We start from the raw sequence: 71,262 nt of genomic DNA on the forward strand, positions 1-71,262 counted from the left end.
TACTGTTGTCTGTATACTGACAAAATATCTGCAGTAAGTAGAGGATTAGCATATTAGTTCTGCACGTACTGATTGGCGGATGGCACTGTTGGAGTGCGTTGCTGCCATGGAGATGACCTGCAGAGACTCTGAAAGCAGACAAAGAGAACAACACCTTATTTTTTTTAGGATAGTAAAACCACAAAACCTAATCTATTATGGTTTCTGTGACAGTTCCTCAGACTTGTAGTAATTGTGATGACACTGTGTGAGTCTTCCCTAGCGATGAGGACTACCTGATCTTTGTTACAGTAAGAGAGAGGTCAGCTTTTGTGGATCTACTGTATGTTGGACTATGTCTATGCTACAGTAAGGCAGGTGCCAACTCACTCTCTGCATGACTGTGGTCTGAGTCATCATCAGGCAGTCTCTTGAGGTAGTCTCTCAGCAGCATCTCATAACGAGGTAGTCTCTGGACCGGCTCCAACATGTGGTGCTGCAGGGTCAGACTACCACACACCTCCTGACTCTGGAAGATAACTCTAAATCAACAACAGGGCAAGACAGACTCGATGTTTCCACCACTGCAAAGTCAGCAGCTATTGATTTCCATTGGGTGAATGGTGATATGAAGATTAAGAGAATGAATAAAGATATTCAGGTAAAGTGTGAACGGAGATTTACTCTGTGTCCCTGCCCGGCCACTGTACCTGTACCTGTATATCCTGTATGACGTTCCTGAATGGTGCGGACCTCTCCGTCCAGACTCTAAGCAGCTCCATGGCGTGGTTGAAGCTCATCACGTACTCAGCATACATCCTGAGGAAGGGAGCATGCTGCTGCATGACATCACCCAGACGAGGGCTCACAGACCTGTGTGGTCAAGGGTCGGAGATCGAAGGTCAAAAAATGATTATTTAATCACTGTTTAGAAATGGTGCTAGCGATTTAAAGTAGGAATGTTAAAACCACTGCAGTCTTTGTGAGGCTGGATGAATTACATAAAATATAACCGTATTTTCATTTAATAACAAGGTTCCAATCCAATCATGTCCTTCAGTTCCATTGTAAATAATTACTTCATGTACATCAATTGCAACATCATCTATTTGGGTCGTCTCACCATTGGCCCATGTGCGTCTCCAGGTCTGGCAGTAGGAACTGGCTGTGGAAGGTGTGGATGGAGGAGATGTTGGAGAAGATGGTCCTCACCACATCTACAGGGAACAAGCCTTTACCGGCCTCCTGAGTCAGCCGGGCACAGAACACCTGCACACACAGTGTTAAAACACTGCTAATTAATACATACTGATCAAGTCATGTGGTGATAACTACAGTGGATGAACAGAAACCGTGAAGTTGACAGTGACACACTGACCTGGTCTAGCAGGTGAAGGCGAGCAACATAGGCCCTCTCTGTGAGCAGAAGCTCGTTGGCAATCTTATACAGCTTCTGTTCAGTGGAGACCTGCACCATCACCTCCTCACTCCCTCCCTCCATCTTCTTCTCATCTGTAGAGCTCTCCTGAAGCATGGCCTCCTCCGTCCCAGTTCTGTGAGCGGGGGACAGGTCCACGTCGAGCCCTGTATCCACCTTCCCTCCGTCTCCTACATGGCCATCGACCAGTACAGCGTCCCTCATCAGGTCCAAACCATTCATATTTATGGGAGAGATTTCCCTCGCTCTGCCCTCCCCATGAGCCACTACTACTGCCCTGTCTGGACTGTGTCTATGAGCATCCAGTCCTGTGTGGGAGCTGTCGGTAGACCCACTGGTATGCGTTGGGCTGCTGTTAGCTGATCTGAGCACAGACTGGTTTTCCTCAAGGTGAATGAGGTCAGGCAGGCTGCAGGGTGATCCTGCCATGTGACCATGTCTCTTCATCCTGGCCCCAGGGCTTCTCAGCTGGTTCAGCCTGGATCCTGCTCCCTTCCCTGTGGACTGAGATCCTAGTTTGTAGCGCTTCCCTGGGCTGTGGACACCTAGTCCCTTTCCTGGGCTCTGGGTCCCTGGTGGTACCCCCTTCACTTGGCTGTGCCTCGGCCTGGTCCCATGACACTTTCCTGGGCTGTGGACCGTTAGCCCCCTAGCTTGGGGTCCTGATCCCGTCCCTGTGAGTAGAGCTCCTTCTGGCCCCGTGACAGGGCACTCCCCAGGGCTCTGGAGATGAGCAGGTTTAGGAGACACTGGAGATAGGGAGAGAGAAGCTGAGTAAGGGATCTATCCTAGCCTGGTTCCAGAACAAAAATATAAAACGCAACATACAAAGCATTAGTCCCATGTTTCATGAGCTGAAATAGGGAATTGATTAATTACTTTATATGAACTGTAACTCAGTAAAATCTTAGAAATTGTTGCAAGTTACGTTTATATTTTTGTTCAGTGTATTTGTGCCGTCTTGCCAACTCCTATTGGCATGACAATGTCCATAGAAGTTGGCAAAACAGCACAAACAGATTTTGGACCAGGCTACATTTAGCTTGTAGTGGAGTCTATTGGGCATTTGTAGTGGTATTTTAACACTGCATTTTAAACCAACCACACTCCCCTCAGTCCCCGTACTGTGCTTTGTAGTTTGAGTAGGGATTTCTTAGCAGGACTCTTTCCATTGACCTCCTCTCCTCAGTACTGAGGGAGAGCGAGAGCTCTAGTTAGAGTCAGAATGGACACCTGCCATAGTGACATACAGTAAGGATATGAGGAAGTTAACATACTTTGAATATTCCATCCTCTGATGGCGTACTTAGCCAATCATTGTAAATAAGAATTTGGTGTTAACTGACTTGCCTAGTTAAATAAAAGGTTCAATATAAATAAATCTGTCACCGACACCCCTGTGACTTATTGGTTGGAGGGGAAATCTGTGTTTGCTATATCCATTCTGGGGTTTTGAGATTGGTGACGTGTGCCCATCGATTATTGAATAATGTTACTTGCAGATGCCTCATGAGCTTGGTTCAACAGTCTTTCCCAGACGGAACCAAAAATGTAAGCTTAGCCCCGTTGTTTGTGAACAATGTACTTGTAAACAAACACTGTAGCCTCAAATGGTTAAAACTATATAGTTTTCGTCTCGTGGTTGGTCAGTTTTTGCATCCATAGCGCGGTCTATGAATGTGAGATTCTTCAGCTGTTTACAGGAACATTAGCACAGTGGCTACTTGTGTGTGCCCCCCCCCCCCCCCCGCCCGCTTTCTTTTCGGGATAATTATATTGTGTTGACTAATGAGTGAAATGTGTGTAAAACTGAATACACGGTGTAAAAAAAAGTGTTTGGGCAGGAGAACTGTTTTACCTTGTTACAGTATTCATAGGGTGTAGCTCACTACTAGACTGTTCTCTACTCCAAATGTGGTGTCTCAATTCCTTTGTAAACGAAGCGGCCTTTATTTATGGTAAAAGCGGACATTGTTCTTTCACTGAAGGCGTTAGCGTGCTTTTTCTAAGAGTTTCCAATGCTTTCAGGAGTTTTCCCCAATGATGTCAGGAGAAATGAAAGATTAACAACTGCATTCCCGGACAAAAACAATGCCAAGCGCACTGACATTATAACCAACGCCAGGAATCAAATTCCCCACGTGTTGCAGAGATGGTCATCCGACTGCTTTTCCTTCTCACTTCCCTCAACATGTTAAGCCTTTCTTTCTTACTTCGCTGGAGAGATAATAGGCTACATGTCTTAACCAACAGACTGCAGTCAGTGTCTATGTGTCTACTGAGGAGGAGAGGACCGCAAAAGTGACAGTTTGTTGTTTCGAAGTGGGCAAAAGTTAGCAAAACAGGTTCTGGATGTCAGGCTAACATTCCACTCCATGTACTCTGTCATGCTGATTAGCATGATAAGGGGTGTCATGATAACTCAAATAAACCGGTACCCAGGCTAGGTAAAAATTCAACGGAAAATGCCAACTGCCAACATGAGTTTAGCATAATTAACACGGACTCTGCAGTATTGGCACAGTTTGTGTTCACAGACACACTCAAACCCTGTGTGTTTGTCATACAGTGGCCAGTTAAATTGAATATTACTTCGCTTGCTTAAATGGCACTGTGAAATAGTGAACCAACTGAATGATCGGCATTTGCATGTTTCTGATCAATAAAAAGCACACAATTTAAATCCACAAGATGTGTTGTCGGTCTCTGACAAAAGTCTCCCATCTTGTCATATACACTGTTCCAGAGAGGACAGAGGAGCGCTTCGCTCACGCACCTGCTGTTCTTGAATTGAGTCCTGCGCCGGTCTCGGGTCTCAGACTCAAACACACGCAAACAGTCACTCACTGCTTATCAGTGAGTGTCCCTTTCTGACTCTGAGTGGTCACTGTGTGACTGTCTTGTCAGAGGAAGTGTAAGGGGAGGAGTTTCCTGAGTGAAATCAGGTGACAAAACAGTTCCATCAATAACTCAAGAGTATTTGGTTAGCATCTTACATTAGGTTCAATCTACAACCTTTTATTTTTTTCACCCTTCTAACCTAGGACCTACCGCCTCCAGTTTATTACTGGGGGAAATAACAAACGTGAGACGATTGTCCAGTGAGGAGACGTGGATGAGAAATAGTTATCTCCACAAACAAACTACATCCGTGTCTAAGGGACAGTAAATCACTAACATATTATGCCAGTCAGCTGTGCTCAGTCAACGCCTTGGCAGACACTACGTTATGGCTTCAGAACTACATAGACAGAGGTAATCCAGTCAGATTTGTGCAGGTGAAAGGAGATTTCAGTTTAGCTCAATTTCAGTAATCCAAAGAGCTGAGCCCAGCTGCTGACAATTTGCACACAGACACACAATACCAGGAGAACGTTGTTTACAAACAAAACCCTGTTATGTTTTCAGGGCATGCCAGTGGTAGATTAGCATAACCAGTGAAACTACTGACTCTTCTGCCTTAGACATGGCTGAGTTCACCCACTTCAATGCACTTGAGATGGTCACACTAAAAAAAAAGTGTCGGGTAATTCAACCACTAATAATACATTGCCCGAGTAGTTTACAATTAGAAAATAACAGTAGATTATTTTGTAAAGAATATGCGCTCATATCGCGTCTCCATTGTGGCCATGACTAAAAGCCCTCAGCTATAATAGGATACATTTGAAATCTGTCCAGTGTTGAATCACTCAACGTTTCCAAAAACAACTGCAGTTTGAGAAGGCTGACCTTCAGTCTCCCGCCGTATTCCCTTCGACTTTCTTCTCACCGCCGTCCGTCTAAACTCCTCCGTCTCACGATGAGTGGTCTTCACACTCTCCCTCTGTTCACCGTCAAACATGGTAATATGATTTATAATAATAACTTTTATACCACTTATTGTTCCCTTGAGCGTGAATAATGATCGGATTCGAGGCGTGTAGTCTACGAACGCCGGAGGGCTTTACGCAGGTAATTACCGAGCTGCTCCTCCAACAATAAGCGTACCAAATTCCAAAAGTCCAATACCGATTTCCACATGCCATGAATCTCCATCAGTGGAATCGAATGCCGATAGATCTTAAACAACCGCACAAAAACCGCCCCCGTTTTATAAACCCTCCGCCCCCTGAGAGCCTTCTGCAGAGGGAACTCCCAATACTGTAGGCCATTTTCCTAAAGGTGTTTATGGTAAAGTTTTACAAAAAGATACACAAATGTTTAGCAGTCCCCTATAAGATTAGGGGGAATTTATTGTATTTTGAAATGTAGGATTTACATGGTTTAATATGCAATAAAAATGATTTGAAGATACCATACATTTATATATTGCTGTCTGAATGTCTAATGTTTTTTTATTGAGTTGTCGAGTAGTGTTGATATTGTGCAAACCACGTTCAGTGCTTCATCTTTGTGCCCCGTCTACTATACACTCTCCAGGTCTAGGAAAAGTAGCTAGTAACATTCATCATTTTCTCCATAGCTTACTGTATGTCCAGTTGGCCTATGTACAACTTCAATGGTCTTTGAACCGTCTGATAAGTTGAAAGAAACTTTCATATACACGAGCAATACATATGGTGGGGGAAAATAGACAGAGCGAACCACAGTGTTACAACATACAGAATACTCCTGATATCCTCATTATTGAGGAGACATTGTGACTGCTAACTGTGCCATCCGCTAAACAGATGCGGGAGACAAATGTCGTTCGAACGCGTTCAATTGTGAAACTGACTAGATATCCCCTTTCCCGTACTCTCGCCCTTGGGCTCCAAAGCCAGTTTGCTCTCCCAAACTAATGCCTAGGGTTTTTAGCTCTGTGGGTTAATACAGTCTCTGGCTGGTTACACAAAACTCCTCCCCTCTCCTCCATCCGCTTCATATGATGTCTGAGAAGCCTAGTGCGGTCTTTGGCAGTTTGTTACATGGCTTCCAGTTGCAATAGATGTAGGGAACGGAGCAGATAGGACAGCATTCACCAGAATGACACAAAAGGATGACAAAACCCAACGTTTTTGAAACCTTACTGTAGTTAGCAACCACAGGTCTGGTCAGAGATCCTGTAGAAACAGAATGTTCAACCTAAAGCCAGGTTGAGGTGTGTGAATTCATCCCATTGCCACGCCTCTGAGCTGTGACTGGACGTGTTATATAGATGGTTAAAAGTTGCTGGGTGGTGGTTTGAGAAACGCTCCAAATTGGTATTTCTAGGTTAGCATACATAGCATCGTGGTTGAATACAGTACAGCATAAACTGCCAACTACCTCTACTATTACTAACACTACAGTGCTACTAGTACTACTATTCTATAGCGAAATCTGTCTACACGCCGATCCAGCGGGTTACTTCCATACACAGGATGTAGAAAACAAGAGGCAATCATGGATAGAGATCTACTTTCAACATCATTATTTAACCCAGTGGGGGTTAACAGTTGATCACAACTAGTATTGGAATGCATTGGTCAGTTTGTGCTTGTAAATCAGGAGGTTGATTGATTCTTTCAGAGAAACATGTTGATCTAACGTACTTTCCAAATGGCACCCTATTCCCTATGTACTATGCACTACTTTGTGGAATATGGTGTCATTTGGGGCGTAAGATGATGTTTCAACATAGATACTGTAGAACCAAGGAAGGATGATAACGGTACAAACACTGTCAGCTTTTACAATGTTTGGAAATCTCTTATCCTGTAAAACACATTCAAAGTGCAATAGAAACATGTATATATACACACCGCAGGTGTGTGTGTGTGAGCAAAGTGCATTTTAAAGAAATTCCGTAGAATATAAAAAACAACCTACGATCTTGGTGAGGGGTGGGGACAAGCAATGAATCCAATCCAAAAAGAGCAGAAAAGGACTCAAACATTCTGGGTTTGCGAAAGCTAATACCTTTTTACATGCATTTCAAATACACAGTTATGGCTTTGTCCTCTGCCCCCTTGGCGTTCACTACATACTGTATGGTACCATTAACGATTGTACAGCGAGCATATACATTCAGCAAAACCCAACAGTTGTCCACCTCTTGAACCCAACAAAATTATCATCACTGGTCGTAACATAAAAGTATGTTTCAACAACCCCCAAAACACCATAGACAAAGACATGATGAATAATGACTAATAGCTAGCGCGTTAGTAAAGATGGCTGCATGTCGCTCTTTTCTCCCACAGACCCTCAAGTCAGACAGTCTGTTATAAGTCTTTGTGAGCGTCGTCCTTCTCTTCCTTCAGTGAGAGGCACTGCTCTGGCTCTGCTCCGCAAGAGTCCTGTGATGGGGTTAGAGGTCAGGGTGTAGTAGTTCCAGGGTTATAGAGGACCTGGGGAACAAGGCGGCTGGGCGAGCCAAAGGAGAGGCACTCGTGGGGGGCTGCTGCTGTAGCTGCTCAGGGGGCAGTGAGCTCGGTACTCCCGGATAGCCGACACAATGCTACGTCTGGGAGGAGCATGACCAGAGACAACCAGAAGACAAGAGGAAGAGGAGATAACAGGAGACACACACTGTACCTGACAAAGATCTCAGACATCTACCTCAATCACTCACAGACAAAAGGACTTATCAATGAGGATTTTAAATAGACTCATTTATAGTGTTCATGGTAGGTCAAGAAAGGCATAAAAGAAACTCACACACCCAAAACACACAGGGTTGATTTTCTGATGCTGTACCTTGGCTATACTCCACAAGCAAAATGATATGGAATAATTAACATATACTGTAAACATATGCAACGTTTCAGTCCCATGTAGAGTTTTAGCCTGGTTCCAGATCTGTTAGTGCTATGGCCAACTCATTGTTTCTTTGTGGCATGACAATGAGTGAGGAGTTGGGATGATAGCACAAACAGACGGGCACTAAATTCTGGTCTAAACTGTTTACCTGCTGACTTGGGAGGCCTTCTCCCACCTTAGCTGTGAGGAGACTGGCGGCACTGTGGCAGCAGACTTCTGACGATCTATGAGAGACTGACAGATTAGATGGAGAGGTGACAGTGATGGGGAGCAGGGGACATCACAGAGGATCATATTCAAGGGAACAATACAGACTACTTACCAAGAAAATCACCCCCCATCACCCCAGCGGTTTCAAGAAGTACATATAGTGGGAAAAAAAATCTTCAATAATGTTCCTATTCTTAAATATTCCCAAATGCCTAACAACTCATGTATTTGATATATTGTACTGTTCAATGGAATGTATGCTTACAGTATGCTATGATGAACCCGTGTGCTTGTGCAATAACTGAGCAGGCTGTGTAAAGTCGGACTATGCATATCTGAGTGGAACACATGACAGCAACTTCATGAGACTGAGATTATAAGGAATTCCTCCCTAGAACACATGAGAGAGATGCTCAAGGCCACTCAAAACAGAAAAGATGACGACACACAAAATACAGGTCATTTATACATGATATTTACAGTATATACGAAGAGTATGAACATCGCACTGTACACAGCATACAGCTTTCCAATACCCTGTGTTATATACACATGCATATAAAGTGCTCAAAAGCTAACAGGCTGACAATCAGTGGTAACTATTAACAGTCTGCCTGGAAATGGATATGGCGTTAGCACAGGCAAGGATGTTAAAATTGACAATGTTCCACATTATGAAAGATGCCTGAAACAGAGAGCAGAAGAAGAAAATGGCATTCACTGTATTCACATAGAGGGGGAAATCACAGGCCAATAGATGTGGTGGGAAACGAATACATTGGAAAGGGGAAGGAGGTCAAAAACGCATTTGACAGGATTAAAATCCTCTTGCATTTACGGATGGAATTATGATGTCGCGGGACCGAAGACAGGAATGAGTTTGGTGGGTGTGTGATGTGTGTGTGTATATTGGAGAGTGCGAGTCGGGCGGAACGAGGAGGGTTTCACAGAGAGGAGGTCAACCTGGTTTCCTTTCTTGAGAAGCTAAGACGGCGACCCCTAGCATCTATTTGATATTTGACAATCCTTCACTTTTTATTCCCTTTATTGCAGAAAAGATCTATATCCAGCTCATTTACCCTACGATGGAGATGTTACATATTATAACCTACACTATACTACAACTACAAACTACTACTCAAAGTAACAGGCATACAGTGTTGTGTCAAGGCAGGTAGATGGTGCAGATGTAGAAACTGGAGTGAAGGACAGACTCATGTCAAGTAATTGCTAACGTGATGAAGGGTAATGAATGAAACAGAGTAATACTAACTCCATATATAGAAACGTGAAGGTCACTGATGTGGTTCCCACGCCAAATCTACAGTGTTCATTGTGTTTCTGTACAGTCACCATTAGATGACTATTGGAAAAAAAAAACATTCCACAAGTTCAATCAGCCCAACAATGAGTGCAAGAACAGTGAGTATTGTGTTGTGAGAAATATGTAAATGTTCACCTAACGTTGTCAACTATGTAGCTGAGAGGAGTCCTGTCAAATGCGTTTTTTTTTGTTGCTCCATGTTGCCTGTTATAACAACATGAAGATCACTTGAACCAATGGAGACTGGGATTGTTAGAGTATAGACACACAGTGTTGTTGTGGTACTCTGGGCTCCAGATTTGGGACTGGCGGGGGAGGGGGAGACCGGACTGGGTCAATACTCGAGAGGGGAGTCAAAACAGGGAGAGACTAAGGAGACTTTTCTGACCAGCATCCCATTGACAGCACAACTAGCACAAAATCTATAACTGACCCTTAACCAAACTCATAACCTTAATGTCATTTTAACCAATTCAAAAATTAAATATCGGTTTGCACGTCAGCCACGTCCCCTTAGTTCTTCCCGTCAAAACCAAACTGTCCATGGATTGGGCCAAAGTTGGCAAAAAGCTATTCACTGGCCAACACCCAGTAGCAGTGTATCCCTCATCAAGAGCACTTACGCTGATCATCTGGCAAGGCTTTGTTATTGTCCATTCTAACCTATTGGATAGGGTAAAAAATAAAATAAATACAAATATGAAAACTGTTGTTGTTGGCATGATCAGGTTGTACTGATCGGGTGCTGTAGTTGTTAAGGCACACACATACACAGGTGACACACTCACATGTGCAGAAACTGTGCAATCCCATCTATGCATCATACAGTAGCTCTACACTAACTAACCCATAGCCTAAATGTCATTCAAATGTTGGTCTATACTTCTAGATCAGCGTAAGGATAATTCTGGTTAACAATACAGCCTTGTTGAACCCCAGTTGAAAAGTGTGTGTGTGTCAGTTTCCCTGAGTTTGGTGGTAAGTGAGTTTTCTATCGATGACATTCATCCATCTATGTTGCTGTGTTCCTCTGGAGTTACCCTCCGAGGCACTAGGGGTGCTACGTAGCCACAGCTCACTGTCTGTCTCGCCTACTGATATGAAACCCAGAATCACGCATCTCGCGCTGTCTCATAACGCTAACATTAAAACCATCATGGTGTGCTGATCCCAGGTCATTTATGTTACAGGTTTAATATGATATTCAACCTCGTCTTCAGTCTAAGTTCTGAATATACAGTGACATTACAAACTGCCATTGGGTGGTGCTAGACTCCAAATATGTGCCAGGTTTACACAGCAGATGTGAGGATGACTGCAATAACATTATGAGGACAGTGTGTACAGAGCTGTGAGTAATAACTGAACAATTAAAAATAGCAAACAATCCATAATCATTGATCTGTCTTATCCAATACTTGCTTTGAATGACATTTGGTTACAGTATCTGTGATTTTCATTAAAAACAGAGAGAGCGAATAACACTGTCAAGTGGTTGATCTGTGGAGACCTCAGTCCAACATGTGAACAAATTCCTTCAAATGTCCAGTTAACCTAAACATCCTTTTCATCCGTCTTTCCAAACAGCGGTAAGGTCCTGCACACGTATTCACTTGCTTGTGTGGATGGCGACTTGATTTAAAGGGCGAGACCAAAACTACTGTGTATGTATAGTCTGTAAAGTGTCCTGTCTCTCCTGTAGCTTAGACCGATCAACAGTCTGTGAATAAGAGGAAGGCAGGGCCACTTGTGCTCCATGTTGTGTTAAATCCCTGAGCAGAGTCAGTCCGAACATTCGCGCCGATACAGAGCCACATCCACATGCTGCATCGAGGCCAGAGGCTTAGGCACAAGAAACAGGAAACCAGTCTGTCCTCCTCTCTGTGAGCCCCACCCACTCTCCCAGGGGCTGATGGGAAATGTAGTTTTGCATCATTAAAGAGGCTGATGGGATTTGTAGTAGTGTCAGTGAAGAGATTGATGGGAATTGTAGCTTAGTGTCTGCGAAGGTGCCGATGGAATCTGTAGTTCTGTTTAGAGAGGGGACTCATGGGATTTGTAGTGTAGTCAGTGAGGAGGTTAATGGGAACCGTGGTTTAGTGTCAGTGTGGGGGCCGATGGGAACCGTAGTACCTAGGGTAGAGTGGACTGTAGCTGCTGGTGAGACTATATGAAGTGTGGGGGGTGTACGACGAGGGTGGGGTATATGATGAAGGAGAGTAATGAGCAGATGAAGGGGTATAGGAACTGGAGGGGGTATAAAGGGAGGAAGGGGTGTAAGAACTAGAAGGGATATAGGAACTAGGAGGGGTGTAAGAAGAGGGGGTAAAAAGGGCTGAGGTACGCGTCAGGTTGCTAAGGGGGCGAGTTCGAGGGGAGCTCCATGTCAACCGGCGAGACCCCAGTATGGGAGAACGGTAGGGGGAGGAGGGGGCCGAGCCAGGCTGAGCACCCCTGCCAGGAGATGGCCGTGAGTCTGAGGAGTAATGCCTGGAGAGCCCAGTACTGCTACGTTCTAAACTAAAACTGTGGGAGTCGAGACTGAAACTGTGGGAGTCGACCTCTAACGTCCGGACACCCAGTGCCCACTGGGAGTGATCCAGCATGTGGGGAGTGGATGGGGGGGTCCAGGAGGAGGAGAGCGCTTCCAGGGAGGGGGGGCTGCCTGGTACTTTGGGGCCTGAGGGGGCCGTGGAGGAGGGGCTGACGGAGTGTCTATGATGTGACGTAGGGGAGCTCAGAGCTAGGGCGTCTGTAGTAGCAGGGGTCAAGTTTAAGGGGGCGCCAGCGCCGGTGGTGGGGCTGGAGGGAGGACCAGGACTTACTTTGGGGGTGCTGCTCTTCATGCGGGCCACCTTGCTGCCGCGGGTGCGGTGCGACTGCTCCTGGTCGAAGGCTAGGTCCTCCAGACGCTGGGTCAGGGCAAGTTTCTGCTGGATGGCCATCCGCAGGAGGGAGTTGAGCGTCTTCTTCTCGTCCTCCGCCGCAGCCAGCTGCCTCTGCATCTCATCCAGCTGAGTCACATACTCGTCACACCTGAGAAGTTTCAAGGAGAGGGGTTGGGTGCTTGCAAAAAACAAAAGTTTTGGTTACACAGTGTAGTAGGTGGAGATGGGTTCAGAAGAAATAACGTGATCAGAAGAAGAAGTAGAGAAGAATGGAGAGAGCCGGGGAGAAATAGGAAAGGCAGGATGTAGAACTAGTCTATCCCTTTAACAATCTATCCCTGGTCCTTGGTCTCACCCCTGGTAGTGAACAGTAAAAATTCAATAAAATAAATATAGATGAAGGGATAGAGCGAGGAGGGAAATAGTCACCTGGTAGCGAACATGGCTCTGAGCGATGAGAAAGTGGCAGCGTCCTCCTTCAGGGCCTTCAGTTCGTTCCTCAGCTTCATCATGGTGTCTGTCACCATGTGCTTCTCATTCTCATACTTACTCTTCAGGTTGGCCAGGGCATTCTCTGCAGTCTGCAAGAACAAGGGAACAGGGACATTTCTTTCACCTTTATTTAAACAGAAAGCCCCATTGAAGTCAGAATACATTTCCCCCCAAGGGAGTTAGAAGACAGTTGAAAATTCAAAGTGAGGACATTAGTGTGACTTTGACAGCATTCTCTATATACACTATATATCCTAATGGCTACCGTAGCCTGGTGAGAACCATGTACAGCTTTCGGAGATTTCTTGGGACCAGCCTCAAAGTAGATTCTAGCAAGGCCGTGTTAGACAGCGAATCCATATCTCGGATACCATATCCATGTCTGACCTGTTTGTTCGCTTTGAGCACCAGTCTGAGGGTAGCTATCTGTTCTCTCTTGGTGCTGAGCAGGGACTTGAGCTTCAGTATCTCCTCCATACAGGCCTCTTTGTCCTTGTCAAACAGTGGGGCCAGTTCCCTGGCTGCAGCCCTCTGTCTGGACAGCTGGAGTGACCGGTCCACTGCCCTCTGGAGGTGCCTCACCTGCAGCATGTTTATCAAGGGAGGTTGTTAGCGAACATTAGCTAATGTTGTCAGTCAGATACACTGGAATCTGTGTCTGTTAGCTTCATGATGACCATTTGGAAGGTTAAAGGTGACACCTGGCATACAAACTGTGATAAACTGTTTCAGGTTTGAACTGCCAATGAAATCAAAAGGTGTGATGATATATAGTGAATGTACTACGAATAGTGAAACTATATTCTGTTTGACATGTTTATTCAAATGATTCAAACGGAGTCACCTGCTCTCTGATGATGGCGTTGAGGTTATAGATGTTCATGGGTTCCTTACGCAGGTCTCCAGCGGGCTCTACCGCAGGCGACGATGATGATGATGAAGATGAGGAAGAGGCACTGATGCTGGGGGACCCCGTAGGAGGGGTGCGGGGTACAGGACTGTCTCTGTCCCTCCCCCCGTCCCGGCCTCCCTCTCCTGACAACCGCTCTTTGGATGGGGATTCCGAGGGGCTACGAGACTCCGCCGTGGACGAAGAGGTTGCAGCGGCAACGGCTGCGAGCCGCCGGGCGAGGCGGGGCGTGAGTAGAACGCGGGTGTCGTCACCCTTGAGCGAGGCACTGATACCCCTTAGTCCTCTGCCGTGTCTGTAGTAGTCCAGCATCACCCGGTTGGGCGTCTCATTGTTACAGAGGCAGACGTGGTGGTAAAGTTGAGCCAGCTCCTCGCTGAAGGTGACCAGTTCGTCCTGTGCTGCGTTGAGCGCCCCCTGGCTCTCGCTGGCCATGTTCTTGGCTGTTCTCAGCTCCGTCTCCAGGCCCCCCACCTTCTCCCTACCTTCCCGGCAGCTCCTCTCCAGCCTCCCCACCTGCTGCTCCAGAGATCTGTGCTGGGCCTCTCCGCGCGTCCTCTCCTCCACCCCGCCCTCCACACACTGGTTGTACCTCTCTCTCAGCGACTTCAGCTCAGCCTTTAGCTCAACCACCTCGGTTACAGCCACCCTGTATTTACACTGGAGGATTTCCAGACCCGGGGTCTGGTGGCAGAATGCCTGGCCCCTGCTGTGTATTAATCCCTTCTCTTTCTCCTCCTCTTCCTCTTCTCCCTGCTCCATCAGGGCCTCTCGGTTGAGGTGGGCCTCCTGGTCGTGCTGGGCCTCCTGGGCGAGATGGGCCTCCCGGTGCAGGTGCCTGAGGGCGGTGACTCTCTCGCTGAGGCGGAGGGCCCTCTCGTGCTGCTCGTGCAGGGCACCCTGTGTATGCTGCAGCTGCGTCTGACACTCTTGCAGGCTGATCAACAGCCCTGTTTTCTCCCGCTCTGCCTATGAACACACACACACAAACAGCTATTTTCAGCCTATTGTTAAACTAGTAGCTTTCTTATCATCCCCAGCCCCACAACCTTAAATAAGCTGCATCATTTCCCTGCACACTCAGCACAGTCCACCTCATCCCTTAGGCCCCCCCTGCTGAAAGAAACAGCACAGACAAGCATAGGCTGGTCCAGCATAGGTGTTGATTTTGCTGGTGACCAACCTTCACTCTGATTTCTTGGTGCCTTCGCTGTGTTTTTGCGGTGACCAGCCTTCGCTGTGTTTTTGCTGGTGACCAGCCTTCATTGTGCTTTTGTGGTGATCAGCCTTCACTGTGTTTTTGCAGGTGATCAGCCTTCACTGTGTTTTTGCTGGTGATCAGCCTTCACTGTGTTTTTTCTGGTGACCAGCCTTCGCTGTGTTTTTGCTGGTGACCAGCCTTCTTTGTGTTTTTGTGGTGACCAGCCTTCGCTGTGTTTTTGCTGGTGACCAGCCTTCGCTGTGTTTTTGCTGGTGACCAGCCTTCGCTGTGTTTTTGCTGGTGACCAGCCTTCGCTGTTTTTTTGCTGGTGACCAGCCTTCGCTGTGTTTTGGACACAGTGACCTGCAAAAGCTGGTCGCCAGCAAAACCAGTATCAAGTCATATCATGCTGGATTTAAAAGTGATGTTTAATTTCTATTGGAATCCAGCCAGTGTGGGGATATCCAATAATTGTAACTTTTCTTCACCCACGATATGCATTCAGAATGACTGCCAGGGGCAGAAAGAGGAATAAACGAGACTACCCAAATTACCTAAACTGGAGCAATAAGTCCAACAACCAGATTGTATTAGTTTAGAAAAAATGTATGTTATTTATCTTTGTGTAGCATAAGATTAATTAATCAACCAATGTACATGCAAAAACACCACAAACAAGAGAGATATTGAGACAAACAATTAAAAAAATCTACTGCAATAGAGCATGCTGGGAAATATAATAATGATGGGCATGGTCAGGGTAGCTAGACCAGCATGGACCAGCTTGGTAACCAGCATGGACCAGCATACCAACATCACCAGCATAAACTGGTATGTGTCCAAAACACAGCGAAGGCTGGTCACCAGCAAAACCAGCTAGACTATTCTAGTAAACCATCATACCCAACTAGACCATGCTGGACAGACCAGCTTGACCGGAAATAACCAGCATAGACCAGCAAATACCAGCATGGACCAGCTTGAAATGTATGCTGGTCTATGCTGTTTTATTTCAGCAGGGCCTAAACCCTGCACACTTTCAGAGGGAACAGTAAACCTTGCACACTACTGAGGGTGAATCAATAGTCTAGTGTGTCAGTGAGGATATAAATAAGCCTTTCCTCCAGTCCATCCAATCGGAGCGAGGCTGAGGGAATGTGTGGGGAGATGCAGTTTCACCTATAGGGACTGCAGTAAATGGTTGGACACACATCAACGCCACACACATCCTACTGCATCTTCATCTCACTGGCCGACTGGGGCGGCAGGATAGCCTAGTGGTTAGAGCGTTGGACTAGTAACCGAAAAGTTGCAAGTTCGAATCCCCGAGCTGACAAGGTACACATCTGTCGTTCTGCCACTGAACAGGCAGTTAACCCACTGTTCCTAGGCCGTCATTGAAAATAAGAATTTGTTCTTAACTGACTTGCCTAGTAAAATAAAGGTTAAAAAAAATAATAATAAAAAAAAAACTGGGCTGGAGGAAACTACAGAAGAGAAGACACCCACTATGAAACAAAATGGCGGCCATTTTGATTAGAGTCCACGTAACAGCCAGTGGTCCAATAACGGCTGATAGCACAGCTTCTCACTGGTGCTACAACACTTTAGCTGACTGCTGGGATAACCTTTATTATTTATCCTCTTAAGAGGTTGAAAAGGGGAGAGGCAGGCCGAGCGAGCGAGAGAGAGAGAGAGAGAGATGAGAGATGAGAGAGAGATGAGAGAGAGAGAGATGAGAGAGAGCAGGAATAGAGAGAGCGCTGTATGCAGTGAGGTTATGTCAGCAGTCTCTCACTCTGAATAATTCAACACTTATTCCTACATCTACAATATGGGGCTGCTGAGGGGATATAGACGTGTTCATTTGTATGGCATCAGTGTGTTCACTTTGTAATATTGTTTATGTTTACATTGATGAGCTAGAATGAGTATGTTTGTTTGCCACATTGTTCTGATGTCCTCCTGTATGTCATTGTTACATGCTTATAACACTGAGAAATCTGAGCACCAAACTCCAGAGGCTCCCGAAACGCCCCTCTACTCATTCAAACTGAGTGAACCGTACTTCTCCACCCACCTGTAGCAGCTGCTGCTTGAGCTTCTGTATCTCTGTTAGGTTCATCTCACTGAACAGATCCGACACCATCCCCTCTCCTTTCCTCCCCGCTCCCCGACACTCTCCATTGGCCCTGGGCAGTGACCCTGTCCCCGTCCCAGTTCCTGACCCTCCATGTAGATGCCCGTTACACCTGCCCGGCTCCTCTGAGCTGGGCGACAGGGCGGAGACAGGTGTAGCCGTGCCACTAGGTGGCGCTGAGGTGAAAGTGAGGTGGGCGCTGCCCGTGTATTGGACGTCACACAGGCTGAGGTGGTGGACCAGCTCCTTGCGGAGGTGCTTCTTCTGCTCCCGCTCGCTCTTCAGAGAGTCCAGGGCCTCCTCCAGCTGGGCCTCGGAGATGTCTTTGAGACGTAAGGCGTCTTCTAACTGACTGTTCAGCAGCTCGGTCTCCTCCTCCAGAACCTTGATCTCATGCTTTAACCCCTCGTACTCCACCTGAGGGAGGGAAGGAGGGAGGAAGGGGGAGGGTAGGAGGGAGGAAGGGGGAGGGAAGGAGGGAGGAAGGGGGAGGGTAGGAAGAGGTAAGTAGAGAGAGAGAGGCGTAATGTGGTGTTAGGGATGGGGACACATTGTGTGTGTGTGTGTGTGTGTGTGGTGTGTGTGTGTGTGTGTGTGTGTGTGTGTGTGTGTGTGTGTGTGTGTGTGTGTGTGTGTGTGTGTGTGTGTGTGTGTGTGTGTGTGTGTGTGTGTGTGTGTGTGTGTGTGCGCGTGTGTGCGCGTGCGTGCGTGTGTAACCACATGTATGTGTATAAGTGCGTCTGTGTGTGCATGCACGTGTAGGTGTGCGTTTGTGTGTGCGTGTGCAACCGCATGCGTGTGTATGTACTGTGTTCTCTCACCTGATTCTGTTTGAGAGTGGACACTAGTTTCTGCAGGGTGATGTTCTCCTCCTCCAGCTCAGTGTAGTCCTGTAGGAGTCGAGCCTCTCTGAACTTATACTCCCTGATCTCCTCTCTCATCCGGCTCCGCTGCAGCTCCAACATCTCATTACTCTACAGAAGAGACACAGACACCAGGGTTTAGTTAACACACACAACCCTGGCTACTATCAAATACACAAGACCTGTGGTTATTATCAATAACTGTGCATACATGTATATAGTAAGTAGCCACTGCTCTGAGTCTCCTCTAAACCCCACCCCCCGGCCTCTAACCCCTGGTGCCTCACCTCTCTGAGCTCCTGCAGCAGGGTACTGAGGTGTTCGTTATCGGCCTGTGTGTTGACTGTGACGGCCCGGCTCTGTTTGAGCTCTGACTGGATGACTAGCAGGCGACTCGTGTAGTACGCCTCCTTCGTGGCTGACTCCTGCAAGAGGGTCTCCTCGTTGGTCTCCCCGTCCGCAGCCACCTTGCGCTGGGTGGAGAAGGTCTGGCCAAACGCCTGGGCAGGGGCAGAGGAGGGGCGAGAGAGAAGTTATGACATTTTAGTAGCATAGCCTGTTGTTTTGTCCTGGCTATGTAAATGCTATTTTCGGACTCCTATAAAACATACATGGAAAGGTAAAGAGAAACCACAATCTGAAACTGTTCCACTGCCTAGTCTGGGCTGGTGGACACACAGTAGGGCTGCATCATAGAGGCAAAAACATAGATTTTCATTTTTTTTTTTTTGGGGGGGGGTTAATTGTGCAGCCCTAATACATACACACACACACACACACACAACACACACACACACACACACACACACACACACACACACACACACACACACACACACACACACACACACACACACACACACACACACACACACACACACACACACACACACACACACACACACACACACACACACACACACACAGCTCAGCAAGAGGCTGAGAGGAAGTACATCATAGAGTAGGAGCATCTATCTACGGTGCAGAGCGACGGTAAACTCAAGGAGGGATAAAACAAAGACTGTTGGGGGGGAAATAGAGAAACGGAGAGAGGTAGAGAATCCTGCTCTCCCCTGGGCTTCTAGCAACAGAACACAGACGTGGAAGCACTTTAAATGACGTGGCGCCGAACCTAAACGGAACCTAAATATAATGATCATGTAAATACATGGGATTAAGTGCACTTAACGTAAAGTCAGACAAGAGGGAAGGCGATCGTAATGTTCCCTACAGGGCCACTGAATAAGTACAGTCTACTGAAACAGCCATGCAGGGACTCCACAGTGGACTTCCACAGGCTGTTCATCTCTCTCCTATTAGTTCAGCTTCAGCGGTGGCATTCAGACTCACGTGTCCACACTGTAATAGAGAGAGTAATGATTTTGCACTGAGACGTATTCGTGTAAACTACCGGATTGCGCATAATTCAACACCAGAACTATTGGAGACACTGAGGAACGTTGGGATGTCGTGTAGTTTATGACCGTTATATGTTCTGCTGTTTGCAGCTGAAAAGGGACGAGACCTTTCCTCCAGCTTTTGAAGGTTTAAAGGTCATGTGTGGTTTGATGACACTGCCCTTCATCTGCCAAAAAACACACACACGCACACGCACGCACACACACAATCATTCACTCTGTCAGATGTCACTATATGCCAGCGTTTCAGGAAAGGTGTCCTTTAATAAAGAGAGCACATCAAATTTCAGCTTACAAAAAGATTTCCAAAACGCATGTACAGTACAGTACACTGTATAGTGAAAGACAGTGCCTATATTACCCATGGCAAGCAACTGGTCTACCAATCTATGGTCAAAGAGGTGGGTCATACCTATATGCACGCATGAGGAATAACTTAACACTATGACTGCATACATCAAGATAAAAGCCACATTAAATCATAGTTTCTTTTTCTACACCTCTACGGGTTGAGTAAATGTCATCCAAAAATAAACAATGTCCCCCTCCAATGTCATTACAATGGCACCAACTCTTAATGCAGCCACTCACTTTAAGTGGAGAAGAGAAGCTGAGGGAGTATCCCAAATGTCACCATATTCCCTATATAGTGCACTACTTTTTACCAGAGCCATATGGGCTACACATTTATTTTAATTTGATTTTATTTCACCTTTATTTAACCAGGTAGGCTAGTTGAGAACAAGTTCTCATTTGCAACTGCGACCTGGCCAAGATAAAGCATAACAATAAACAAGTCAATAACACAGTAGGAAAAAAAGGAGTCTATATACAGTGTGTGCAAAAGGCATGAGGAGGTAGGCAATAAATAGGCCATAGGAGCGAATAATTACAATTTGGCAGATCAACACTGGAGTGATAAATGATCAGATGATCATGTGCAGGTAGAGATACTGGTGTGCAAAAGAGTAGAAAAGTAAGTAAATAAAAACAGTATGGGGATGAGGTAGGTAAATTGGGTGGGCTATTTACAGATGGACTATGTACAGCTGCAGCGATCGGTCAGCTCCTCAGATAGCAGATGTTTAAAGTTGGTGAGGGAAATAAAAGTCTCCAACTTTAGCGATTTTTGCAATTCGTTTCAGTCACAGGCAGCAGAGAACTGGAAGGAAAGGCGGCCGAATAAAGTGTTGGCTTTGGGGATGAGATACACCTGCTGGAGCCCGTGCTACGGGTGGGTGTTGCCATCGTGACCAGTGAACTGAGATAAGGCGGAGCTTTACCTAGCATGGACTTATATATGACCTGGAGCCAGTGGGTCTGGCGACGATTATGTAGCGAGGGCCAGCCGACTAGAGCATACAGGTCGCAGTGATGGGTGGTATAAGGTGTTTTAGTAACAAAACGGATGGCACTATTATAAAATGTATCTAGTTTGCTAAGTAGAGTATTGGAAGCTATTTTGTAGATGACATCACCGAAGTCGAGGATCGGTAGGATAGTCAGTTTTACTAGGGCAAGGAAATAGGAAATAGGGTGCCATTTGGGATGCATACCCTAACGCTGGTCATCCAATTTCCTCTGACAGTAGAGTAGAACATTCTCCCCGCTTGACGAGAGACAGATGGGGCGTTAACAGAGCAGAGCAGAACAAGCCACAGTGTCACCAAGCCATTTTATTTGCTGCAAATCCCAATATGTAGCCTCGAGGCACTCTCTGCCTGGCTAGGACAGACATGATCCTAGTGTGACTGTCTCTGCCTGGCTAGGACAGACATGATCCTAGTGTGACTGTCTCTGCCTGGCTAGGACAGACATGATCCTAGTGTGACTGTCTCTGCCTGGCTAGGACAGACATGATCCTAGTGTGACTGTCATGATCTGCCTGGCTAGGACAGACATGATCCTAGTGTGACTGTCTCTGCCTGGCTAGGACAGACATGATCCTAGTGTGACTGTCTCTGCCTGGCTAGGACAGACATGATCCTAGTGTGACTGTCTCTGCCTGGCTAGGACAGACATGATCCTAGTGTGACTGTCTCTGCCTGGCTAGGACAGACATGATCCTAGTGTGACTGTCTCTGCCTGGCTAGGGCAGACATGATCCTAGTGTGACTGTCTCTGCCTGGCTAGGACAGACATGATCCTAGTGTGACTGTCTCTGCCTGGCTAGGACAGACATGATCCTAGTGTGACTGTCTCTGCCTGGCTAAGACAGACATGATCCTAGTGTGACTGTCTCTGCCTGGCTAGGACAGACATGATCCTAGTGTGACTGTCTCTGCCTGGCTAGGACAGACATTATCCTAGTGTGACTGTCGCTGACTGGCTAGGACAGACATGATCCTAGTGTGACTGTCTCTGCCTGGCTAAGACAGACATGATCCTAGTGTGACTGTCTCTGCCTGGCTAGGACAGACATGATCCTAGTGTGACTGTCTCTGCCTGGCTAGGACAGACATTATCCTTGTGTGACTGTCTCTGCCTGGCTAGGACAGACATGATCCTAGTGTGACTGTCTCTGCCTGGCTAGGACAGACATTATCCTAGTGTGACTGTCGCTGACTGGCTAGGACAGACATGATCCTAGTATGACTGTCTCTGCCTGGCTAAGACAGACATGATCCTAGTGTGACTGTCTCTGCCTGGCTAGGACAGACATGATCCTAGTGTGACTGTCTCTGCCTGGCTAGGACAGACATTATCCTTGTGTGACTGTCTCTGTCTGGCTAGGACAGACATTATCCTAGTGTGGTTATGTCTTAAATGAGACCCTATTTATTCCCTGTGTAGTGCACTTCTAACCAACATGAAACATTGGCTCAATTGTGTGGTAGCCAATACGAGCAGTGTTTCAAACAGACATTCCATGGGATAGAGATCATGTTGAACTGCATCCGTGGGCTAACGCTTCAGCATGACTGTTAGTATTTCAGCACCAAGGACAGAGACAGCAGTGGTACAAATGCTTACAAACTGGTCACCTGGTTTGCACGTTTAAGTTTGTTATAGCCATTGACAGGAATTCCTGCTTTTTGATGTCAGGAAGTGGTGAGAGGAGATGTCTCAGTATATTATTCCTCAGAGGAGAGGAGGTGTCTCAGTATATTATTCCTCAGAGGAGAGGAGGTGTCTCAGTATATTATTTCTCAGAGGAGAGGAGAGGAGGTGTCTCAGTATATTATTCCTCAGAGGAGAGGAGGTGTCTCAGTATATTATTCCTCAGAGGAGAGGAGAGGAGGTGTCTCAGTATATTATTTCTCAGAGGAGAGGAGAGGAGGTGTCTCAGTATATTATTCCTCAGAGGAGAGGAGAGAAGTTGTCTCAGTATATTATTCCTCAGAGGAGAGGAGAGGAGAGGAGATGTCTCAGTATATTATTCCTCAGAGGAGAGGAGAGGAGGTGTCTCAGTATATTATTTCTCAGAGGAGAGGAGAGGAGGTGTCTCAGTATATTATTTCTCAGAGGAGAGGAGAGGAGGTGTCTCAGTATATTATTCCTCAGAGGAGAGGAGAGGAGGTGTCTCAGTATATTATTCCTCAGAGGAGAGGAGAGGAGATGTCTCAGTATATTATTCCTCAGAGGAGAGGAGAGGAGGTGTCTCAGTATATTATTTCTCAGAGGAGAGGAGAGGAGGTGTCTCAGTATATTATTTCTCAGAGGAGAGGAGAGGAGGTGTCTCAGTATATTATTCCTCAGAGGAGAGGAGAGAAGAGGAGATGTCTCAGTATATTATTCCTCAGAGGAGAGGAGAGGAGATGTCTCAGTATATTATTCCTCAGAGGAGAGGAGAGGAGAGGAGAGGAGATGTCTCAGTATATTATTCCTCAGAGGAGAGGAGAGGAGAGGAGATGTCTCAGTATATTATTCCTCAGAGGAGAGGAGAGGAGAGGAGAGGAGGTGTCTCAGTATATTATTCCTCAGAGGAGAGGAGAGGAGAGGAGATGTCTCAGTATATTATTCCTCAGAGGAGAGGAGAGGGAGAGGAGATGTCTCAGTATATTATTCCTCAGAGGAGAGGAGAGGAGAGGAGATGTCTCAGTATATTATTCCTCAGAGGAGAGGAGATGTCTCAGTATATTATTCCTCAGAGGAGAGGAGAGGAGATGTCTCAGTATATTATTCCTCAGAGGAGAGGAGAGGAGGTGTCTCAGTATATTATTCCTCAGAGGAGAGGAGAGGAGGTGTCTCAGTATATTATTCCTCAGAGGAGAGGAGGTGTCTCAGTATATTATTCCTCAGAGGAGAGGAGTGTCTCAGTATATTATTCCTCAGAGGAGAGGAGATGTCTCAGTATATTATTCCTCAGAGGAGAGGAGAGAGGAGATGTCTCAGTATATTATTCCTCAGAGTGAGAGGAGAGGAGATGTCTCAGTATATTATTCCTCAGAGGTGTCTCAGGAGAGGAGAGGAGTTGTCTCAGTATATTATTCCTCAGAGGAGAGGAGAGGAGATGTCTCAGTATATTATTCCTCTGAGGAGAGGAGATGGGAGGAGATGTCTCAGTATATTATTCCTCAGAGGAGAGGAGAGGAGATGTCTCAGTATATTATTCCTCAGAGGAGAGGAGAGGAGAGGAGGTGTCTCAGTATATTATTCCTCAGAGGAGAGGAGAGGAGGTGTCTCAGTATATTATTCCTCAGAGGAGAGGAGAGCAGATGTCTCAGTATATTATTCCTCAGAGGAGAGGAGGTGTCTCAGTATATTATTCCTCAGAGGAGAGGAGGTGTCTCAGTATATTATTCCTCAGAGGAGAGGAGAGCAGATGTCTCAGTATATTATTCCTCAGAGGAGAGGAGGTGTCTCAGTATATTATTCCTCAGAGGAGAGGAGAGGAGGTGTCTCAGTATATTATTCCTCAGAGGAGAGATGGAGAGGGAGAGGAGATGTCTCAGTATATTATTCCTCTGAGGAGAGGAGATGGGAGGAGATGTCTCAGTATATTATTCCTCAGAGGAGAGGAGAGGAGATGTCTCAGTATATTATTCCTCAGAGGAGAGGAGAGGAGAGGAGGTGTCTCAGTATATTATTCCTCAGAGGAGAGGAGAGGAGGTGTCTCAGTATATTATTCCTCAGAGGAGAGGAGAGCAGATGTCTCAGTATATTATTCCTCAGAGGAGAGGAGGTGTCTCAGTATATTATTCCTCAGAGGAGAGGAGGTGTCTCAGTATATTATTCCTCAGAGGAGAGGAGAGCAGATGTCTCAGTATATTATTCCTCAGAGGAGAGGAGGTGTCTCAGTATATTATTCCTCAGAGAGGAGAGGAGAGGAGGTGTCTCAGTATATTATTCCTCAGAGGAGGAGAGGAGGTGTCTCAGTATATTATTCCTCAGAGGAGAGGAGAGGAGAGGAGATGTCTCAGTATATTATTCCTCAGAGGAGAGGTGTCTCAGTATATTATTCCTCAGAGGAGAGGAGGTGTCTCAGTATATTATTCCTCAGAGGAGAGGAGAGGAGGTGTCTCAGTATATTATTCCTCAGAGGAGAGGAGAGGTATATTATTCCTCAGATGTCTCAGTATATTATTCCTCAGAGGTGTCTCAGAGGAGGTGTCTCAGTATATTATTCCTCAGAGGAGAGGAGAGGAGTTGTCTCAGTATATTATTCCTCAGAGTGGAGAGGAGAGGAGGTGTCTCAGTATATTATTCCTCAGAGGAGAGGGAGGAGTTGTCTCAGTATATTATTCCTCAGAGGAGAGGAGGAGTGTCTCAGTATATTATTCCTGTCTCAGTATATTATTCCTCAGAGGAGGAGAGGAGATGTCTCAGTATATTATTCCTCAGAGGAGAGGAGAGGAGATGTCTCAGTATATTATTCCTCAGAGGAGAGGAGAGGAGGTGTCTCAGTATATTATTCCTCAGAGGAGAGGAGAGGAGGAGAGAGGAGAGGAGATGTCTCAGTATATTATTCCTCAGAGGAGAGGAGAGGGAGGTGTCTCAGTATATTATTCCTCAGAGGAGAGGAGAGGAGATGAGGAGATGTCTCAGTATATTATTCCTCAGAGGAGAGGAGAGAGGGTGTCTCAGTATATTATTCCTCAGAGGAGAGGAGAGTGTCTCAGTATATTCTCAGGTGTATATTATTCCTCAGAGGAGAGTATATTATTCCTCAGAGGAGATGTCTCAGTATATTATTCCTCAGAGGAGAGGAGGTGTCTCAGTATATTATTCCTCAGAGGAGAGGAGAGGAGATGTCTCAGTATATTATTCCTCAGAGGAGAGGAGAGGAGGTGTCTCAGTATATTATTCCTCAGAGGAGAGGAGAGGAGATGTCTCAGTATATTATTCCTCAGAGGTGGTATATTATTCCTCAGAGGAGAGGAGGTGTCTCAGTATATTATTCCTCAGAGGGAGGAGAGGAGAGGAGATGTCTCAGTATATTATTCCTCAGAGGAGAGGAGAGGAGGTGTCTCAGTGGGAGGAGATCTCAGTATATTATTCCTCAGAGGAGAGGAGGAGATGGAGAGGAGATGTCTCAGTATATTATTCCTCAGAGGAGAGGAGAGGAGGGTGTCTCAGTATATTATTCCTCAGAGGAGAGGAGAGGAGATGTCTCAGTATATTATTCCTCAGAGGAGAGGAGAGGAGATGTCTCAGTATATTATTCCTCAGAGGAGAGGGAGGAGGTGTCTCAGTATATTATTCCTCAGAGGAGAGAGGAGAGGTGTCTCAGTATATTATTCCTCAGAGGAGAGGAGAGGAGGTGTCTCAGTATATTATTCCTCAGAGGAGAGGAGAGGAGGTGTCTCAGTATATTATTCCTCAGAGGAGAGGAGAGGAGGTGTCTCAGTATATTATTCCTCAGAGGAGAGGAGAGGAGGTGTCTCAGTATATTATTCCTCAGAGGAGAGGGAGGTGTCTCAGTATATTATTCCTCAGAGGAGAGGAGAGGAGGTGTCTCAGTATATTATTCCTCAGAGGGTGAGTATATTATTCCTCAGAGGAGAGGAGATGTCTCAGTATATTATTCCTCAGAGGGAGGTGTCTCAGTATATTATTCCTCAGAGGAGAGGAGATGTCTCAGTATATTATTCCTCAGAGGAGAGGAGGAGATGTCTCAGTATATTATTCCTCAGAGGAGAGGAGGAGGAGGTGTCTCAGTATATTATTCCTCAGAGGAGAGGAGTGTCTCAGTGTCTCAGAGGAGAGGAGAGGAGTCTCAGTATATTATTCCTCAGAGGAGAGGAGAGGAGGTGTCTCAGTATATTATTCCTCAGAGGAGAGATGGTATATTATTCCTCAGAGGGAGATGTCTCAGTATATTATTCCTCAGAGGAGAGGAGAGGAGATGTCTCAGTATATTATTCCTCAGAGGAGAGGAGGTGTCTCAGTATATTATTCCTCAGAGGAGAGGAGAGGAGGTGTTTCAGTATATCTTTCCTCAGAGGAGAGGAGAGGAGGTGTCTCAGTATATTATTCCTCAGAGGAGAGGAGAGGAGATGTCTCGGTATATTATTCCTCAGAGGAGAGGAGAGGAGGTGACTCAGTATATTATTCCTCAGAGGAGAGGAGAGGAGAGGAGATGTCTCAGTATATTATTCCTCAGAGGAGAGGAGAGGAGGTGTCTCAGTATATTATTCCTCAGAGGAGAGGAGAGGAGATGTCTCAGTATATTATTCCTCAGAGGAGAGAGAGAGGAGGTGTCTCAGTATATTATTCCTCAGAGGAGAGGAGAGTATATTATTCCTCAGAGGAGAGGAGAGATGTCTCAGTATATTATTCCTCAGAGGAGAGGAGAGGAGAGTGTCTCAGTATATTATTCCTCAGAGAGGAGAGAGGTGTCTCAGAGGTGTCTCAGTATATTATTCCTCAGAGGAGAGGAGAGGAGGTGTCTCAGTATATTATTCCTCAGAGGAGAGAGAGGAGGTGTCTCAGTATATTATTCCTCAGGAGAGGAGGTGTCTCAGTATATTATTCCTCAGAGGAGGAGAGGAGAGGAGAGGTGTCTCAGTATATTATTCCTCAGAGGAGAGGAGAGGAGGTGTCTCAGTATATTATTCCTCAGAGGAGAGGAGAGAGGTGTCTCAGTATATTATTCCTCAGAGGAGAGGAGAGGAGGGGTGGTGTCTCAGTATATTATTCCTCAGAGGAGAGGAGAGGAGGTGTCTCAGTATATTATTCATCAGAGGAGAGGGAGGTGTCTCAGTATATTATTCCTCAGAGAGGAGGAGAGGAGAGGAGTGTGTCTCAGTATATTATTTCTCAGAGGAGAGGAGAGGAGGTGTCTCAGTATATTATTCCTCAGAGGAGAGGAGAGGAGGTGTCTCAGTATATTATTCCTCAGAGGAGAGGAGAGGAGGTGTCTCAGTATATTATTCCTCAGAGGAGAGGAGGTGTCTCAGTATATTATTCATCAGAGGAGAGTGAGTATATTATTCCTCAGAGGAGGTGTCTCAGTATATTATTCTCAGAGGAGAGGAGGTGTCTCAGTATATTATTCCTCAGAGGAGAGGAGAGGAGGTGTCTCAGTATATTATTCCTCAGAGGGAGAGGAGAGGAGAGGTGTCTCAGTATATTATTCTCAGAGGAGAGGAGGTGTCTCAGTATATTATTCCTCAGAGGGAGAGGGAGGTGTCTCAGTATATTATTCCTCAGAGGAGAGGAGAGGAGGTGTCTCAGTATATTATTCATCAGAGGAGAGGAGGTGTCTCAGTATATTATTCATCAGAGGAGAGGAGGTGTCTCAGTATATTATTCCTCAGAGGAGAGGAGAGGAGGTGTCTCAGTATATTATTCATCAGAGGAGAGGAGAGGAGGTGTCTCAGTATATTATTCATCAGAGGAGAGGAGGTGTCTCAGTATATTATTCCTCAGAGGAGAGGAGAGGAGGTGTCTCAGTATATTATTCCTCAGAGGAGAGGAGGTGTCTCAGTATATTATTCATCAGAGGAGAGGAGGTGTCTCAGTATATTATTCCTCAGAGGAGAGGAGAGGAGAGGAGGTGTCTCAGTATATTATTTCTCAGAGGAGAGGAGAGGAGGTGTCTCAGTATATTATTCCTCAGAGGAGAGGAGAGGAGGTGTCTCAGTATATTATTCTCAGAGGAGAGTATATTATTCCTCAGAGGAGGAGGTCAGTATATTATTCTCAGTATATTATTCCTCAGAGGAGAGGAGAGGAGGTGTCTCAGTATATTATTCCTCAGAGGAGAGGAGAGGAGGTGTCTCAGTATATTATTCCTCAGAGGAGAGGAGAGGAGGTGTCTCAGTATATTATTCATCAGAGGAGAGGAGGTGTCTCAGTATATTATTCCTCAGAGGAGAGGAGAGGAGAGGAGGTGTCTCAGTATATTATTTCTCAGAGGAGAGGAGAGGAGGTGTCTCAGTATATTATTCCTCAGAGGAGAGGAGAGGAGGTGTCTCAGTATATTATTTCTCAGAGGAGAGGAGAGGAGGTGTCTCAGTATATTATTCCTCAGAGGAGAGGAGAGGAGGTGTCTCAGTATATTATTCCTCAGAGGAGAGGAGAGGAGGTGTCTCAGTATATTATTCCTCAGAGGAGAGGAGAGGAGGTGTCTCAGTATATTATTCATCAGAGGAGAGGAGGTGTCTCAGTATATTATTCCTCAGAGGAGAGGAGGTGTCTCAGTATATTATTTCTCAGAGGAGAGGAGAGGAGATGTCTCAGTATATTATTCCTCAGAGGAGAGGAGAGGAGATGTCTCAGTATATTATTCATCAGAGTAGAGGAGATGTCTCAGTATATTATTCCTCAGAGGACAGCACACTTTCTCTGCTCCTTCAAAAGATAAATAAATGACATCATTTACAGGAAGAGGGTGAGTCAGCAGACGTACTGCTAGGATGCTCTAGTCAGGGAGAAGCACAGAGAGGCTTTCGGGCTTTAGTCTAGAGAGGTATTAAGAGCGCAGAGGCTTTAGGGCTATAGTCAAGAGAAGTATTAAGAGCACATGGAGGGTTTCAGGCTTTAGTCTAGAGAGGTATTAAGAGCACATGGAGGGTTTAGGGCTTTAGTCTAGAGAGGTATTAAGAGCACATGGAGGGTTTAGGGCTGCAGTCTAGAGACTATTAAGAGCATATGGAGGGTTTAGGGCTTTAGTCTATAGAGGTATTAAGAGCACATGGAGGGTTTAGGGCTTTAGTCTATAGAGGTATTAAGAGCACATGGAGGGTTTAGGGCTTTAGTCTATAGAGGTATTAAGAGCACATGGAGGGTTTAGTCTAGTCTAGAGGTATTAAGGCATGGAGGGTTTAGGGCTAGTCTAGAGACTATTAAGAGCATATGGAGGGTTTAGGGCTGTAGTCTATAGAGGTATTAAGAGCACATGGAGGGTTTAGGGCTTTAGTCTAGAGAAGTATTAAGAGCACATGGAGGGTTTAGGGCTGCAGTCTAGAGACTATTAAGAGCATATGGAGGGTTTAGGGCTGTAGTCTATAGAGGTATTAAGAGCACACGGAGGGTTTAGGGCTTTAGTCTAGAGAAGTATTAAGAGCACATGGGAGGGTTTAGGGCTTTAGTCTAGAGAAGTATTAAGAGCACATGGGAGGGTTTAGGGCTTTAGTCTAGAGAGGTATTAAGAGCACATGGGAGGGTTTAGGGCTTTAGTCTAGAGAAGTATTAAGAGCACATGGGAGGGTTTAGGGCTTTAGTCTAGAGAGGTATTAAGAGCACATGGGAGGGTTTAGGGCTTTAGTCTAGAGAGGTATTAATAGCACATGGGAGGGTTTAGGGCTTTAGTCTAGAGAGGTATTAAGAGCATATGATGGTGGTTGATGGTAACAGTAGTGATGGAATGGTCCTTAAATTCGCCCCTCTACAAGGTGGGCCCGGTTGAAAACATGGCAGTTCAAACCCGCAGGTTGGTATTGGTTTCCACAGAGAGGCAGACTGTCTGAGATGTCGTCATCCCATGTCATCCCATGTGCTTTCTCTCTTCTCTGTCTTCTCTCTCTCTCTCTCTCTCTCTCTCTCTCTCTCTCTCTCTCTCTCTCTCTCTCTCTCTCTCTCTCTCTCTCTCTCTCTCTCTCTCTCCTTCTCTCACACCCTCTCTCTGTTGTAGGTTTGTCCTCGTCTCAGAGAGAGAGAGAGAGTGTGAGAGAGTATGCGAGAGAGAGAGAGAGAGAGAGAGAGAGAGAGAGAGAGAGAGAGAGAGAGAGAGAGAGAGAGAGAGAGAGAGAGAGAGAGAGAGCGAGAGAGAGAGATATCAGTTCCTAGTAGTAACCCCGTGAATTATCCTCCAGTGTAGATCAACAGTACGCTTTTTCTAATCGGAGGCGTATACAGGGAGCGCAAACATCCTCTCAGAGAATAGCCAGGTCCCAAATCTCCCCGGCCACCGTGTTGTCCTCAGCCCATCCTCAGCCTGGAGTCTTGAACTATAGGATCATTCCCTCACCCTCCTGGTGTTCCCCCGACGGTCCAGTCTCGGCTTAATCTCCAGCGTCTCTCTAAACAAGCACGGCAGTGCAGAATGGACACCCTCCACCACCTGCTGCAGCAGCCTCCTTATGGAGGAATCCTATACCACCTGCTGCAGCAGCCTCCTTATGGAGGAATCCTCCACCACCTGCTGCAGCAGCCTCCTTGTGGAGGAATCCTATACCACCTGCTGCAGCAGCCTCCTTATGGAGGAATCCTATACCACCTGCTGCAGCAGCCTCCTTATGGAGGAATCCTATACCACCTGCTGCAGCAGCCTCCTTATGGAGGAATCCTATACCACCTGCTGCAGCAGCCTCCTTATGGAGGAATCCTCCACCACCTGCTGCAGCAGCCTCCTTATGGAGGAATCCTATACCACCTGCTGCAGCAGCCTCCTTATGGAGGAATCCTATACCACCTGCTGCAGCAGCCTCCTTATGGAGGAATCCTATACCACCTGCTGCAGCTTATGGAGCCTGCAGCAGCCTCCTTATGGAGGAATCCTATACCACCTGCTGCAGCAGCCTCCTTATGGAGGAATCCTATACCACCTGCTGCAGCAGCCTCCTTATGGAGGAATCCTATACCACCTGCTGCAGCAGCCTCCTTATGGAGGAATCCTCCACCACCTGCTGCAGCAGCCTCCTTATGGAGGAATCCACCACCTGCTGCAGCACCTTATGGAGGAATCCTCCACCACCTGCTGCAGCAGCCTCCTTATGGAGGAATCCTCCACCACCTGCTGCAGCAGCCTCCTTATGGAGGAATCCTCCACCACCTGCTGCAGCAGCCTCCTTATGGAGGAATCCTCCACCACCTGCTGCAGCAGCCTCCTTATGGAGGAATCCTCCACCACCTGCTGCAGCAGCCTCCTTATGGAGGAATCCTATACCACCTGCTGCAGCAGCCTCCTTATGGAGGAATCCTATACCACCTGCTGCAGCCTCCTTATGGAGGAATCCTATCCTTATGGAGGAATCCTCCACCACCTGCTGCAGCAGCCTCCTTATGGAGGAATCCTCCACCACCTGCTGCAGCAGCCTCCTTATGGAGGAATCCTCCACCACCTGCTGCAGCAGCCTCCTTTTTTTAACCTTTATTTAACTAGGCAAGTCAGTTAAGAACAAATTCTTATTTTCAATGACGGCCTAGGAACAGTGGGTTAACTGCCTGTTCAGAGGCAGAACGACAGATTTGTACCTTGTCAGCTTGGGGATTTGAACTTGCAACCGGTTACTAGTCCAACGCTCTAACCACTAGGCTACCCTGCCGCCCCAATGGCGGAATCCTCCACCACGACACTGGCAGATTTCCACTCTTTTTACAGGTCACCCGACTTAGTGAACCACGCTCTCACAGGCTGGCAGAGGTCAGCACTCTGATCACCCGACCTCGTGAACCACGCTCTCACAGGCTGGCAGAGGTCAGCACTCTGATCACCCGACCTAGTGAACCACGCTCTCACAGGCTGGCAGAGGTCAGTACTCTGATCACCCGACCTAGTGAACCACGCTCTCACAGGCTGGCAGAGGTCAGCACTCTGATCACCCGACCTAGTGAACCACGCTCTCACAGGCTGGCAGAGGTCAGCACTCTGATCACCCGACCTAGTGAACCACGCTCTCACAGGCTGGCAGAGGTCAGCACTCTGATCACCCGACCTAGTGAACCACGCTCTCACAGGTTGGCAGAGGTCAGCACTCTGATCACCTGACCTAGTGAACCACGCTCTCACAAGCTGGCAGAGGTCAGCACTCTGATCACCCGACCTAGTGAACCACGCTCTCACAGGCTTGCAGAGGTCAGCGCTCTGATCACCCGACTTAGTGAACCACGCTCTCACAGGCTGGCAGAGGTCAGCGCTCTGATCACCCGACCTAGTGAACCACGCTCTCACAAGCTGGCAGAGGTCAGCACTCTGATCACCCTGACCCCTAGTGAACCACGCTCACAGGCTTGCAGAGGTCAGCGCTCTGGCTTAGTGAACCACGCTCTCACAGGCTTGCAGAGTCACTCTGATCACCCGACTTAGTGAACCACGCTCTCACAGGCTGGCACAGGTCAGCACTCTGATCACCGATCCTCCTTAGCTAGCTTTTTAGGTGGCGCAATCAGCTAAGACGCTTGAGGGAGGATGGTCACGTGAGTTTGTGAGACAAGAGGTCCCGAGTTGGAGCCAGATATGGGCCAAATCACAAGGACGTGTTACTCGCTAAGCAAGCAGCGTGAAATCCTTTACACGTAGATTTCCAGCATTGGAAAATTCCAGTAATCGAACCTACAACCCTGGCGTTGCTAGCACCATGCGCTACCAACTGAGCCACACGGGACTGGACCACGGAGACTGACTAAGAGACGCCACCCCGCGGAGGGAGACAGACTGTCTGCTCCTCTGAGACAGACTGTCTGCTCCTCTGACAGAGGCCCTCTCAGTCTTTATTATCCCATAGGATACCACGGTCTGCAGAGAGGATGGCAGGGAAAGTAGCCTTGTTGATTACTATAATCACAGACTATTTTACTTTCTCCCAACCTCTCTCTCTCTCTTTCCCTCACAGCCAGCCTGACAGAGAAGAATGGGAGAGATATTAGCTTTTTGAAATTGGTTCTTGCACTTTGCCTGTTATACAGTCCTCCTCTATCTCCCTTCCTCTTCCATTTCTCTTCATCTCTCCTTTTTCTTCTCCCCTTTGTGTCTTTGGACAACTACTCTAAGAGACCAGTAATGGGCCGTACCTCTGAGTTTCACGCACTGTCCCTCCCCGTAGAGCTAGCCAGTGTTGTGGACTTGCCAGTGCCAAGGATTCACATAGCTTTCCGCTGAGGTATCACCAGGCCAAACAACACACACCAACCAAAGGGGTCGAATGAAAGTGACCTACGAGCTTTATTTGATCTATGTTACATAAGTGGACACTCACATACACAACAGCAGTATTCAGCAACCGCTCTCACTGGGACAGGCGTTTCCCAGGACAATAGACGGATTCACCATTACCGCCCTGTCTCTCTACCCTTCTTCACTCGTCGGTTCTCTTCACAACGGATAGACAGTAGCCTTTCCCCCGTCCCCTCTCCCTCAGACAGACTCCTTTGACACGCTCGTTAACAGGGGCGATGTCATCATTAGCAGCTCTTTGAGCTCACACAGGGCCATGCGCTGGCACAGTGACACCCTGTTAAAACGCTCCATTTCACGCCATCTCGGATCTGTCAGGAGCCATCTGACCCGTGCCAGACTCGCACAGCACCTGTGGAGAGAAACACTGGTCGACAGCCCTGGACATACACACACTCCTGTTAGATACACAGTCTCTCTTCTACCCCCTAGTATGCACGATGCAGGATTTTATTCCGGCCCAGCTCTAAAACACCCCCGATTCAACTACCGTAACTAAGGTCTTGATAATTATGGAATGCTTGAATCAGGGTGCTGGGCTAGAACAAATACCTGCACTCTCCCAGGACACGGGTTGGTGACCACAGCTGTCCTATCTTAGCGTCGCCACACTAAACTCACAGCATGGGGCCCAGTTCGATCAATATGAAGGACATATCACTGTTAGTTAATTGACTTTTCTTCTGCCTGGTCAGTGACAGTGGGGGACCTCTGGACTGGAGTAATCAGACTATAGTTGCCCCCCCCCCCGTGGGCAAGAGGAGGTGGGCTGGAGGGAGGGGATTGGAGTGGTGTGGGGATTCAAGGACAATTCATTCTGTAGCGCCTGAGACAGCGTTTTCCACCACCATCAACAAAACACCAAATTATGGAATTTCTCATGGAAGAACGGTGTCACATCTCTCCAACAGAGCACATCTCTCCAACAGAGTTCCAGACACTTGTAGAATCTATGACAAGGTGCATTGAAGCAGTTCTGGCTCGTGGCGGCCCAACGCCCTTTTAAGACACTTTATGTTGGTATTTCCTTTACTTTGGCAGTTATCTGCATACACAGTGTTATGTATTGTATCCATCTCCTTCTCTGTAGGGGTGTGTCCCCCCCCAGGTCTGTAGTCTGTAGTCCCACTGCCAGTAGGCTAACAACTCTACATAGCACAGTGTCGCCATTCTCCATCCGTGTGTACAGTGTCCTCCCTATCATCAAACCCCCAGAAGTCAACAGGTAATCACGCAAACACATAACATGAATAAAAATGACCTATCTATCAGATGAGGTGTTTTTGCAGGTTAACTCGCATCAAACACTTTGCATGAGCCTCAGAATCAAATCAGCACAATACACCTTATCCTTACTGCGCGCCCAGTGCTTTCTCCTATAGAGCTCCATTTTTTGGAATGGTGAGAGACGCAGACACGGTCCCGACATTTAAGTCCTTACTGAAGACTCATCTCTTCAGTAGGTCCTATGATTGAGTGTAGTCTGGCCCTGGGGTGCGAAGGTGAACGGCAAGGCACTAGAGCGACGAACTGCCCTTGCTATCTCTGGCTGGCCAGCTCCCCTCCCTCCATTGGGATACTCTGCCTTTGACCCTATTACGGGGGCTGAGTCACTGGCTTACTAGTGGTCTTCCATGCCGTCCCCAGGAGGGGGGCGACACTTGAGTGGGTTGAGACGCGATCTTCCTGTCCGGTTTTGTGCCCCCTCAGGCTCGTGCAGGTGGAGGAGATCTTCGTGGGCTATACTCAACCTTGTCTCAGGTTAACAAGTTGGTGGTCTGTTGATGTCCCTCTAGTGGTGTGGGGGCTGTGCTTTGGCAAAGTGGGTGTGGTTATAGCCTGCCTTGTTGACCCTGTCCGGGGGTGTCGGACAGGGTCAACAAGGGCCACAAGGGCCACAGTGTCCCCCGACCCCCCCTGTCTCAGTCCCAGTATCTATGTTGCAATAGTCTATGTGCCGGGGGGCTAGGGTCAGTCTGTTATATCTGGTGTAATTCTCCTGTCTTATCTGGTGTCCTGTGTGAATTTAAGTATTCTCCCTCAAATTCTCTTTCTCTCCCTCCCCTCCCGGAGGACCTGAGACCGAGGACCATGCCTCAGGACTACCTGGCCTGATGACTCCTGGCTGTCCTCAGTCCAACTGGTCGTGCTGCTGCTCCAGTTTCAACTGTTCTGCCTGCGGCTGGGGAACCCTGATCTGTTCACCGGACGTGCTGCCTTGTCCCGGAGCTGCTGTATTCGACTCTCTGGCTCTCTCTCTATATCGCACCTGCTGTCTCGACCTCTGAATGCTCGGCTATGAAAAGGCAACTGACATTTACTCCTGAGGTGCTGACCTGTTGCACCCTCTACAACCACTGTGATTATTATTTGACCCTGCCAGTCATCTATGAACCTTTGAACATCTTGAAGAACAATCTGGCCTTAAATGGCCATGTTATAATCTCCACCCGGCACAGCCAGAAGAGGACGGGCCACCCTCAGATTCTGGTTCCTCTCTCAGGTTCTTTCTAGGTTCCTGCCTTTCTAGGGAGTTTTTCCTAGCCACCGTGCTTCTACATCTGCATTGCTTGCTGTTTGGGGTTTTAGGCTTGGTTTCTGTACAGCACTTTGTGACATCGGCTGATGTAAAAAAGGCTTTATAAATACATTTGATTGATTGATTGATTGATTGGTCAAAAGTAGTGCACTATGTAGGGAATAGGGTGCCATTTGGATGCAGCCCAGCTACAGTAGCTGTTGAAGAAAACAGTTAGCCTACTGTTAAGGGATTTCATCCACTCTGGGGTTTGAAAGGTCTGTGAGACTTTAGCCATTCAGTCAAAGTAGGCCTCACTTCTTTTTTTGCCTACAGTGAATCCACAATGAACTGAAAAGATTCACTGACACACTACAGTAAGTGTGAAGAAGTACTTACTTTAGTATTTCAGATCATTCTGCACAATAGCAGCATGATCAGATGAGGGATAGATTCCCAGCCAACTACACTATAGCCCACAGTGGGAAAGACATAATGCATTTTGGTGCCCAAGTGTGGCTAATGGTATTTCCTAATAGATCTAAGCCATTCTCCTTGCTCTGAGAGTCAATGATAGACCGTCAGTAGCTATACCATAACTCACACGAATGCCTTATTATATACATGCAGACATGGATCCATTTGCTTCCTGTCAAGGTAAGGTCCAGGTGGCAGTGGCTCTCGGACACTGATCTAGGATTAGCCTACCATCCCACACATTCTAAAATGAACCATTAGGCCTTAGAACACAAACTGACCTGGGATCAGCGTCTAGGGACGACTTGATTATATACAGTTCATAATAGAGTTGTCAAGCTGGAGAAGGATACATCCCATTGGTTGTTTGCGTATGACATTATGGAGTTGAGGGTTAGGTTGGGCGCTTCTGCTTTTATTATTTTTTTTTCAATCAAGCACAAAACCTTTCCCCCTACTTCCCCTTTAACAGCCCTTGCTTCCAACATGTGAAACCTTTCCCATTTTAAACCCCCGTCACAAGGGTCACACATTAATCATTCAGTTATTTTTTATTTATTTCACCTTTATTTAACCAGGTAGGCTAGTTGAGAACAAGTTCTCATTTACAACTGCGACCTGGCCAAGATAAAGCAGTGCAACAAAAAACAACAACTCAGAGTTACACATCAACAAACGTACAGTCAATAACACAATAGAAAAGAAAAATAGAAAAATCTCTGTAAAATGTGTGCAAATGTAGAAGAATAGGGGGAAGGCAATAAATAGGCCATAGAGGCAAAATAATGACAATTTAGCATTAATACTGGAGTGATGGATGTGCAGATGATGAGTAGAGCAAGTAGAGATACTAGGGTGCAAAAGAGCAAAAAGGTAAGTCATAATATGGGGGTGAGGTAGTTGGGTGGGCTATTTACAGATTGGCTGTGTACAGGTACAGTGATTGGTAAGCTGCTCTGACACCTACTGCTTAAAGTTAGAAAGGGAGATATAAGACTCCATCTTCAGAGATTTTTGCAATTCGTTCCAGTCTTTAGCAGCAGAGAACTGGAAGGAAAGGTGGCCAAAGGAAGTGTTGACTTTGAGGATGACCAGTGCAATATACCTGCTAGAGCGCGTGCTATGGGTGGGTGTTGCTATGGTGACCAGTGAGCTGAGATAAGGCAGGGCTTTACCTAGCAAAGACTTATAGATGACCTGGAACCAGTGGGATTGGCGACGGATATGTAGTGGGGCCCAGCCAATGAGAGCATACAGGTCGCAGTGGTGGGTGGTATAAGGGGCTTTGGTGACAAAACGGATGACACTGTGATAGACTATATCCAGTTTGACGAGTAGAGTGGATATTTTGAGAATGACATTGTCGAAGTCAATGATCGGTAGGATAGTCAGTTTTACCAGGGTATGTTTGGCAGCATGAATGAATTTTGGATTGGAGATGCTTAATGTGAGTCTGGAAGGAGAGTTTACAGTCTAACCAGACACCTAGTTATTTGTAGTTGTCCACATATTCTAAGTCAGAACTGTCCAGAGTAGTGATGCTAGTCGGGCAGGAGGGTGCAGGCAGCGATTGGTTGAAGAGCATGCACTTAGTTTTACTAGCATTTAAAAGCAGTTGGAGGCCACGGAAGGAGTGTTGTATGGCGTTGAAGCTTGTTTGGGGGTTTGTTAGCACAATCTCCAATGAAGGGCCAGATGTATACAGAATGGTGTAGTCTGTGTAGAGGTGGATCAGAGAATCATCAGCAGCAAGAGCGACATCATTGATGTATACAGAGAAAAGAGTTGTCCTGAGAATTGAACCCTTTTGAAGAGCAACCAGGCATCCTCTACTGACGGGATGAGGTCAATATCCTTCCAGGATACCCCGGCCAGGTCGATTAGAAAGGCCTGCTCGCTGAAGTGTTTTATTCTTAATGCAAGAAGAGACAAGTAGAGAGACAATGCACTCCAATAAGCTCATTACACTATCACTGATAGCCTAGGGTTTATTAAACAATATAAAGACTATTGGCCCATGCTATAGGATGGCGAGACGGATGGATTTAGGAAAATGTTGAGTGGTGAGAAAATAGTCGATAACACAGCAGTACTCTAAGTCGGTTAGGGCCACAAAGGCGCGCCTGTGTGTAATTTGTATAGCAGAGAGGAATATGGGGTAGATTTAGATACAGGTGTGTGTATGTAGCATGATGTAATATGTGTGAAATGTATAGCTATAGAGTGAGGGAGGCTTTACAGGCTTAGATAAAGGAATGTATAGCAGAGAGGTGTAGATTGACCTGTCAATTGTAGATCGCTTGTTATTACTCCACCCAGCTCCTCCCAGACACTGGTGCACTTTACACAGGAAATGGATAATGCTCACTTCAAGGACTCTTAAACAGTTACTGATATTCCTTAAACACTTCTCTCTCTCTCTCTCCCTCCCTCCCTGGCCTTATACTCTCTCTCTCTCTCTCTCCCTCCCTGGCCTTATACTCTCTCCCTCTCCATTTGAGATTGCATTTGCTAAATGAAGTAGCTCTGTAAACATACAGCACAGTACATAATACAGGAAGCCCCAAAAGTGTTGGGACAGTGAAACATTTGAAGTTATTTTGGCTCTGTACTCCAGCACTTTGGATTTGAAGTTATACAAGTGCAGACTGGAACACATTCAATTAAATGTGTATTAAAGTAGTAAAAAGTTAAGTATTTGGTCCCATATTCCTAGCACTCAAGGACTATATCAAGCTTGTGACTCTACACATTTGTTGAATGCATTTGCTGTTTGTTTTGGTTGTGTTTCAGATTATTTTGTGCCCAATAGTAATCAATGGTAAATAAAGTATTTTGTCATCTTGGAGTCACTTATACTGTAGAATATGTTTCTAAACACTTCTACATTAATGTGGATGTTACCATGACTACAGATAGTCCTGAATGAATCATGAATAATGATGAGCGAGAAAGTTATAAGCATATCCCCACAAAAATGCTAACCTCCCCTGTTATTGTAAGGGTGAGAGGTCAGCATGTCTTGGGGGTATGCCATTTGTGCGTCTGTAACTTTCTCACTCATCATTATTCACGATTAATTCAGGACTGTCTGTAATCATGGTAGCATCAGTGGCGATTTTAGCATGTAAATCTTGGTGGGGCAAACAAAAAGGAATGTGGGATGCCTGCCAGCAAAGCAACAACACAACACTAAACAATACACGAACGGCACTATAACGGTGACAAACGGTGCCCACAAACTGTTAGGGCCCACAAACTGTTAGGGCCCACATAAAGCTGTCCCAACAGCAGAGTCCCAACACCTTACCACTGCTACTCCTGGCTATCAGCGGAGCCTTGTCTGGCAGCGAAACAGCCTCGTTTACTGCCTTTACAAAAAACATAGCTGATATAGCTGACCTGCTTAAACAAATGTGGTTTCTACTGACAATTGTGATGTACAAACTATGGCATAAGGGGACGACGAGCAGACAAGAGGCAATCCATCAGTTTGAATAAGACATCAATGAGCAAGCTAGGACGGACGTAGTCAATATAACTATTTGTTCAGCACTTTTGAAATGTACAGCGACAGAATTCATAACATGGGCCGTTCTTACATATAAACAGACAATGAAAGCTCTTACAATATTCGATGATTACATTTCTCTACAAACAGGTTACAGGCAAACAAGCAGAGACACCGGCCACGAACGATGTGTTTACAATACCGCGTTGGTGAAAATAAACCAAATTATAAAGGTGAGGTACATGGGCTACTAACAGCATACTACACAGCATACACTTAGTATTACTTTAGCTACAGTATACATATCTCTCTGGCATCCTATAAAATGTATGACGCAGCGCAACACATTTTTGGACTCACGTTGTGACCACCCGATGTCACAGGAAGGCCATAGAGATCATCAATGACAACAACCACCCGAGCTACTGTCTGTTCACCCCGCTATCATCCAGAAGGCGAGGTCAGTACAGGTGCATCAAAGCAGGGACCGAGAGACTGAAAAACAGCTTCTATCTCAAGGCCATCAGACTGTTAAACAGCCACCACTAACATTGAGTGGCTGCTGCCAACACACTGACTCAACTACAGCCACTTTAATAATGGAAATTGATGGAAATTGACGTAAAATATATCACAAGCCACTTTAAACAATGCTACTTAATATAATGTTTACATACCCTACATTACTCATCTCATATGTATATGTATATACTGTACTCTATATCATCTACTGCATCTTTATGTAATACATGTATCACTAGCCACTTTAAACTATGCCACTTTGTTTACATACCCTACATTACTATTCTCATATGTATATACTGTACTCGATACCATCTACTGCATCTTGCCTATGCTGTTCTGTACCATCACTCATTCACATATTTATGTACATATTCTTTATCCCTTTATACTTGTGTCTATAAGGTTTTGGAATTGTTAGGTTAGATTACTCGTTGGTTATTACTGCATTGTCGGAACTAGAAGCACAAGCATTTCGCTACACTCGCATTAACATCTGCTAACCATGTGTATGTGACAAATACATTTGATTTGATTTTGATTGAACAGGAAAGTGGGCAAATTTTGTCATCAAAGAGAAAGATGCTGAACTTATAATTCCGAGTTCAATGACTGTTCAAAATGTATTATCCCAGCCGTAGCTCGTTGTTTTTCCCAAGTTCCCAGTTGTCTTGAACTCACAGTAAGCCACTGATTCCTTCCCAAACCCCTCATTGTTGAATTTGCGATTTCCAACTTGTTGTGTCATGTTTATGTCCAATGGCCGATCAGCACCGAGAAGTTTTATCTCTAATTTCTCTTCATTATGACAAGGACTGAAAAAGATTTGATTGTCACTTGATTCATGGTGATGACTGCTTGCTAAGACTTTGGAAGTGTGATGTTTACATGATCAGTCCAATCAAAGCTACTGTAGATATAATGTGATATGATGTCATTCTATCTGTAACCAATGACCTTGAGCCTTCTTGAACGGGCACTTCCAATATTAACTCTATGGCAGAACCCAAGGGGCAAAATTTTTCGACCTCTAACCTTGAATTGGGGATGACTTAATGTCCCATGGGTGACAGAAAACTGAGCCAATCATGACAGAAAACTGAGCCAATCAGGCGCAACACTCTGTATTTTCTGCTGGCTAGCCCCATCACCACAGGAAGCACTGAGCTCGGCTGAAACACCTGCATTTTGGAGCTGCCTTACTCAAGAAAGCAAAAATGAGAACACGTTTGTATGCGGCTTTATTAACTCAATGACATTTTTATTTGTTTTTACATGGTTTGCAAACTGATATTTGACACATATTAATGCCAAAATAATAAGCAAAACAGGTAAGCCCCTCAACACTTTTCGTTTACCTAAAAGTGTTGGCCCAAAACAGGTGGGGCTCTGCCCTGAATAATGGGTCACCACTGGGTAGCATCCAGATGAATGATTCTTATTTACAATAAAAGTGACTCATAATTTCCCATTCATTTCTACTGAACACAAAATAATCTAAAATGAAAGCTGACAGTCTACACTTTAACCTCATAGTAATTGTATCATTTCAAAGTGCTGGAGTACAGAGCCAAAACAAAAGAATTGTCACTGTCCCAATACTTCTGGAGCTCACTGTACTACATAGTACTATAACCTACTCTTTGAAAACCACTTGCAATGAACAAATGAATGCACCAATTCCTGGATGGTGCGAGTGTACGTTATGTTCCCAAAGCAAATAAATAACATGAGTGGAGCCTAAATATACCTCCCTTCAAAACCAATCTAATGGGCTACTGTGGAGCAGGCTGATTAACATTAAGTAGTCAGTAGATCTTTATTGCCAAGGCTGGTCCTTCTGGGTCATTTCCTGCTGTTAACCAATGGCTATTAGATTACATTATACCAGGACTCAATTACCTAATGTTTTAGAATCAGAAGAGCAGAAGACAGACTATGTCATTGTAGGTTAATGTCTGAATTAGAAAATGGTGGTTTAAATGCAGGCTTCATTTTGGCTAAGGGAAATATCTAGCATAACCACTTGGCACCTGGACATTCTCTTGAAGAAAGACATGATACATCACAAATGTGTTATTACATATGGTCATTTGATCAATTGAACCTTTGTAATTAGAAATGTCCATTCCGTTGATTAACAAATCAATCTGTGACTCATTATGTACCATGACCAGCACCAAAAGTGATCTTTTTCCTTTGCTTTTTCATGAGCATCCTTTCATCAAACCTGCTGATAGCAATTTGTGATGAAAGGTTTGCAGACCCAATAGTGCTTCGATACACTGACTCCTGCTACCTGTACACTGAGAAGACCTTGTAATTGAGTTGATAATTACCAATCAGGCTTGTACATTCCCGTTAAATAACTCTGACAGTCTAGCACAACACGACCACGATGAAAGCAAAGCATGCTATGATGAATCATTTATGACAGAGTCTCTCTTTGGTCCTTTCATCCAGTAAAGTCATGGTCGACTGTTTCCAGTAAAGCTCAGAGAAGGAACACGGTGGTCATGGTGGACTGTTTCCAGTAAAGCTCAGAGAGGGAACACGGTGGTCATTGTGGACTGTTTCCAGTAAAGCTCAGAGAGGGAACACAGTGGTCATGGTGGACTGTTTCCAGTAAAGCTCAGGGAGGGAACACGGTGGTCATGGTGGACTGTTTCCAGTAAAGCTCAGAGAGGGAACACGGTGGTCATGGTGGACTGTTTCCAGTAAAGCTCAGAGAGGGAACATGGTGGTCATGGTCGACTGTTTCCAGTAAAGCTCAGAGAGGGAACACGGTGGTCACGGTGGACTGTTTCCAGTAAAGCTCAGAGAAGGAACACGGTGGTCATGGTGGACTGTTTCCAGTAAAGCTCACAGAGGGAACACGGTGGTAACGGTGGACTGTTTACAGTAAAGCTCAGAGAGGGAACACGGTGGTCATGGTGGACTGTTTCCAGTAAAGCTCAGAGAAGGAACACGGTGGTCATGGTGGACTGTTTCCAGTAAAGCTCAGAGAGGGAACACGGTGGTCATGGTCGACTGTTTCCAGTAAAGCTCAGAGAGGGAACACGGTGGTCACGGTGGACTGTTTCCAGTAAAGCTCAGAGAAGGAACACGGTGGTCATGGTGGACTGTTTCCAGTAAAGCTCAGAGGGAACACGGTGGTAACGGTGGACTGTTTACAGTAAAGCTCAGAGAGGGAACACGGTGGTCATGGTGGACTGTTTCCAGTAAAGCTCAGAGAAGGAACACGGTGGTCATGGTGGACTGTTTCCAGTAAAGCTCAGAGAGGGAACACGGTGGTCATGGTGGACTGTTTCCAGTAAAGCTCAGAGAGGGAACACGGTGGTCATGGTGGACTGTTTCCAGTAAAGCTCAGAGAGGGAACACGGTGGTCATGGTGGACTGTTTCCAGTAAAGCTCAGAGAGGGAACACGGTGGTCATGGTGGACTGTTTACAGTAAAGCTCAGAGAGGGAACACGGTGGTCATGGTGGACTGTTTCCAGTAAAGCTCAGAGAAGGAACACGGTGGTCATGGTGGACTGTTTACAGTAAAGCTCAGAGAGGGAACACGGTGGTCATGGTGGACTGTTTCCAGTAAAGCTCAGAGAAGGAACACGGTGGTCATGGTGGACTGTTTCCAGTAAAGCTCAGAGAGGGAACATGGTGGTCACAGTGGACTGTTTCCAGCATGCATGTCTGTACTAAAGTAGCTTTCCTTCTGAACTGAACCTGGTCTAAATGAGCAATGAGGAACAGAGTAGTCCAGCTCACAACACATCAAGAAAAACCTATAGAAGTGGTTGTTTGATACTTCCAATTTTAGCAGATATTAACCCTGCATACTGCCATATGTCCCAAGTATAACCCTGCACCCCAAAGCCAACTGTCAGCCCCAATAAACCAATCAAAGCTTCAGTTTACGAAGTGACAGTTCATTCAGTTACTTCAGCTATGATGATCGTTTCCCAACTGGACCAGACCACCGTGTGGAAGACTACTACCCACAGGATTAGTAAAGGTAGGACATCTACCTATTCTCAAAGTGGTAAGGAAAACCTCGTATTACAGCGACGTGAGATAACTGTCAACAAATGGTCCAATCTGATAGATCATTCTGTGATCCGTTTAGCCCTTTCCCCAGTAGCAGCGGTATGCCTGAGAAACCTGGTGATCGATAGGAGCTCATTGAGATGAAATTAGGTATTGAGCTGACTCTGATGGAAACCTAGACCAGATGAAGACTTTCTCTAAGGATCAGTGGCCATGGCCAAGGGGGAGAGAGGAGGAGAGGAGAGGATGGAGGAGAGGAGAGGGGGAGAGAGGAGGAGAAGAGAGGGGGAGAGAGGAGGAGAGGAGAGGGGGAGAGGGTGGAGAGCGTGGAGAGGAGAGGGGGATAGAGGAGGAGAGGAGCGGGGCAGAGAGGAGGAGAGTGGGAGAGGGTGGAGAGGAGAGGGGGAGAGAGGAGGAGAGGTGGAGAGGGTGGAGAGGAGAGGGGGAGAGAGGAGGAGAGGAGGGGGGAGAGAGGAGGAGAGGGTGGAGAGGAGCAGAAGGGGGACAGAGAGAAATAGAGAGAGAACTGGGGGTGGTGTCCCAAATGGGGATGTGTGAAACTTACTCCTCAGCCTGAAGTGTCCCCACTTGCACCAGTGAATATATAGCTTTTCAGCAAGCAGTGTGATGTCCTTCACAGTATCACAGAAAACAGAATGAGGTGGGGGGGATAGAGAGAGTGGAAGACGGGGTACTACAGCAAATGCTGAGCTGATTGACATCTAAATACACATGGTTTAAACTGACCTGAGATGTCTTAAAATGGCCTCACTATGTGGCGTTATTGTTGGCTGCCTACACCACGTCCAAACCAATCTAATAGAACTCCAGAATGTATGCCAAATCCACACACACACACACACACACACACACACACACACACACACACACACACACACACACACACACACACACACACACACACACACACACACACACACACACACACACACACACACACACACACACACTGACCTTCAGTTACTGTAAATGCATCCTCAGCTGCCTACAGACACACCTGTCTGTATTATAGCTAACAAACCAGTGAATGAATACTGCCATAGGGTTCCATATGGCAAAGAAAGCACTGTTTGTTGCAAATCCACAGAGTATTTGTAAAAAAGAAAATGTATTACACCTTGGCACAGTGTAGCTAATTAGCATGAATTGATTATTGAAATGAACAGGAATAAATGACCAACCATGGTAGTGAAGAACAGACTTGTGTTAAAATACTATTAAAATATCTCAATTGCTTTTACATATATTCGAAGTATTCAAAAACAAAAAGTCATTTTAATATATTTGTCAAATACTCTTGGAAAGTATTTGAAAAAAGCAAATACAGTACACTGACTCAAATACACTCTAATGCATTTACCCAGGTATTTGAAAATAGTATTTGAAATGAGTATTTGGTCGACTATTTGGTTTATACAAAAAAGAAGGTACTTGTTTTGGGCTGTGCATTTGAAAATACTCAAATACTCAACGATTTTTTAAAACTTTTACACCAGATACTCATATACAAATGTATTTGAACCCAGGTCTGATGGAGAAATATATATTATGATTATATGTAGTGTAAAGGTGAAAAGGCTTGCTTTGATTAGACCAGTAATATAGCATTCTGGTTTAATCAAGTTCCATCAGGCTTGATGATGCCCTTGATTTTCTTTGTAATGTTGTTTCGTTTTGATATCAAACTCGAGTGAATTTCAAATACTAACTGATTTACTGTGAAGCACATGCTCACTGGGAACAGTCAGAGAAGAAGATGTGGGGAAGAAGAGACACAGACACCAATTCTGAGCAGAGAACAAAGGATAGAGAGAGAGAGAGAGAGAGAGAGAGAGAGAGAGAGAGAGAGAGAGAGAGAGAGAGAGAGAGAGAGAGAGAGAGAGAGAGAAAATACTAATAATAATATGAGAACAGAGGACAGGGAGAAAAGTGAGAGAGAGAGCACTGTCCTCCTCCAATTATTTTATAGGTGTGACTCTTAAGAGTAGGACATGAATATCCCAAATGTGGGAGTGCCACTTAGCACTTAGTGAGTCTGCCAGATAGGGAATTGTCTACTACGGTGGTACTAAGTACTGTATAACTTACACAATGTTCCACAGACCTACTTTTTGAATAGACGGATAACACTTCCCCCCATAGGTGTTCAAGTGTATTGCAGAATTCAGTATCTATTTAAAAATCTGTTAAAATAGGCATGCAAAAGCTGTTTGACACATAATAACAACCATGGTTTACATCCATCTACACACACAAAGTAGCCTACCACAGCAAACATATGATATTCCATTGCACCAAAATGCGCATCATTAGCACACCTTGGAAAGCCCATACCTGCGCGTCAGACTTGCGCATAGCATCAAGTTACTACGCTACTCCCTGCTCGGACAACAAAGACCTCTCCGTCCCCTCCTAGTTCTCTGCTGAGGCCTGTGTATCTCTGACAGACTCAGACCCGCTGTGTGGTGTCTGACTGGTGCCAACTTCTGTGGGTGAGGCGGGAGGGGGGGCCTGCCCTATAATCTTGCTGACATCACGCATTCCTTGGAAGGGATGTAGCCTACCCGCCTGGGGGGCAGAAGGAAGTTGGATTTGGAGGCTAACTAATAAATGCATGTTAACGAATACATTTCCAGGAAGCACTGAACTTATATCACATAGGCCAATGTTTATGGTTAACTTAGGGTGTTATTTAATAGTGTGTTTTTAGTGGTTGATACCTCTTGTAGCTGCTCCAGCTCCTGTCGGAGCGCCTCTTGCTCGGCCTCTAGATCCGAATATTGCTGCTTCAGGGTCTGGTTCTCCTCCAGAACCACCAGACCGCACTCCGCAGCCCGGATCTTCTCCCGGTTCGCCTCCGCCAGCTCACGGGTCAAACGCTCCACCTCTGCCCGGCAATGTTCCACCGTCTCCCCGCATCCTCTTCCAGCAGCCATCGCTCTCCCTCTCTTCTCCTTCTCTCCTCTTCTCCTCGCCCCTGCGTCGGATGGGCAGAGAAGCGGAGGAAGAAAACAGATGTAGCCTACCGGACAACAATCCCCACAACCCCGTTGGAAGGAATCAGACGAGGAGTTTAAAAACGCATGAAAAGGGCGTTAACATCCCCGGAGCGAAATGATTGTGAAAGAGAGATGAATCCCTCCATAGCTGATGTCTTGAATGAAACGGTTTCCCATCTAGGCGTAGTAGGGTCCAGCATCACCCTTTTTCCTCTTCTTTTTTTGCTTATTCATCGGGATGCGGACGCCATCTCTCTCTATTGCCATGAAGCAGCGGCAAGGTACACACAACTCTCGCCCATCCTTCTGCTGCCTATGGCTGTGACGTCGAGCGTTCACCCGCACATCTCTCCCTCTGCTGTACCGTATGAATTACTGCTCGTCACGCTGGTCCGGTCCACAGACAAGGAGGACCATGTTTATGTTGGTGATGACATCTGTTGCTTTTACAACCCTTTCTTCACCGTTGGTGATCACGGTTATTAATAAACTAACGCGGCAGGAACGCTATATGCCTGATCATTTGTTTTATACCATCCCTCTCCACCAGGGGTTTCCAATCCTTTCCACCCAAGGACCCCTGATATGTCCCCATATATAGTCCCTATACAGTGCCTTCGGAAAGTATTCAGACGCCTTTACTTTTCCCCACAGTTTGTTATGTTACAGCATTAAACTCAAATGGATTAAAAAAAAAAATTCATCAGCAATCTACACACAGTACCCCCATGACAAAGCAAAAAACATGTTTTCAGAAATGTTTGCAAATGTATTTAAAAAATACAAAACGTATTTACAAAAGTATTCAGACCCTTTGCGGTGACACTCAACATTGAGCTCGTGTGCATCCTGTTTCCATTGATCATCCTTCAGATGTTTCCACAACTTGATTGGAGCACTCCACCAATCAGGCCTTTATGGTAGAGCGGCCAGACGGAAGCCACTCCTCAGTAAAAGGCACATGACAGTCCGCTTGGAGTTTGCCAAAAGGCACCTAAAAAAATCTCTGACCGTGAGAAACAAGATCCTGATGAAACCAAGTTGAAACTCTGGCGTGAATGCCATGTGTCACATCTGGAGGAAACATGACACCATCCCTACAGTGAGGCATGGTGGTGGCAGCATCATGCTGTGGGGATGTTTTTCAGCGGCAGGGCCTGGGAGACTAGTCAGGTTCGAGGGAAAGATTAACGGAGCAAAGTATAGAGAGATCCTTGATGGAAACCTGCTCCAGACCGCTCAGGACCTCAGACTGGGGACAAGATTCACCTTCCAAACAGGACAGCGACCCTAAGCGCACAGCCATGACAATGCAGGAGTTGCTTCTGGACAAGTCTGTTAATGTCCTTGAGTGGCCCAGCCAGAGCCTGGACTTGAACCCGATTGAATATCTCTGGATAGACCTGAAAATAGCTGTGCAGCAACACTCCCCATCCAACCTGATAGAGCTTGAGAGGATCTTCAGAGAAGAACGGGAGAAACTCCCCAAATACAGGTGTGCGTCATACCCAAGAAGACTCAAGGCTGTAGTAATCGCTGCCAGAGGTGCTTCAACAAAGTACTGAGTAAAGGGTCTGAATACTTATGTAAATGTGATATTTCATTTTTTTATCTATATTTTTGGGCAAAACATTCATTAACCTGTTTATCATTATGGGGTATTGTGTGTAGATTGAGGAGGAGGATAACATTTTTTAATTAAAAAGTCAAGGGGGTCTGAATACTTTCCGAAGGCACTGTATAAGGTCCCTATTGGGATCCCTGGTATATTTTAGCCCAGATCCTGATGTGTCAACTGCAATGCCCCTATGATGCTCCTTTATAAATTGCTCCAGATAGGCCTCTAATACAAATCATAGTGAGAAAGATGACAGGAAACAATATCATGTTTGAGCCAGGAGAGGAAACGAAAGTGGAGATAGCATCTCCACAGTAGCTTATTCTAAGTCCTTACAGCACCACCACCTGTTCAAACCAGGAACACAGCAATAAGGTCTCACAGCTGTGACACCCTTATTGAACCACAAGAGGACACCCATGCCAAGCTCATCAAAATATATGTCCAATTTATTTTAAAATACGAGTTTGAATTTATCAGCTTCCAGAAGCCTACTTCAGTCCATTAGCTAATTTTAATTTTCCCCGATATACATTTTAAAATGAAGTGATATAACAACAAGCACATTTATTTAAAAATAAATCAATACATTAATATATATATATATATATATATATATATATATATATATATATATATATATATATACAGTGTACCACTCACTGTTCACACCATAATAAACCAGTTAAATAGAACTGTAAAATAAAAATGAAATGTTCCTCCATTTGGAATGCATGACTTTGAACATTGGACGTTGGTTAAAGCTCAGCACTTCAGGCATTTCGGAAACACACCAAACAAATTCTTGGAAAATTCAATAACACCCACACAAATCTGCCAGCCTTTGGCCAAACTGGTGTGTGTGTGTTCTAACGTTAGCCTGTGGACGGGGACAAATCTTAGCTCGTCTGATAAGACTGTTAATAACACAGGGTTCACCCGAATGCTAAGCGCCTGAAAATACAGATAAGAGGGGGTCAAAAGTTCAGCAGAGGGAAGAAGTGTTGTTGAGTCAAGGCAAGAGCGCCATCGTAAATAGGCTACAGATTTTTCTAACCTGTTCAGGTGAAGGATGGAACAAACCACCTCACTGAAATATTTGAATCGATTTCCTCAACACCAGCCCTGAGGCCTCACAGCACAGGGCTGCACGTGCTTACTCCAGCCCATTCATTGACTCTTACACACCCGATTCAATTCAATTCAACTAATCATCATGCCATTGACCAGTTGTTTCCCTAGGACTAGAGTTGAGAAACATTTACAGTGGCTTGCGAAAGTATTCACTCCCCTTGGCATTTTTTCTATTTTGTTGCCTTACAAAATATTTGATTTACACAACATGCCTACCACTTAGATTATGCAAAACATTTTTCATTGTGAAACAAACAAGAAATAAGACCAAACATTTTTTACGTGAGTGTGCATAACTATTCACCCCCCCCCAAAGTCAATACTTTGCAGAGCCACCTTTTGCAGCAATTACAGCTGCAAGTCTCTTGGGGTATGTCTCTATAAGTTTAGCACATCTAGCCACTGGGATTTTTGCCCATTCTTCAAGGCAAAACTGCTCCAGTTCCTTCTAGTTGGATGGGTTCCACTGGTGTACAGCAGTCTTTAAGATAGTACAGATTCTCATTTGGATTGAGATCTGGGCTTTGAACTAGGCCATTCCAAGACATTTAAATGTTTCCCCTTAAACCACTCGAGTGTTGCTTTAGCAGTATGCTTAGGGTCATTGTCCTACTGGAAGGTGAACCTCCATCCCAGTCTGAAATCTCTGGAAGACCGAAACAGGTTTCCCTCAAGAATTTCCCTGTATTTAGTGCTATCCATCATTCCTTCAATTCTGACCAGTTTCACAGTTCCTGCCAATGAAAAATATCACCACAGAATGATGCTGCCACCACCATGCTTCACTGTGGGGATGGTGTTCTCGGGGTGATGATGGGTTTGCGCCAGACGTAGCATTTTTCTTGATGGCCAAAAATCTGTCCAGAGTTCCTTCTTCCATATGTTTGGGGAGTCTCCAACATTCCGTTTGGCTAACACCAAACGTGTTTGCTGATTTTATTCTTTAAGCAATGGCTTTTTTCTGGTCACTCTTCCATAAAGCCCAGCTCTGTGGAGTGTACGGCTTAAAGTGGTCCTATGGAGAGATACACCAATCTCCGCTGTGGAGCTTTGCAGCTCCTTCAGGGTTATCTTTGGTCTCTTTGTTGCCTCTCTGATTAATGCCCTCCATGTCTGGTCTGTGAGTTTTGGTGGGGGCCCTTTCTTGGAAGGTTTGTTGTGGTGCCATATTCTTTCCATTTTTTAATCGTGGATTTAATGGTGCTCTGTGGGATGTTTAAAGTTTCGGATATTTTTTTTATAACCCAACCCTGATCTGTACTTCTCCCTGACCTGTTTGAACAGCTCCTTGGTCTTAATGGTGCCGCTTGCTTGGTGGTGCTCCTTGCTTAGTGGTGTTGCAGACTCTGGGGCCTTTCAGAACAGGAGTATGTATACTGAGATTATGTGACAGATTATGTGACACTTAGATTGCACAGAGGGGAACTTTATTTAACTGATTATGTGACTTCTGAAGGTAATTGGTTGCACCAGATCTTATTTAGGTGCTTCATAGCAAAAGGAGAGAATACATATGCATACACCACTTTTACATTGTTGAAATGTTTTGTATTTTTTTAAACAAGTTATTATTTTCACTTCACTAATTTGGACTATCTGTGTATGTCCATTACATGAATATCCAAATAAAAATGTATTTAAATTACAGGTTGTAATGCAACAAAATTGGAAAACTGCCAAGTGTCATGCCCTGACCTTAGAGAGCCTTTTTATTTCTCTATTTGGTTAGGTCAGGGTGTGATTTGGGTGTGCATTCTAGTTTTTCTATTTCTTTGTTGGCCTGGTATGGTTCCTGGTTCCCAATCAGAGGCAGCTGTCTATCGTTGTCTCTGACTGGGGATCATACTTAGGCAGCCCTTTTTCCCACCTTAGATTGTGGGATCTTGTTTTTGCATAGTTGCTGTCTAGCCCTGCAGAACTTTATGTTCTGTTTTGTATTTTGTTGTTTTGTCGGAGTTCTGTATTAAAAATCATGAACACTTTCCACGCTGCGCTTTGGTCCAATCCATTTTTCAAGAGGAAGGGATGAGTACTTTTGCATGGCACTGTAGATGATCATGTGTTCAGTTGGGATGACATTTCCAGAACTTGCAGTTAAAAACATCATTCTCAGAGATCTACTGATATACTCTATTTCTGTCTGCAACACTGAAACATTGAACCATCTTACACAATTGTTTTATGATGAATCTACACCTGGTAGTGTGTGTGTGTGTGTGTGTGTGTGTGTGTGTGTGTGTGTGTGTGTGTGTGTGTGTGTGTGTGTGTGTGTGTGTGTGTGTGTGTGTGTGTGTGTGTGTGTGTGTGTGTGTGTGTGTGTGTGTGTGTGTGTGTGTGTGTGTGTGTGTGTGTGTGTGTGTGTGTGTGTGTGTGTGTGTGTGTGTGTGTGTGTGTGTGTGTGTGTGTGTGTGTGTGTGTGTGTGTATGTGTCTGTCTCAGATAATGACTGTACACATGCCCTGCCCTCAGATTCACCCCAGGTGAATTAAGATAAGGTAGTACCATATATGTAGAGTGCAATAAACCAATTGAGTAATAATCTGAAATCTCAACACAGTATCCCTTTTATAGGCCCCATATCATCTGAAATACCCCCCACCCCTCTCTCTCTCTCTCTCTCTCTCTCTCTCTCTATCTTTCTCTCAAACCCTGGCACCGTATGTGTGGGCTATATGTAATTTATTGAGTTTCTACTATAAATACATTATGATAATATATAATGGTTTCCTTGGCAATCGTCACCCATAAATGTTCATTGTTCAACGACTCCAGAATATTGTCCTATTAATCATATCATATCACAAAATCTACTTTACCCTTTGAGAGGACTACTCAGATCCAAGGAACTATATGGTTGACCCTGGAAGTGACGTAACACTGAGGATGATGACTGAGTCTGAGTGTTTCTCAGAATCCCAGAGAACCCAGGATCAGTCTGAGACACGTGTCTCCAACTCTCCCACTCTGGTCCTGGAGACCTCTACTGGGTGTTTCATTCCAGCCCTACAATAACACACCTGATTCAGCTAATCATGCTCAGACTGAAGACCTTTATTTATGATACTTTGTATGAAATGAATGAAAATAGCAGATTTCTGTATGAGTAGAATTGTTTCACGTGCAGAAAACACATATGTACAGGGACAGACATATTGGATATACAAGACATCCGGTGTGTTCGTCTGTCAGCTGAGTGTGTGTCCAGGTATGGTGTGTGTCATTGGGGTCAACTAGGACTGGGCTGGGAGGGGAAGCAGGTAGGGCTCAGAGTAGGGTACCAGGGCTGGGTGGAGCTTGGGCAGGAAGTTCTGGTAAACACCAATGGGATGGTAGGGTGGCCTGGAGATGAAGAGCTTGTGCCGTAGTGGGTGTGGCCTGGTTTGGAGGGATCCAATCAGGGGAGGAAGCGGCACTATCCTCTCAGGCTGTTGGTTGATGTCTAAGAGTTTGTCCAATCCTCTGCTCTCTCCCAGAGCTCCAGTCTTCCTCCACTTGGCCCGGTGGTTCTGGAACCATATCTGGGTCAGGATGACAACACACAGCAGATACAGTGAGCACCATAATTCATTGGACAGTGACCATTTTTTGTTATTTTGGTTCTGTACTCTAGGGGTGAAGTGCAGACTGTCAGCTTTAATTTGAGGGTATTTTCATACATATCGGATGAACCGTTTAGAAATGACAGCACCTTTGGTACGTGGTCCACCCATTTTAAGGTACGACAAGTATTTGTTGAGTTGGCTTCACAGATGTGTGTCGTTAGGCAGGTGTATTCATTTGTGTCGTTAGTGAATGCAGGAGAGCTGTTGATGAAGAGGATTGATTCTAGACTTGGCTATTGCCTTTGGAGGTTGTTGTTGGGGTGTGACAACATGAGGAAGACAGCAGTGTCGATGCAAATGAAGCTGGCCGTCATAAGGCTCGGAAATGAAAATCAATCAATCAATCAATCAGTCAGGAACATTGCAAAATGCCTCGGCATGCCCAAGTTAACAGTTGGGTTCATCATTAACAAGACAAAAACAACGGTGAACTCAATTATATCAAAAGACCCGGTAGACTGAGGAAGACCACTGTAGTGGATGACCGGAGAATACTCTCTATGGTGAAGAAAACCCCCCTGACAACAGCCCAACAGATCAGAAACACTCTCCTGGATACAGGTGTAGATGTGTCAAAGTCTATCATACGTAGAAGTCTACACCAGCAGGACTACAGAGGGTACACTACAAGATGCAAACCACTGATGAGCCTGAAGTACAGAAAGGCGGGATTATAGTTTGCTAAAAAGCACCTAAAAGTGCCCCAAGAGTTCTGGGGGAAAAAGTATTGTAGACAGATGAGACAAAGATGAACATGTACCAGAGTGATGGAAAGAGGAAAGTGTGGAGAAGAAAAAGACATGCCCGTGATCCAAAGCATACCACCTCATCCGTGAAACATGGTGGAGGGGTGTTATGGCTTGGGCCTGTATGGCTGCCAGTGGAACAGGCTCAATAGTCTACATCGATGATGTGACTGCAGACAGAAGTAGAACACTGAATTCTGAAGTCGACAGATATATTTTATCTGCTCAGATAAAAACCAAATGCCTCCAAACTCATTGGACGGCACTTCGTCATGCAACACGACAATGGGCCTAAACATACTTCTAGAGCGACAAAGGGGTTTTTGATGGCCAGAAAGTGGAAAATCCTTGACTGGCCGAGTCAATCGCCGGATCTGAATCCAATTGAACGTGCATTTTACATGCTGAAGAGGAGACTGAAGGCAATAAGTCTCCGAAACAAGCAGGAACTGAAGATGGCTGCAGTACAGGCCTGGCAGAGCATCACCAGGGAAGATACCCAGCGTCTGGTGATGTCGATGCATCGCAGACTTCAAGCAGTCATTGCATGCAGAGGATATGCGACCAAATATTAACAATGATTACTTTAGTCTACATTATGTTAAACTGTCCAATGTTTTTTGATGCCCGAAAATGCTGGGGGGGGGGACTATGTACAAAAGCTTCTATCGTTTCTAAATTGTTCATCCGATATGTATGAAAATATCCTTAAATTTAAGCTGACTGTCTGCACTTCACCCTCATTGTCATTGTATCCTTTAAAACTCAAAGTGCCAGAGTACAGAACCAAACTAACCAAAAAAGGGTCACTGTCCAATTAATTATGGTGCTCACTGTATGTTAGAGGACCATCAAGAAACCAACCAAACACACAGAAATGCATGCGCACACACACGCGCACAAATACACACAGTAGTGTACTTACCTGTACTCGTGCCTCTGACAGCTGTGTTTGGGAGGCCAGTAGTTCTCTGGAATATATGTCAGGGTATTGGCTCTCCTGGAAGGACCTTTCTAGCACCTCTAGCTGGGCCGAGGTGAATGTGGTTCGCACCCGCCGACTGCTGCTCCGTGAGTCTACTCCAAACAAAACAAAACAAAACACACACACACACACACACACGCAATTTATTGCTTTCGAAATGGAAAGCGGATATTTAGCAAACTCTGTAAATGTGTTTGGCCGTTTAGCTAAATGTGGCACTTAAAGTCTACAGTATTTACAGGTAACTATCCAAATACAATTAGACCTTGACAGTTACAGAAACGGTTATGACAGGAAATAAGTTATTATTTGTGCACTAAATATACAGGCGGTAACACATTTGCAGAACATTTTTGTCCTTAAGTAAAGGTTCAAACAACCCACAGCTACACAGTAATTCCCATTACCGTGTCTCAAGTGTATTTCTAATCATAATTGTTTTGTTTATTGTCGTTTTTTTTTTAATGCTCCTCCAGAATGGAATTTGAAGTAATCCAATTCTCTGAGCGGCTTTTAGAAAAGACGGAGCATTGAGCATTTATGAATCGCTAACAAGACATTTTTCAAAATCAACATCAAAGCAGCACCATATAAAAGGGTAGCAAAAAAGCACGAAACCATAAAACAACCTCTGACTCTTGCCTCTGCAGTAACTGAGCTTTAGTACACTGGAGAGGATAGAAATACTTAGCCAGAACAAACTTAAACCTTCTTCAAATCAAATATAAAGCACTCGTTCCTCATGCAATACTGTCACAATGCCATTTACTTTCTCTGTTTCCAAACTCTGAGTTAAACTCTACAGTTTAGAAGGCTGTAGCACAAGAAACACAATCTACACTATTGAATATATAATGTCCTTATCTATTGATCTTGCTTCATTGAAATTAGTTCCCCCCCCTTGTATTTTGGATATTGAAGTTTTCTACTGTGACTAATAAGGTCATTTAGCAGATACTTTGATCAAAACCGCAGGATACAGTTCATCAAACCCACAGTGTGCTCCGACAAACTGAGCCTTTGGAACCACTGACTAAACACACCTGGGCATCTGTTGACTTTAGGCTCTTGCTCAGCGGTGGTCTTCACACACACAGCCCCCGTCTCTTCCGCCATGCTCCCTCTCTCCTCCTCTCCGCCGCCCCCCCTCTCCTCCCCATCCAGACACGGTGCTCTCCTCAGGATCCGCTCGATGGAGTGAGACAACACCTTGGGGAGGGACACACACTCTGGAGTCTGTCTCTGTGGGCCTCCATGGTGCACTGACATATCCTGCACCGCCAGCCTATCTGGTTCCCCTCCACTGACTTCCAGGCTCCTCCGTAGAGGGTGACCCAGCCTGCGAATCAGAGCTCTGTAGATGGGGTACAACTCTCTCCTTTGTTACACCTCCTGGTCCCCTCACTGGTTGTCTGTAGTCTAGAATTCAGACTTGCTTCTCTCTCGCTCTCTCTGTGTGTGTCTCTCTGTCTCTCACTGTCTTGTTCTATCGCTCTCTTCCTCCCTTTGTATCTATATACCTCCTTCTGTCTGTCTGTCTCTCCGTGTCTCTTTCTGTCCAGCCTGTTCTCTCGCCGTAGGTCGATTGTTGTCCGTCTATCTTTCTTCCTAGTCTCTCTACCTCGCTGTCATGTAACTCCTATCAGGTGTCATAACCGTGTCCCCAGGTAAAGACAGATAGGGTTTGTAGGCTAATGCAGTGGATCATTAGGATCAATAGAAGGAGGAGCAGGTTTACTGTGTAACTCACACACTGCCATAAACTCCTTTACCTTGACAGCTGACTGTTCTCATTCAATGTCGAGAAAACTTTGAAGATTATCATTTGATCATTAAAGGCTTAGGAGTGTAGCTAAGTTATAAAGGGTAGCATTCTGTTTCTGCTCGGGCCAAATTCGTTGTTGTTGACATGCCACAAAGTTGGCCACAGCAGAAAGAGATTTAGCAACCAGAGCAAGCCAGCTGAACCTCTTTGCCAAACTCATAAACATCCCCGAAATGATATTCCATTTTCCGAGGTGTCCTTGTGTTTAATTACAAAATGAGTCCAAATGAATGATACCTCATAATGAGGCTGGGGCTACTAGAAAAGCCCAGAAAAGATCAACGTGTTCATTGATCATAATAGCGTTTTGGCTCATGTGTTTATGTGTTGTGTTGGTTTACGATGCGCAATTAGCTGACTTAATAACACTATCTATCTACGGAATAGTTGGTGGCCTTTTGGTGAACTCTGGCTGCGTATCAATAGTCTAAATGGGCTTCCTCTCCTCCTCTCCTCATCTTCTCTCATTCCTTTGCACCCTAATGGAAGATTTCTTCTGTTTGGGGCGAACACCTGATAGGTAAACATTGTTATGCTGCTTTTTAGACTATTCGTCTAGTCTCCTTCAATGCATAAGAAGGGGAGACAAGGAGAGGAGGAGAGGAAGCCAATTTAGACGTTTGAGATGCACCCTCTTTCCAGGCTCTGCAGTTAGGACCTGACTTAGCTGGGTTTTTATAGCACCTTTATGGAGCCCTTCTAACACAATTAAAATGAGTTCTACTCTGTCTCTTGTATCTATAAGACAACACTACAACAGGCGTCCAGGAAATGACGTTACTAGTCATGTTGGGCTCCCGAGTGACGCAGCGGTCTAAGGCACTGCCTCTCAGTGGTAAAGGCATCACTACAGACACCCTGATTTGATTCCAGGCTGTATCACAACCGTCCGTGATTGGGAGTACCAAAGGGCGGCGCACAATTGGCCCAGCGTCATCCGGGTTTGGCAGGTGTAGGCCGTCATTGTAAATAATAATTTGTTGTTAACTGACTTGCCTTGTTAAATAAAGGTTAAATAAAATAAAAATGTTACACAGAGCTGATTCCCAGAACCCCACAGGAACTTTGGGAGCTACTTCCTACTTAGGGACACAGAATAAAGTAGAGAGAGGAAAGAGAAAAGTTGTTTTGGGAAAAGCAATGTGGGAAGTGTATTCATATATATTTCAGAGAGAGAGTGGAGGGGGGAGTATTTCTTCTGTTAAGGATGCATGGGGGAGGGTGTGTGTGTGTGTGTGTGTGTGTGTGTGTGTGTGTGTGTGTGTGTGTGTGTGTGTGTGTGTGTGTGTGTGTGTGTGTGTGTGTGTGTGTGTGTGTGTGTGTGTGTGTGTGTGTGTGTATATATCTGTGTGTGTGTATATATCTGTGTGTGTGTGTGTGTATATATCTGTGTGTGTGTGTGTGTATATATCTGTGTGTGTGTGTGTGTGTGTGTGTGTGTGTGTGTGTGTGTGTGTGTGTGTGTGTGTGTGTGTGTGTGTGTGTGTGTGTGTGTGTGTGTGTGTGTGTGTGTGTGTGTGTGTGTGTGTGTGTGTGTGTGTGTGTGTGTGTGTGTGTGTATCTGTGTGGTAAAGTAGGAGATGGATGTTCCTGCTCCATCCAAAGTGATACATCTAAAATTCTGGGTGGATATTTTGGAGAGAAAGATGGTCCTGAATAACAATTGTGTTCTTACAATTACTGCACCTCTAGATGGCAGCCTAATACACCAAACCACCATAGCTCACTCCAACTACACTCAGAGAGGCAGTGTCCACTGTGCTAAAACAGAGAAGAGAGAATGTCATTAATCACTTGGACTAGTCAGGGCAGGAGGGAACATCTTTAGCAGAAGCTTATCATCTGTTCTCTCTCTCTCTCTCTCTCTCTCTCTCTCTCTCTCTCTCTCTCTCTCTCTCTCTCTCTCTCTCTCTCTCTCTCTCTCTCAGAGAATTCTCTCTCTCTCTCTCTCTCTTGCTCTCTCTCTCTGTTGTCTCTCTCTCTCGGTTGCTCTCTCTCTCTCGGTTGCTCTCTCTCTCTCTCTCTGCTCTCTCTCGGTCTCTCTCTCTCTCTCTCTCTCTCTCTCTCTCTCTCTCTCTCTCTCTCTCTTCTCTCTCTCTCTCTCTCTCTCTTCTCTCTCTCTCTCTCTCTCTCAGGAAATCTCTCTCTCTCGGGAGTGACTCTCTCTCTCTCTCTCTCTCTCTCAGGTTGATTCCAGGCTGTATCTCTCTCGGATTGCTCTCTCGGTTGCTCTCTCTCTCTCTCTCTCTCTCTCTCTCTTCTCTCTCTCTCTCTCTCTCTCTCTCTCTCTCTCTCTCTCTCTCTCTCTCTCTCTCTCTCAGGGGGGTGTGGTGTGTGTGTGTGCTCTTCTCTCTCTCGGTTGCTCTCTGGTTGCTCTCTCTCTCTCTCTCTCTCTCTCTCTCTCTCTCTCTGCTCTCAAAGTGATACATCTAAAATTCTGGGTGGATATTTTGAGAGAAAGATGGTCCTGAATCAATTGTGTTCTCTCTCTCTCTCTCTCTCTCTCTCTCTCTCTCTCTCTCTCTCTCTCTCTCTCTCTCTCTCTCTCTCTCTCTCTCTCTCTCTCTCTCTCTCTCTCTCTCTCTCTCTCTCTCTCTCTCTCTCTAAAATACAATTTCTGAAACCTTGCTCCATTTCCTGAAAACATTCAACACAATACCTCATCTTCAAGCACTATTTACATAACCTCTGACTCCTCTTGCAAAATGAAACATTCACCTCAAAACAGTTTTTACCTGTGTTCAAAATCAAACACTGCTCTCAAATCATAAACAAAGTGATCAAAATGATATACACTCTCAAGCAGTCAGTAAACAATACACCGAAAAATAGAAAACACATTGTTCAAAACATACAATTTTCAGGGAGAAGTACATTTTAATCTAAAAAAATAGATTACTTTCTCCTCCTTGTACCCCTATTTTTACAGTACTGTACACTGCATCTCACAAACTTGTCCTTTGTCTCTGTGATACTGTAATTCTTGTTCTTTGTTGATATGAACCTGCAACCAGTCAAAATCTATTGAGCAGTCAGTACTGTTAATAAATGGAAAGCACAATGTTCAGGGCCATACAATTTGTCCATTGTACAGTATACAGCCTACAATGCACTGTACTACAGTATCCATTCTCAGACTTTCTCCTTCCCACCATCAACAACCTGTTTGCTCTCTGAACTGGCTTATATTGGTTGTGTCGCATCATTTGAAACAGGTTAAATACATATTGAGTGGTTGTGTTGAATCAATGACATATGTTCTCTATTTGTATTTGATTATTGCCACTTGTGTTTACCAGTATGGATGACATGTGCATTAGAGTGCAGAATGTGTTTTGAGAATGAGAATGTGTTTAGAGTTTTGCTGAAAAGTCTAAGTGAGATCTGCAAATTGTGTTTTATCATGTGAAATGGTTTAAGGTATTGACAACAGACTGCATAATTAGCTAAGTGAGTCCAGGCAACTGAGAACTTTGTTCAGCCAATGGGTTTTAGTGTTTTAGCAATTGAGAAAATCTGTAAATTCAAGGGCTTTATTGGCATGGGAAACATATTTTAACATTGCCAAAGCAAGTGAAGTACAAAAGTTAAATAAACAATAACAAATTATAAGTAAACATTACACTCACAAAAGTTCCAAAAGAATAAAGACATTACTTGTTAGATATTACTGAACTGTCGAAACTAGAAGCACATGCATTTCGCTACACTCACATTAACATCTGCTAACCATGCGTATGTGACACATTTGATTTGATTTGATTTGGACATTTCATACATGATCTCACATTCTCCATTTGTCCTCACTGTTACATCATCATCCAGTTTTGTCTGACCAGGCAAACTAATCAATGCAGAAAGGAGCAGATGTCCTATCACCAGGCCCCCAGATTCACAAGTAGATTGCATTGGCCTAGTGAGGCTGCACAGGCTTCTCAAGGGAGTTCTCTCTTTCTCAACCCTTCTGTCCCTTGTCTCAAGAGAGATAGATAGTTCCTCATTCACTGTGCTGTCTCTCATCTCTTAGTCTCTCTCTCTCTCCTTTCCCTCCATGTAGTAGATATAATAATTCTGAATAGTGCGTAGTAGTTGGATGATAATGGGTGAAGGACAGAGAGAGAGAGAGAAATAAAGAGAGAGGTTAGAGGAGTAGAGTACTTGTGTTATCACATGATACTGTCTTACAGGGGGAAGAGAGAGAGAGCAACCTGGTCTCAGAGCAAAACGTATTATATTTTTGTCAAATCCATGCAACTCCATTTAGTATGATATGATACTTTACATTAGATTAAATGACATTGGCCTACAAATGTAATTGCAGTCACACAATATATTACGAATTGTAGGACGAAGTGTATCCTACATCTTGACTGCACCAGTTTGCTTTGACCTGTTTAGCGATATATTACATTTGACTGCTTAAGTCTGATATGCTACAATAGGTTAGGGGCTAAGGTTAGGGTTAGGAGACGTATTAGCTAACATGCTAAGTAGTTGCATAGTAGCTAAAAAGTAGTAAGTAGTTGCAAAGTTGCTAATTAGCTAAAATGCTAAAGGTGTCCGTGACGAGATTCAAACATGCAGCCTTTGGGTTTGTAACAGTAGACGTCATGTGCAACCAACCACCCTCCAACCACCCTTTAAAAAAAGGTTTTTGCCTTAAGTATGCTACTGTCTTATGTAACCATACCAAACGTAACATATCAAACTAAAGCAGTGGAACGTAATAGATCATACTAAACGGATAAAATATTGAAACCTATCATAAAGTAACATATCAAACGAAATGGAGTGGTGCGCAGAGAGAGGTAGAGGTGGAGGAAGACCTGGAACAAGGAGAGTCATCTCTGATGAAATTCGGGAGACTGTGGTGGACCTTGGGGTCAACCATGCCTTGACCTTGAGAGAGACTGGGCAGAGAGTGCAGCCCAATCTGAGCAGCTTCACCATAGCATTCATCATCTGGATGTTCCAAGATGAGAATAGGTCCAATGTCTGCAGTACATACCGATCTACTCCTTTTATAACTTGACAATAGTACAACGTAAAGCACAGTAAAGACTGTAGATTCCAATACATACTGTAAGGGGAAACAAAGTCAATGTTTCATGTTTTTTCTGTATGTACGTATAACATTGGGAGCTATACGACTTTGTGACATGTTTATCTCATATACTCTAATTCTGTAGTGTTTACTGTGCTGGATGCTATTTTGTCTTTATAGAACGCGTCTATTTACAGACCAACAACAGATTATTGAAAACACTGCCATCTTCCATAACATCAGAGTGAGCTTATAACCATCCTTAAGAAACACGGCCTTTCGGAGGAAGCAGATCCACAGAGACCCATTTGAAATGAATTCCCAACGAGCGAAGGATAAACGGTACGACATGTGCAAGTAAGTAATGTACTAGTATTACTCTCTTGAAACATTAGAGACTCATGTATGTTGCCAGTGAACTTTACTACACAGAAATTACAGTATTTACTGTCATTTCAGAGAATCATGGAGTTGGATGCAAGTCCCATCCCCTTGGAACTATTATTCATAGATGAGGCTGGATTCAAGAAATGAACACACATTTTAAAAATGTGGTTTTATATTTCAACATGACTCAATACATGTCAAACAGCATACTGTAAGCACACAGTAAAATTGCAAAAATACAGTAAATATATGTTGCATATGCAAAGTGTCACGTTCTGACCTTAGTTCCTTTGTTATGTCTTTGTTTTAGTTTGGTCAGGGCGTGAGTTGGGTGGAAAGTCTAAGTTCGTTTTTCTATGTTGCGTTTATGTGTTTGGACTGGTATGGTTCTCAATCAGAGGCAGGTGTCGTTCGTTGTCTCTGATTGAGAATCATACTTAGGTAGCCTTTTCCCACCTGTGTTTGGTGGGTGATTATTTTACTGTGTCAGTGTTTGTTCCACCCATGACTGTGTCGGATTTCATTTATTTCTCTCGTTCTTTTTTGTTTTCTGTGTCCAGTGATATTTCATTAAAATATATTATGGACACTTACCATGCTGCGTTTTGGTCCTCTTCTCCTTCACCAGACGAAAACCGTTGCAGTACACTCACCGGCTACTTTTTTAGGTACACCTATCTATGTCTGGGTAGGACCCTTTTTTGCCCCAACAACAGCCTGAATTATTCACAGTATTGTACGTTAAGAGATCCCCTTCTGCACACCACTGTTTTAAACAGCTGTTAGTTGAGCAATTGTGGCCTTTCTGTTAGCTTGAGTGAGTCTGGACATTCTCCTCTGACCTCTCTCATTAACAAGGTGTTTTTGCCCACAGAACTGCCGCTCACTGAATGTGTTTTGTTTATCGCACCATTCTCTGTAAACTGTAGAGACTGTAGTGCATAAAAAATCCCAGGAAGGCAGCTGTTTCTGAGATGCTGGAATCAACAATCATACCAGGGTCAAAGTTGCTTAGATTACGCATCTTGTCCGTTCTAATGTTTGGTCGAACATCATCTAAAGCTCTCTACTCTATGCACACATGACTGTAAGTCGCTTTGGATAAAAGCGTCTGCTAAATGGCATATATTATTATTATTATTATTATATACTCTATATGTTGAGTTGCAGGCAGCCACATGATTCGCTGTTCGAATGTAACCTTCCGTGATGAACTAAATCAGGTCTGCAGAGCTGATGACATAACCTATGTCACTGTGTGGGATAATGTCAGGTTTCACCATTCTCAAATGGTGCAAGCATGGTTACAGGCCCATCCCCATTTTACCACCCTGTACTTACCCCCATACTCTCCTTTCCTTAACCCGATTGAGGAATTTTTCTCCACATGGAGCTGGAAGGTATATGATGGGCGCTGATGGGCGCCGTCACGAACAGGCCACCCTTCCCCAGGCCATGGATGACGCATGCAATGACATCACGGCAGACCAGTGTCAGGCCTGGATTCGCCCGAAGATTCTTCCCAAGATGTTTGGCTAATGAAAACATCCATTGTGATGTGGATGAGATTCTATGGCCAAATCCACAAGACAGAGTTGCGGGCAAATATAGAAGTACAGTAATCAATGTTTTGTTTGGCTTTTTACAGTAAACCAGGTGAGGAACTCTGCAGTTGACCATTATTTTTGCTTTGATTCAAAGAAACCTATGTTCTGATTTTATTGGATTTCATCAACAAATTTCATATTTTGTTCAATGATTCCACTGTGTCTGTAGTATTCTCTCTACTAGTCCTTTTACAGTGGTGTATTTACATGTAGTAGCATAATGAAACATGTATCACATATTTTGTACTTCAATATTTAATGATTGTACGAACAACTACATAGAGAAACTATCAGTATCTTGTGCGTGGGTGATCTAAATGAATGTTCCTATGGTATTTCATGATAAATGAGTTATTTGAACCAATGGTTCTGCAAGTGCAAGGTTTCTTTAAAGATATGAATGCACGATGCAATGTTTTGAACATTGGACAGCCTGTGTTACAAGTGTTGGCCATTTTGAGTTTTGTGTCTAGAGTTTTGAAAAATGACCACACGGTTCTGAAATTAGTGCCAAAGTGATTGTTAAAACTGTAACTATGCAGTAGCTTGGTGGTGGTTGAACTAAATTCTAATCTTGATAGTGTTTTCAGTACGTTTTTGTTGCCATGTAGCCAAACTTTTTTTGCCAAAATAAAACAAGATATAGTTGTAGGCAAGAATTTCCTATATTTTTCAGCATCAGAACTGCCTAATTCTGATGTGAAACACAGTTTTTGTTTTGAATAGGCTTAATGACACATTCTGTTAACATCTAACTCGAGTGATCTGTTTGTATCTATGTCTTTCCAAATTTTGATGTGATCATTTGTCACTCTGCAGGTTAGCGTGTGTTTTTAATGACGTGGCCTCCATTGAATCATTGACATTGACGTGTGTGTGTGTGTGTGTGTGTGTGTGTGTGTGTGTGTGTGTGTGTGTGTGTGTGTGTGTGTGTGTGTGTGTGTGTGTGTGTGTGTGTGTGTGTGTGTGTGTGTGTGTGTGTGTGTGTGTGTAAGTGTTTAAGTTTATCACAAGTCCCCACAGGAATAGTAAACAAACAAACATTTGACCAACTGGGGACATTTTGTTAGTCCAAACAAGGTCAAATGTTATTTCTAGGGGGTTAAGGGTTATGGTTAGAATACGAATTAGGGTTAGGGATAGGAGCTAGGGTTAGGTTTAGGGTTAAGGTCAGGGTTAGGTTTAAGGAAAATAGGAATTTGAATGTGACTGAATTGTGTGTCCCCACAAGGTTAGTTATACAAGACTGTGTGTGTGTTTAAGTGTGTGCATGAGTGTGTGTTTATTCCCTCAGCACAGCATGCTGAGGAGTATTTCTGTCTGAAATAAAGCCCTTTTGTGGGGAAAAACTCATTCTGATGGGCCTATGCCCTCCACCCCTGCCCAGTCATGTGAAATTGGTAGATTAGGGCCTAATGAATTTATTTCAATTGACTGATTTCCTTATATGAACTGTAACTCAGTCAAATCTTTGAAATTGTTGAATGTTGCAGTTATATTTTTGTTCAGCATATAACGGATCAAAGCACCATCATACCAGGCCATTTAATGCTTATAAAAAAGGATGGATAAGATATTTGTCTACAGAAGTGCCATTTCTTACTGATCTCTAATGCTTCCATCCAAAAACCACTCCTGTGAAATGACGTCAACACACACTGGAAGAGTTACTGGCTAGCTAAGGTGGCTGGTTTAGCTAACGAACCAGATATGATTGACGCAGCGAGCCTGACCAGAATGACACATCGACAAACCGCCAAAGGCACACCCCATTTCTGTTTGAAAATGTAGAAAGGGGCAGAGTTTTACATGTCCAAAGTCGACCTTTAAGCCATCCCTCGGAAGTTCAAAGACATTCAAAGTGCCTTCATAAAAGCCGCTCCTAATTGTGTGGGCCTAATTCAGATAATGCATGTCATAACATGATGCCCAGCACTTCAAGCCAAGCCTCCTCCTCCACCATCTCTGGCTCTCTCCCCACCCGCAAAATTTTAGTCGCATCTCGTGCCCTACATTTGTCTGTTCATTGCTCATCAAGAATAGCTTGCCCGCTCCATAGCAAGCAGCTTTATCCACACTGATCGTTGAAGTAATTAAATGTCTAATTAAATGTTTAAAAAAAGAACAAAGGAATGATGTAAACCTTTACTTTCTTTTGGGTGGAACAGTGGTCGGAACAGTGGTCGGAACAGTGGAACGGAATGAAAAGAAATATGGTTCTGTTCATAACAAAACAAGTAGATTTTGTTTTTGGTTCCAACCCCTGGTTTTGACCACAAAAAATACATTTGCCAGACGTGCTCAGAGTGTTGTGTTGTTTGAGACTGCATTGCACATAGGTCGACGCTGTTTCGAAACACAGTGTGTGTGCGTGTGTGTGCTGCAGGTAGGTTGGAGAGGAACTGTGGCTTGCTGCAGTCATACTCCAAGCTGTTAGAGCGAGGGAAAGAGGAAAGGAGAGAGAGAACTGAGGATGTGAGAGGGAGAAGACAGAGAGCGCGGGAGAGAGAGGAGGAGGAGAAATCGAGAGAAAGAATAAAGAGAGGGAGGAGACAGCGAGAAAGAGGTAGAGGGAGGAGAAAGAGAGTGGGTGAGAGAGAGAGAGAAAGAGGAGCTGTGTTCCTTCTAGCATTGGTCTCGGTTGAAAACAAGCCAGTGAGAGATAAGGGAAGTCAACAACAGAGAGGAGACAAAACTGTACCATTACACCAGGCAACACAATTTGATGGCATTTTCAGAGTTACTCAAAGCACTGAGATGATTGTGTGTGCACGTGTATTTGCGTGTGAGTGTAAATAGAAGCACCAAGCACTGGTTTCAATACAGGGAGAAGAATGTGTGTGTGTGTGTGTGTGTGTGTGTGTGTGTGTGTGTGTGTGTGTGTGTGTGTGTGTGTGTGTGTGTGTGTGTGTGTGTGTGTGTGTGTGTGTGTGTGTGTGTGTGTGTGTGTGTGTGTGTGTGTGTGTGTGTGCCTGTGTGTGTGTGCGTGTGTGCATGTGTGTGTAAATAGAAGCACCAAGCTCTGGTTTCACTACAGGGAGAAGAATGTGTGTGTGTGTGTGCGCGTGTGCATGTGTGTGTGTGTGTGTGTGTATGTGTGTTTTCTATGTCTGCTCTGAGGCTGTCACAACACATGAGATATGCTTTGATGTTGAACATACTATACTGACGATAAGGTTCCTCTGTTTTCAATGGAGAGAAGACTTCACAGCATACCTAATAAACCAACAATCCACATATTTCCATCCCAAAATGCTGCTTCTCTTCCAATATGAAGAAACCTATGAGAAAACTAAACATTGTCCACAAACAGATCTCAACGCCACAATGACAAAACGCCTCCAACTACAATCAATGGCTGTTCTCTCTCCACGATTCCTATGCATCATTACTTACATACCACAGAAAATGTCAAAGGCAACACAGCCTGCAGCCATACCAACACTTTGCAGTGTCATAACATTTATGCAATACGTTTTCTCCCTTGCATGTTTGTTCTCCCGTGAAATGATTTGATTGATTGTGTTCACATAGTGTGACACTCACTAATCGATGTCCCCTGCCACAATGTGTAGTATTGTGGCGGTGTTGTAGAATGTTATATACATTAGTAAACCCCATGGCCTGAATCTCAAGCTGCGCAGGTTTATGCTGTATTGAATATGTCAACTGTAATATATAATATAATAGTTTATTTTGTCCTCCCAAGGAGGAAATTTAAAAGCCCAGCATAATGGTGGGTTACTGTGGTATTTTCCTCTCATACAGGCTAATATAAGGGCCAGAAGGTTCTACCTCAGCTGTCTAGCACAGAGTCAAAGAGTCAGTCTGACGGGTGGAGAGAGAGAGAAATAGAGAGAGAATGAGAAAGAGAGAGAGAGAAAAGAAGAAAGAGACAGCAGGGGAAATCAGGTCTCCTGGGCTTCTGTTTCAGAGAAGAAAGGAAAAGGGGGAAAATGAGAGGTAGAAGAAGAGAAGAGAGTACTTTCCACCAGTTAAGAGAAGAGACGTGTCAGCTTCTACTAGAGCCTCAGTCAGATGACTTCCTGGTCTCAGACCACTGCTGCCTGGAGCTTTATTACACCTGGGCTACATCCCAAATGGCAACCTATTTCCTATATAGTGCACTACTTCATTATGATTTTTTTCCTAACCTTTATTTAATGAGGTAAGTCAGTTAAGAACAAATTATTATTTACAATGACAACATACCAAAAGGCAAAAGGCCTCCTGCGTGGACAGGGGCTGGGATTAAAAATAAAACACTTAATTAAAATATAGGACAAAACACACATCACGACAAGAGAGATACCACAACACTACATAAAGACAGACCTAAGACAACAACAACAACAACATAGCATGGCAGCAACACATGAAAACACAGCATGATAACACCACATCATGACAACAACATGGTGGCAACACAACATGGCAGTAGCATACCATGGTAGCAGCACAAAACATGGTACAAACATTATTAGGCACAGACAACAGCACAAAGGGCAAGACGGTAGAGACAACAATACATCACGCGAAGCAGCCACAACTTTGAATGAAGAGATGGAGATAAAACGATGCAGTTTGAGTGTTTTTTTGCAGCTCGTTCCAGTCGCTAACTGCAGCGAACTGAAAAGAGGAGTGACCCAGGAATGTGTGGGCTTTGGGGAGCTTTAACAGAATGTGACTGGCAGAAAGGGTGTTGTATGTGGAGGATGAGGGCAGCCGTAGGGATCTCAGATAGGGGGGAGTGAGGTCCATAGGGCTCTGGTCAAAAGTAGTGCTCTACGTAAGGAAAGGGGTGCCATTTGGGACGCAGATCAGTCATTGCTGAAAAACTCCAGTTAGCCACAGATCTAGGATCAGCATACGGTATCCTTTCCACATCCCAACCTTAGCAATGAGAAGGGAATTTAAAAATGCACTTAAGACCATCCATTTCCAGATGCTGCGAACTGAACGCTGAACTCTGATTCAGAGGGGTTGGGTTTAAATGTGGAAGACACATTTGGGCTGAATGCATTCGGTTGTACAACTGACACTCCCCTTTCCTTTTCCTTCCCTTTCATAGACACATTTTCAGGAAATAAATTGCCCAGCGCAGATCTGCAGTCCACTCAGACGCCATCTCCTTTCCCCCCCTCTCCTCCTCTCTCGTCCAAGAATACGTCTCATGCTCTCATTTCATCTCCTTGTCTTGTACATGCGCTGCTCCGGGAGAGAGAGCCCAGTGTTCTCCATTAGAATTCCTGTCAGCTGCCAGCATGGCTGTACAATCACACCCTGGCTGTGGAGCTGAAACAGCGCTGAGACTGAACTGAGACAGAGTTGAGACATAGTGACAGAGTGACAGATCGTAACCTCTACTGACAGGTTCAGACAGGTAACCCTGAGGAAAGCATGCATCAAAGCATGCAGCATAGCCAACGTCTTCTGTATAGAACTCAACTACCCGGTCGCATTCACAGGTAGTATCACATTTTCACTTCATTTCATTACAGTACAACGGTTTGATTTGTTTGATCGTAGCTAGCTACTTAGCTAGCTACATAGCCGTCTTTGTATCAAAGATAATTGTGTAGTCTAGAGCGATTTTCTAGGTTCGCTAGCCATCTATTGTCGTTCTTTTAACGCAACGTAACGTAAACAACACTGCTAGCTAGCCTGCTAGCCCCCGAATAGCAACACTGCAGAAACTATTACACTCAACGGAACGACTTGATTAGTGTAGTGTCAACAACGCACCCACTGCCAGCTGGCCTACTTCAGCAGTACTGTATCATTTTAATCATTTTAGTCAATAAGATTCTTGCTACGTAGCTTAACTTTCTGAACATTCGAGACGTGTAGTCCACTTGTCATTCCAATCTCCTTTGCATTAGCGTAGCCTCTTCTGTAGCCTGTCAACTATGTGTCTGTTTATCCCTGTTCTCTCCTCTCTGCACAGACCATACAAACGCTCCTCACCGCGTGGCCGCGGCCACCCTACTCTGGTGGTCCCAGCGCGCACGACCCACGTGGAGTTCCAGGTCTCCGGTAGCCTCTGGAACTGCCAATCTGCGGTCAACAAGGCAGAGTTCATCTCAGCCTATGCCTCCCTCCAGTCCCTCGACTTCTTGGCACTGACGGAAACATGGATCACCACAGACAACACTGCTACTCCTACTGCTCTCTCTTCGTCCGCCCACGTGTTCTCGCACACCCCGAGAGCTTCTGGTCAGCGGGGTGGTGGCACCGGGATCCTCATCTCTCCCAAGTGGTCATTCTCTCTTTCTCCCCTTACCCATCTGTCTATCGCCTCCTTTGAATTCCATGCTGTCACAGTTACTAGCCCTTTCAAGCTTAACATCC

The 71,262-nt window shown here is 45.0% G+C and overlaps 3 protein-coding genes across 7 annotated transcripts in view; all 3 read right to left on the reverse strand.

Annotated features, from left to right (window-relative positions):
* The window catches only part of LOC124014300 (FYVE, RhoGEF and PH domain-containing protein 4-like), a 4,826-nt gene extending 3,078 nt beyond the window's left edge, over positions 1–1,748 (reverse strand). For both annotated transcript variants that reach the window (XM_046329126.1, XM_046329127.1), the window contains exons 1-5: positions 1,358–1,748; positions 1,103–1,248; positions 696–852; positions 370–508; positions 70–128 (exon numbers count right to left, since the gene is read on the reverse strand). In XM_046329126.1, the coding sequence (XP_046185082.1) occupies positions 70–128; positions 370–508; positions 696–852; positions 1,103–1,248; positions 1,358–1,639 (783 nt within the window). In that variant the 5' untranslated portion in view covers positions 1,640–1,748. The remainder of the gene's footprint in view (positions 1–69; positions 129–369; positions 509–695; positions 853–1,102; positions 1,249–1,357) is intronic.
* A 3,880-nt stretch (positions 1,749–5,628) lies between these two features.
* Positions 5,629–48,469, reverse strand: LOC124014509 (protein bicaudal D homolog 1-like). Of its 3 annotated transcripts, none has more exons than XM_046329592.1 (10): positions 47,685–48,469; positions 18,459–18,671; positions 18,130–18,282; positions 17,249–17,725; positions 13,902–14,936; positions 13,445–13,639; positions 12,995–13,146; positions 12,503–12,713; positions 8,292–8,377; positions 5,629–7,847 (listed from the first exon to the last, which is right to left on the reverse strand). In XM_046329592.1, exons 1-10 carry the CDS (start codon positions 47,898–47,900, stop codon positions 7,721–7,723), a joined length of 2,865 nt encoding a protein of 954 aa, XP_046185548.1. In that variant the 5' UTR covers positions 47,901–48,469; the 3' UTR covers positions 5,629–7,720. The 3 variants fall into 3 exon arrangements, with proteins under 3 accessions (XP_046185548.1, XP_046185549.1, XP_046185547.1); XM_046329593.1 differs by having other exon boundaries at positions 7,719–7,847; positions 8,292–8,367; XM_046329591.1 differs by lacking the exons at positions 5,629–7,847; positions 8,292–8,377 and having other exon boundaries at positions 8,821–12,713.
* Positions 48,470–53,745: 5,276 nt separating this feature from the next.
* Positions 53,746–57,707, reverse strand: LOC124014539 (intestine-specific homeobox-like). 2 transcript variants are annotated; one of them, XM_046329654.1, is made up of 3 exons: positions 57,092–57,707; positions 55,989–56,140; positions 53,746–54,233 (listed from the first exon to the last, which is right to left on the reverse strand). In XM_046329654.1, exons 1-3 carry the CDS (start codon positions 57,315–57,317, stop codon positions 53,946–53,948), a joined length of 666 nt encoding a protein of 221 aa, XP_046185610.1. In that variant the 5' UTR covers positions 57,318–57,707; the 3' UTR covers positions 53,746–53,945. The 2 variants fall into 2 exon arrangements, with proteins under 2 accessions (XP_046185610.1, XP_046185609.1); XM_046329653.1 differs by having other exon boundaries at positions 55,989–56,143.
* Between the last annotated feature and the right edge of the window lie 13,555 nt (positions 57,708–71,262).

Source organism: Oncorhynchus gorbuscha, linkage group LG25 (assembly GCF_021184085.1).
Source record: "Oncorhynchus gorbuscha isolate QuinsamMale2020 ecotype Even-year linkage group LG25, OgorEven_v1.0, whole genome shotgun sequence".
NCBI lineage: Eukaryota > Metazoa > Chordata > Actinopteri > Salmoniformes > Salmonidae > Oncorhynchus > Oncorhynchus gorbuscha.

Coding starts and splice junctions, on each gene's coding strand:
- LOC124014509 (XM_046329591.1), bottom strand. CDS start 47,900: ATGGCTGCTGGAAGAGGATGCGGGGAGACGGTGGAACATTGCCGGGCA. Junction 17,726..18,129: donor CCACTCTCAAACAGAATCAG/GTGAGAGAACAC, acceptor TCCCTCCCTCAG/GTGGAGTACGAGGGGTTAAA. Junction 12,714..12,994: donor AGAGCCATGTTCGCTACCAG/GTGACTATTTCC, acceptor GAAACTTCTCAG/GTGTGACGAGTATGTGACTC.
- LOC124014539 (XM_046329653.1), bottom strand. CDS start 57,317: ATGTCAGTGCACCATGGAGGCCCACAGAGACAGACTCCAGAGTGTGTG. Junction 56,144..57,091: donor TAAAGTCAACAGATGCCCAG/GTGTGTTTAGTC, acceptor TTTTGTTTGGAG/TAGACTCACGGAGCAGCAGT. Junction 54,234..55,988: donor TGTCAGAGGCACGAGTACAG/GTAAGTACACTA, acceptor ATCCTGACCCAG/ATATGGTTCCAGAACCACCG.